The sequence below is a fragment of the Crotalus tigris genome, unplaced genomic scaffold (assembly GCF_016545835.1).
Source record: "Crotalus tigris isolate CLP2741 ecotype Arizona unplaced genomic scaffold, ASM1654583v1 scf7180000024480.717441, whole genome shotgun sequence".
NCBI lineage: Eukaryota > Metazoa > Chordata > Lepidosauria > Squamata > Viperidae > Crotalus > Crotalus tigris.
This window is the reverse complement of record NW_024100650.1, coordinates 656,168-717,441: the sequence shown is the minus strand read 5'-3', so window position 1 is coordinate 717,441 and position 61,274 is coordinate 656,168. Positions and strand designations below refer to the sequence as shown.

Here is a 61,274-nt window from a genome sequence, read left to right as displayed (position 1 = left end):
AGATCGAACAATCATTTGTCTGAAATGGTATAGGGTCTCCTGCCTGAGCAGAGGGTTGGACTAGAAGACCTTCAAGGTCTTTTCCAATTCTGTTATTCTATTATTCATCTAATTCATGGATTGTGACTCCACAGTTTACATGTACGGTACAAATGTACAACATTTTGGACTGTACAGTCTTTGAATATTACATCAAAAGCGCTTCTATTCATTCCAGCTACACAACATAGCTCTGTAATATGGTAATATTTCTTTTTTGACTTGTGGAATAAAGAAGCCAGCAGTGCAGGAAGTTGCTTTGTAGTGAGCCAGCTTACTGAATGCTATAGCTTGGTATTCTAGCTGGCAATAGCTTTCCATCATTTCAGATGGGAGACCCAACTGGGAGAATACGAATCAAGCACTTTTTGCATACAAAACATGGGCTCTGTTGTTCTTCTGAAGCCTTAGCTCCCTGATTTGGGGAAAAGCTTTATATATTTAGTGTTTTAATAGGCTATATTTAATAACAAAAATGGTGTCATTCAGACATTGGACCAGGACTATGAAAGGCCCAGGTTCAAGTCAAATCTTGGCATAGAAACTCACCATATCACTGAAGTATGTATGTATGTACCGTATGTATGTATGTATGTATGTATGTATGTATGTATGTATATCCAGCCTTTGTTATTTTTACAAATAACTCAAGGTGGCAAACATACCCAACACACCTTCCTCCTATTTTTTTCACAACAACAACCCTGTGATGTGGGTTGGGCTGACAGAGAGTGAATGACTCAAGGTTACCCAACTGGCTTTCATGGCTAAAGTAGGACTAGAACTAGAACTCACAGTCTCCTGGTTTCTAACCTGCTGCCATAATCACTAGACTAATATAAGAAGGGACATTAAACTGTAGGAAATGAATGCATGAATGAATGAATGAATGATCCAATGATATGTCATACCTCAATTGCACATTTTCATAGAGAACGCCCCAGAAATAATTTCAAGAACAGTTTGAACATTTCTTGAACAATTAGTATTAATTTGTCTGCAACAAATGGTAAATATCTGATATACATATACAGTGCTTTTTTTCTAAAAAAAAAAAAAAAAAAGGTGCCGGAACTCCGTTGTCATACAACCCGCCTTGCCTACCCTACAAGGTTCCATCCAAAAAAGGTGCTGGAACTCCGTTCTGGGCGTTCTATGAGAAAAAAAGCCCTGTGCATATACATAAACACACACATATACACACGCAAGCAACTCTGTCTTTATACACAATAAAAGTGCTATATGTGACATTGATATAAGAAGTAACTGAAAACTCTCTAAGAATATACTGTGCAATACACGTTACAATGCTTAGATGTGATCTTACCAGACTCCTTTATTCATTTTGTTTATTAGGATTTCTCAAATAACTAATTTTTTTTCTATTATTTTTTGCTTAATAGTTATCTGTCATAATTAGAAACTGGAAGCAACATCTGCTAAGTGGGTAAGACATCTTTAGCTCAGTGTCTTAGTGTTAATGGGCTTAAACCAAAGCCATCATTTCAATATTTCTTCCATCTTTTGTATTTGCATTTGCTAACTTACAGATTAGTTTTTTTTTTCATTTTAAATTATGTTTAATTTATGATTGTACTCATTTGCCACAGAGGTTGTACATTTTCATTATCAAAGCAACTAAAAGAGTAATATATTAATGGCAATTCTATTTAAATGAGTGTGGCTTTTTAAAAAGCTTATGTAATATATAAAAGTCACCAATTAAATGGAACAGACTATTAAGCACTTGATAATTCTGTCTTGTCACAGATCACTGATCTCAAAATCAGTTACCATCATAATTAAATGTAAGAATTCTTGCAACATCACAAAAGCTCAAATGACTAACACCAAAATTATTGTGTACTACTTCTTACTTACTGATCTGTAAATATAACATTTTCTCAATTACGACAACAAGATGCTCTGATGCAGATTAATGAAAATTGTTTCACTTATTTAGCGATGCAAAGATATCCAATGTGATGTTGTCTCACTGTACTAAGTAACAAATGCATGCAATAAAATAAAGTTACATGCTGAAGTAAAATACATATTGAAATGTAATGAGGTACACTCTTATTTTGAGATTGATCTTACACAATTCCAGTCTGTTCTCAATATGAATTTGATGGCAGAGACATAATGTCAGAAAGTTTTCAAACAACTGTACTTGTCATAGGAGGAAGAATGAAATAAAAAAGATGGTCTGTAAAATATAGATGTAATAAATATTTAGGATATACTCTGATGACCATGGGTTGTAGAAGTATCTAACCATCTTTTTTTTTGGATGTTTGATAACCTAAGCCTAGAAAAGAAGGGAATACAAATTAACATTCTTGTCCTACATCCTTATCAGCCTCTGAGCTTGTTCACTCCACATAAGAAGGAAACCCCAAATTTTTCCCAAATGCTCTGGGACAGATTTAAATGGGATAAGATATTGATGATTGAAAATCTTCTGGATTTCCAGTTCCAGATCGCGGCGCTCGCAGCTGTGCGATGAGACTGCTCTCTTCGCCAGCTGATTCTCCGCTGCCGGTAGACTCTTAATCGGGTCGAAAAGCCACCTTGGAGGGGCGGCTACCAGTGAGGAGGTCCTTGTTGTCCTTAGGAGAGTGGTAGCTTCTTCCAAGGACCGAGATTGCTCCTTTGGGCCGACGATGGAAAGAACATCCAGTAAAATGGCTGCTGTAACCAGAAGTCAGAAGAACATCTAAGCACAGGAACCTCCATGGCTGAGCCGGGTGAGACTTTTTCCTTTCCTCTCTTGGTTCTCCTTTTTCTTTTTTGTGCCTGTAAAAAGCACTTTTGAAATCATTTCCCTGCTCTGAGAAGGCGGCATTGGGAAATGAGGAAGGAGTGTGGGAAAAAGAAGCTTATGGACTGAATTAATTTAAAGTGACCTTTTTTTCTCTATTTTTATTTTTTTTCTTCACTTTGGGGTCTTAGAAAATGTTTTAATATTGAATCTGCTATTGGACTTGAATTTTTCTTTTTTCTGTGTTTCCTGTTTATGAGATTTCTGGTCTATGGGAGAAGACTTTACATTGTACTGAGGACACCTTGTGGAAAAAGTTAAAATTGCAACTTTCTCTTTTTTCTGATGATCAGACTGACCTTGATTTTCAGACTACCATAAAAGGAAAAATACAAAGAAAATTAATAGCTGTACTGGTGGGGGTGGACATTGATATGTTTTTTGAACATAGCCTCTACTAAATGATACAGACTGTTTCTAATTATTTTTGAAATGGAGCAACCCTTGGTACAACTTGACTATAAACTTATACTGGAAAAACTTTACAAAGCTACTGATGAAATATGTTCGCAAATAAAAGAATTTACTGTGGAAATAAAAAAACAGAAATTCTGCTTTGAATCTACAAATTGACTCCCAGACCTTATCTGAGCACTCTATAGACCAAAAAACAATAGAAGCGGGAGTAACTAAAGTAAAGGTAAAGAAGATTCCATCCTATTTCATATGCATGCTGATGAGATCTCCGAGGAACTAAAAAGGATTGCAATTAAACCACTTACAACCTTAAAACCAACAGAAATGGACAGACAAACTCAATGAATGGAGAACTATGGTAGCTTGGATAAACAATTATCATCTACAAACTTGGACATCATTGGCCTGGCTATTCAACAGTTTCAAACTGTTTGATTTTTCAAAACAATAAGGAATTACTTACAAAGGAGCTAGGTCTCTAAAACAGAAAAGAGGACGTCTCTGTTTGATTCAAAGGATACTACAAGGCATAAAGAGTGACCTGTTCATTGATATAGAGGCCTTGTTATGGAAACTGATTTGGCATAAAAGGAAAGCTAGAATAAGATTTAAGAATGTGACTTAAGGTTTTATGTAATGGGTTTAAAAGGCTTAGATATGGATTGATTTATGGCTTAAGACAGTTAAATAAGAGGTTAGATTGAATAAAAACTAATTAAAGGTTTGAATTTAATAATAAGTTGTTTTGTCTATGTGTTAATATGTTTTGGATACAGTAACCTTAGGAGGACGTTAAAGAAATTTGATACAGATATTGAGGGACTGATTGTTAGGTTATAAAGAATAATAGAAATAGAAAGGTATTTTTTCTCTTTTCTTTTTTGTTATTGTTTTGTTTCTGTTTTTTCTTCTTTGTTTTTTTTCCCTTTCTGACTTGAACTAATATTTTCTTTTCTTATTAGAACTGATAGTCATTTTGTAATGGAAGAGGAATAAGAAAAAAGAAGAAATGATATTAATAAATGTTTATTGAATATGTTAAGGAAAAAGGTTATGGGGAGACTCCCAAAGTGTTAAATAGGTATTTAGAATAGAAGTATGGAACATAGTAAGTGAAATAGTTAAACTTAACACAGGATCTGGATTTGTGGCTTTATTTAGATGAAAGATTATTGAGGATTGTTATGATTAATTTAGTAATATTGAAATATTTCAATTTGAATATAATATGTCATTAGATGAAAAAGAGAGGAGGTTTTTAATGACTTAATCTGAACTTTATGAGTATGACTTTGTTTTGTGGACAATTGATTGCCCTGCCATCACGTTGTTTCTTAAGCACTTGTTTGTAAAATGAAAAAAACCAATAAAACTTGGTTTTTTTTTTTTAAAAAAAGATATTGATGACTGAAAATCTTCAAGGCCCTAAGTCTTCTCAAGCTTATATTATGTTGTGTTACAAATGGGAATTGTGCTATCATGACATTCTGAGGGAAGGAATAGTGGGAGGCAGGGAACAAGGAGGGAGAGAGGAAGGAAGGAAGGAAGGAAGGAAGGAAGGAAGGAAGGAAGGAAGGAAGGAAGGAAGGAAGGAAGGAAGGAAGGAAGGAAGGCTAATATGCACATCTGAAGGTCCACAGTATACCTCCACTCTCTGAAGAGTTTTTGAGAACGAATAGTTTTCAAATTCTAAAATAAATAATCCTCGATAGCGCATGCACTGTATATATGTGTATACAAATGTCTATGTATATTTACGAGCAGACTTCTTCAAAAGATACAAGCTATTTTTGTTATCTGTTTCAGTGTTGTTGATTTTTTTTTCTCAGAAGAGAGGTACTGAGGTAAGAGCCAGTATCCGTAAATTCTCTTTGTCTTCATCATGAATTTAATTTCATAAGGATTATGGATACTTAGTTTGCCTGAAATGTGAATCCTTGTTGATGTTTTCCTACAAAAGGTAGTCTGAGAAAGCTGCAATTTTCCCTTGGGGTTCACTTCTCTTATAGCTGTACTGAGAATGAGGCTTTACTGCAGTTTTCATAATCTACTGGTTCACATATGTTAGCTCATTTTATTAAATCTGTTTGGAAAACAAAAGAGTTGATCAATGTCTGAGGTTAGGATTCAGTTCTTCCATTCCTCATTCTTTCAGTCCAAGGAAAGATATCCTTTATTGTATTTACTCAGATGTAAACCATAAGGACTGAGGAACCAGTCTTTTCCTAAGCCACAATATCTTTATATATATTATTTCGTCCATCCCTTTTATTCCCATCCTTAGCTGAGAATGTTAAAAAAAGCAATCTAGAACAAAGGATAAAATTTCTGACAATTAGAACAATTAACCAGTGGAACAACCTGCCTCCAGAAGCGGTGAATGTTCCAACACTGGAAGTTTTTAAGAAGAAACTGGACAGCCATTTGTCCAAAATGGTATAGGGTTTCCTGCCTGAGCAGGGGGTTGGACTAGATGACCTCCAAAGTCCCTTCCAACTTTATCATCATCATCATCATCATCATCATTATTATTATTACTGTTGGAATTATTTAATATATTATTTAATGAATGACATTGTTAGCAGAAAGATACCTAAGAAAAATGCATCCAGTCAACATCTACCTGTGTCCTATTTCTGCAAGGTACAGGAGAAGGTAACAAAAAGCAAAAGGCAACTAACTCCACAAATATATTTATCTAATATATTGTACCTAATTAATCTAATTATTGTACCTCCATTAATTTTCCATTAGCACAGGTTTTTTTATCTGGCCATCTATATTATTCTGCACACTCTGTATATTCTTTTGAAATCTGTTGAAAAAAGATTTTTGGAATTAGTGTTTGGATTCTGTGTAGGTGTTTTAATTATTATAATTGTGCCATATAGAATCAACAGTGGCAAAGAGCTCTTTCTTCCTATCCATAACATATCATAGTGGGTATGGTGAGAAAAAAAAAATTAAAGAAAGACCAAAAATCTATGTGTGTGTGTGTGTGTGTGTGTGTGTATTGTGTATCCTCTAAGAGAGAGACCAAAAATGTATATGTGTGTGTATAATTTGTGTATCCTCTAATCAACTGCAGGAGAAACGGTGGGGAAATATATTATGATGTGGTTTATTTATTTATTCACTTACTTATTACAAATAGCTCAGCATATCTAACACCCCTTCCTCCTCTTATAACAACAATCCTATGAAGTGAATTGGGGTGACAGAAAGTGACTGTCCCAAAGCCACCCAGGCTGGCTTTCATGGGACTAGAACTCACAGTCTCCTGCTTTCTAACCTGGTTGCCTTAACCACTAGACCAGGGGTAGGCAACCCAAAACACTCGAAGAGCCACTTGGACCCATTTCCCACCGAAAACAAAACACTGGGAGCTGCAAAACCCTTTTGATATCTATCTATCTATCTATCTATCTATCTATCTATCTATCTATCTATCTATCTATCTATCTATCTATCTATCTATCTATCTATCTATCTTATCTGTTGGGTGAGGCACCCGGTCTACCAACTATAAATCAGTCTGTTCTGCATTTAGCTCCAATCTAGGAGCATGTTTTTTACTCATAAAGGTAAAAAAGGATATATGCAGTATTATCTTCATTTTAGATGTCAAAAGGGTCTCTCTCTCTCTCTCTCTCTCTCTCCCCCTCCCTCTCTCTCTATCTGCCCTTGATCTGCCAGTCCTCTTCCCCCACTCTCTTTCTTTCTCTCTCTCTCTTTCCTCTCTCTCTCTCTCTCTCTCTCTCTCCCTCCCTCTTTCTCTCTCTCTCTTTCTCTCCCCCCTCTCTCCTATCTGCTGCTCACCTGGCAAGCTGTTCTCCAACAAGCTCAGAAGTAGGCAACCTCGGCTCTTTTATGACTCATGGACTTCAACTCCCAGAATTCCTGAGTCAGCATAGCTGGGCTAGCTGGCTCTCTCCTGCCCTTCCTGCTTCCTACTTCCTGCAGAGACGCAGCAAAGGGAGGAGCCCCGCCCAAAAAGCTTTTCAGCTCCTCGGAGAACACTGTGAGTGCACTCTCTTTTACACAAACACACACACACACACATACACATACACACACACAGAGAGAGAGAGACAGAGAGAGAAGCAGGGAAGCGCAAGTGCCTCTCTCTGTCTCTCTTTGCAAACGGCAGAGGAGGCTGGGAGCCACAGGGGAAGGCTCAAAGAGCCACATGCGGCTCTGGAGCCGCAGGTTGCCGACCTGTGCACTAGACCAAACTAGGTACTAATACTGAGAATCCAAAAGGAGTATACAAAAGGGTAATTAAATGAAAAAGCATGGACTCATGAAGAGTATGAGGCAGAAAGCAGAAGTGTCTGCAGACTGAATCCTCTCCAAATTTCCTGCTAGAATTCCTAGACAAGGAAGATTCATGGAGCTGATGTTCCAACAGTGTCATGACACTTCCTGCTCCTACAAAGAAGACTCATCTATAGAAACTATTAGCATGTGCTTGTGTGTATGTATTCTCCCTGAATACCTTTCATGCTACACCTATTTTTACTGTGCTTCCAAGATTCATGGTCCCACCAAGATGGGAAGCTACCTTCAGCAGACATAAATCTGGATGCAGAGATCTAACCAAGAGCTGGTCCCAGTGAAACTGTGGGATGCATCTGTTGATAACAAAAAGGGCACTTACCTATGGAACAACATCTACTAGCCAAACGGGACTGGGTCTAATGTATGTAGTAATCATCATGACCCATCAAAGACAGTAAGACTCATTAAAAGCAGTTTGCAGGTGATGCCAAGGACTCCAGCAAACTGTCAGCAGTGTTCAGGATGAAACATGCAGCATAAAGTCTGTTGTCCAATACCCATTGATTTATTTGTCTGTGTCACTGAGGACTTCTTATCCTGCCTGTCAGTGAATAGTTATTATGCTGCAACCATTGGCAAAGGGAGATATGAGTTATAGTTAATCGGTACTTGTCTTTTTGTATCCTAAATGGAAAATAGATTTAAGGAGCCAGAAACAATCAACAGAATAAACTTGGGGGAAGAAAGTGAAATTGAGAAATCTGCTGGAGAGATTTGGAGGGCGGCATCTAAATCATAGTCATACAAAAACCTCAAACAACAAAATAATCTATGAACAGAAGACATTTTACTTTGTTATAACAGGAGAGTCATCATGAGGATGCAAATGAACAAACCACCCCAGACTGGGTATCAGTCCTATTCATTGTCAGACATGTGTATTAGATACATCTAACGAATTGCAAATAAAGCCACTCTCCCTTATTGCATTAGGAAAAATAAGACTAATCACTTCTTTTCATAGAGATGTTTTCCTGTTTTCCATTGATCTTCCCTAAAGTAGATGTGCACAGTGTCTTAACAGCACAATTTTTACAATTCCTGATTGAATTCCATGCATTGCTATGCCATCTTTTTTTTTCAGACATCACTTTAATTACACTTCATTCTTCTTTCAAAAGACATAGACGGGGCAGTATTGACTTTGGGCTTAAGTGAATTATGCTCATGCCCTCGGCAAAAAGTGTTGACCTAAGCAGTTGTAGATCTGAATCATTATGGTGTAATTGACTTGATTGCTCAAGAGCTATCTCATCAAGGTGCCTCTTGTGTCTCATTGGCATGTAGTTATGGATATTCACATGAGCCTGACAGAGAATAGAAGCTGAGAAGTCTTGACAAATATGAGCCACTGGTAGAGATATCGCTATATATTGATAACATATCATTGATCCACATTTAGTCTCTTAAAACTGTTGTCATATTTTCCCTAAAAGTTGACCAAGCCTTAACCATTTCAGACATACTTCCTTTATCTGTCTGTTCATTTTAATTATCTGTTGATACTTCCATTCAATTGAGGTCCAACTGAAAGTGAATGGAAACACACTTTGGAGCCAAGGAAAAGCACATAAAATATCCTTCTGCATGTTACTACAGTAATCATATTAGCATCTGCCTAACATAGTTAACATTTTAAAATATTTTAAATCCATGTCCTGAGCATTTGGGTATTTTCTCAACTTCTGCTATTTGTGTCACTTAAATACCTTCAGGTTCTTGCAGACAGCTTCATGCTTAGTCTAGTTGTCTCTAAGCAACAACTCCCCCCCAAAAACCCCTCTATTTGAACATCTAAAACAGATGGTCTGTGGACTATAGATAGCAGACTACACTCTACGATCTATGCTCCAGTTGTCCCTATTGTGACTGACTTATACCAGGTGCCACAGGATTGTGAGCTGTGAAACTCCCTCTCAGAAGCATTTGGTTGTCATCAACACTGATGTATTTTAAAAAACCATCTTATCTTCCAAAGCTTGTTGAGAACTTATCTATGTATCCTACTCTACTCCTTATTTCTTAAACTTACTGGATTATTATTTAGGAATAGAAGTCAAATTTGTTTATTTCTACTGTTAATGTTCTGCTCAATTTCTACTCATTGTACCATATTGCAGCATTTCAGAAACAAGGTAAAATATCAAAAACTGAAGTCAGAGAATACAGTTATAACCAATTATTTGCCGTGTCACTATTCAGGACACTGTCATTTCTTTAAACATTATTTTTGATGTTTAAAGTGTTGACTCTGATGGCTGCCTGGACAAATCCCTGCAATAACAAAGGCAAGTTTTTGAAGTTTTCCTGGCAATATTTTTGGAACTGGTTTGCCATAGCCTTCTTCTGAGGGCTGAGAGAAAGGGACAAGCCCAAGGTCCTCCAGTTGGCTTCATGCCTGAGGCTGGACTGGAACTCACAGTCTGATGCCTTAACCACCACAACAAACTGGCTGTCATAGCCTGATCTTACTTATTCCAAAATGCTTTTCAGAAGAATATGACTTTTTAATAATGTAGTAAGGACTAGTTTTTAGGATGTTCCAAAGGAGAGAATATGAAGAAAGGGGAAACTTATTCTTAGCTCTCAGTTCACTATAGTCTTGCTTGCAATGATATAGTGCAATTAAAAAAGATATCATTTGGAGGATGGAAGAGGAGGAGGAGGAGGAGGAGAAATTAATTCTTTGTGGGACCAAAGCTGGTTTTTCAAAACTCTGGATGTCCACCAGATAATAACAAACAATAATAAATACAGAAAGTTAGCAGAAAGCTTTTCTTAGAGAAAAACTATCTATATGCTCACTAAGGGTTTATACTGACCTGATGGCACATAATCAATCAATCAACTCTAGCTATGGAAACTCTGTATATTAGGTGTAGGCATAAATGTCTGCAGGGATGAAAAAGCTGATTCAGGGTATGCATTGGTGTCAGGAATTGGAATACTAGTAGATAATGCTAGAATCTGTCAACATGTCACTGCCTGTGTCATTTTGATGAAATCTAGGTTTGCTGGGTATTTACAATAAAACTGGGGAGGATATCTTTATTCACATGGATCTCATAGTTCCAGAAACTTGGGGAGTTAATGGTCAAATTCAAAATGTTTAAGGAAGGTTACATTCAAATGAATAGTCATTTCAAGTTACCCTCTAATCCTTTCAGGTATGTTTGTCTTTTTGACAACTGGGCATCCTTCCAAAAAAACACTAAGCTGGAATCATCTGCATTGTTCATGTGCATTGAGGTTAACAGACATATCTAAACTGGAGAAACAATGCTACAGATGGGTGATTTGCAGCTTTCTAGTTTCCTATTTGTTACTGTTTTTTAATACCAGACGTGTCAATGGAAGACTAAATCACAAAGCTGCATCTCACTTATTTTGGTCATGTCATTCATTCCCTGAAGAAAGCAATTGTGCTTGGAAAAGATTAGTGGTAAAAGGAAACTAGGCTACCAAACAACACAGTGGCCGGATACCATCAAAGCTGACACCATCCTGTGCATAGAACACTAAGAGAAGTAGTACAAGATCAGAAGATGCAGAAGATGTGGAGAAACCTAGCCCATAGAATCATCAAGAATTGGACAATACTGAATAGATAACATCATCATCATTGTATTCCAGTATTTGAGAAGTTGCCACAAAGAGGAGGGAGTCAACTTATTCTCCAAAGCACCAGAGGACAGGAGAAGAAAAATGGATGGAAACTAATCAAGGAGAGAAGCAACCTGGAATTAAATGAAACTTCCTAACAGTGAGGACAATTAACCAGTGGAACAGCTTGCCATCAAAGGTTCTGGGTGCTTCATCACTGGAGGTTTTTAAGAAAAGACTGGACAATCACTTGTCTGAAATGGTATAGGGTCTCCCAAATGTGCTTTTTCACAAGGCAACTGGACTTTCTTTATTCTCTTTGAAGATGTATCGCTTCTTATCCAAGAAGCTTCTTCAGCTCTGACAGTCAGAGCTGAAGAAACTTCTTGGATGAGAAGCAAAATGTTTTCAAAGAGAAAAAAGAAAGTCCAGTTATCTTGTGAAAAAGCACATTTGGGACAACCCTGGCCTGGATGACTGAGAATCTCCACAGACAGGTATAAGGTCCCCTGCTTAAGCAGGGGGTTGGACTAGAAGACCTCAAAGGTCCCTTCCAGTTCTATTCTGATTGATTGATTTTTAAAAAGAGGACCTTATAAAAAAGTAGTAAGGCAAATACTTGGCCTATTCCCTCCCTCCCATTTGAAGGGATTGGGATGAGGATGTAGAACCATTCAAAGCCTCTATCCTTCCAGCAGAGTTGTTGCCCAATTCCTCCATGCATTTTCCACTTTTGAAAACTAGCCTTTGTTGATGAGGAGGAAGGCTTTTCTAATATCTAATATGAATTCTTGCTGCTGACATCCTGGGTCCTATGGATTCCTCCATCTCAGAAAAAATATGTATTTTAGATTACTATCCGAATCATCCAAATCCACTAGAAAGCATCACACTGTGTATTTAAATGTACCCTATCAATTTCATTGTGTGGCAATATTGAGATAAAGCTGAGAACAGCATGGGATTCTTGCTCTAAATTCATTTTGTGTCTGACACAAATTTGCAAGAATTAAACTTTTGATCAATGGCTTGCAGTTTCCAGGTTCTACACTCAGCGGGCTGTGAGGGAAATCAGAGATGTCACATTATCAATTTAAATGCCTTGTCAGCAAGGCAATAAACTCAAATCTTGAGAGGGTATTTCTTATTTGGGGGAACTTTAGAGATGTGATGAAGTTGTTCTACATGTCTTCTGGTTCAAGAGAAGAAAGGCAAATAAATAAAATGTATATTTGCTGCTCTAGAGAAGGCTTCAATTCTGGGAAAGGTGGAAGGAAAGAGAAAGGGACAACTAACAGCAAAGTGGATTGATTCGGTTTATTTTTTATTATAGCCAACTCTGGGTGGTATTGAATGCAACATTGAAAGACTGGGTTAGGGAAAGACCATCGTGGAGAAAATCTACTTATCTGTTACTAAGAATCAACAATGCCATTATGATGTATAATGAATCAATGAATGAATCAACATATTAACTAAGACAGAAAAATACAATGAAGCCCATTGTTTTATATATGTATTATTATAAAACAATGGGTTTGTTGTACTTTTCTGTCTTAGTTAATATGTTATTATGTTGATTCATTCGTTGATTTATTATGATACACACAATATTCCACTAGGATTGTTGATTTATCCAAATTAAAAAGGGATCAGTTATAATTGAACGTGCTTATTCAATTGTTAGCAAGAAAGTTCATTGTCTGCATCCTAGTGCCAAGGTCTTGATGCAAAAATCTATTTTCTCAGACTGGGTTATAAAAAAAAAATGTTCCTCATAAGGACAGGTAGGATCAAAAGGAATCTGGCTTCATCTTTTTGTTTAAGTTTTATTTAAAGCCACTAACAAATTTTATTAAAAGGCATAAGCTCACTTTGTCAGCTTCATGCAGTGCCTGAACTGATGTAAGATTTAAACTGGGATGAGATGGGTTTGGTAGGGAGAAAATATTATTATGCAAATGCAGATCACAAGTTAGGCAGATGGACTGAGGAGATATCTCATCAATTAACAATTCCAGTTGTGTTAAAAACCCATTGTGTTAGATAAGACCTGTTGAGGTAGCCTAAAACCTTTTGATTTTTGTCAGCTTGGTAATAGTCTCTTGCTCTATAATGCTGGTGTACAGTAATTTCTTTCTTCAAAATTGTCAACTTTGGGATTTGTAATCAAGGAAAGTAAAAATAACTTGGGGAACAATTTCTTTGTCCTTGTTTTCAGTCTTAATGTCAACTTTGTGTCATTAACTCTTTTGTGCAAAGTCTGGTTTGGTTCCCCACTATTGCTTGAACTCCTCACTTCAGCAGATCTGATGAACAGCTCAAAAAGTATTCTGTATTTCTGGTTTGCATTCCCTTGATGCAGTGGTTCTCAAATAGTGGGGCGGGCCCCCCAGGGGGGGCGCGAGGCTCTGTAAAGGGGGGCTCGTTTGACCTCGGCAAATACTGTCATATTGGACCACGTGACACACGCAAAGGACCCGATTGGATAGACAGTCACGCGGGGGCGCGAGAAATGTTTTCTTCTTCCTAGGGGGGCATGACAGAAAATAATTGAGAACCACTGCCTTGATGGAACATAATTTGTTTTTATTTTTCGCCCAAAAGGGCATTAAATTCTTGATCAATGAGTTTTGAATTTCATTAATTAGGGGGGAAGCTGAGGGATGTTTATGTTTGTCTTTCTTCATTTACAATCTGTTTATTGCCTCTCTAGCTTTTCACACTTTTCACAATTTAACTGAGTTCAGGGGAAAACATCAGGAGGTTATTTAAATCCTAGGAAAACATCATATACTTCTTGGGGCTTTTTCAGATCCAGACATTTGGGCAGACCAATGGAGAGATGCTTAATACAAAAAATAAACAGACAAAAGTATTCTGCATTGAAATAGTGAAATACAAGATAGTCCTTGATATACAACCACAATTGAGCCTAAATTTTCCATTGTTAAGTGACCTTTCTTGTCACAGCTGTTAAGTGAATCACTGCAGTAGTTAAGTTAGAAACATGATTAAGTCCCATTGACTTTGCTTGTCAGAAGATCACAAAAGCTGATCACGTGATCCCAGGACACTGCAACCGTCATAAATATGAGCCAGTTGCCAAGCATCTAAATTTTGATCATGTGATTACAGGGATGCTGCAACAGTCGTAAGTATGAAAAATGGTCATAAGTCACTTTTTTCAGTGTTGCAAGGTTGCTAAAGGAATGGTTGTAAGTCAAGGACCACCTGTATATAGCAAATTCCTATATTTATAGATATGAATATAATTGTCTGGTTCTTCATGATGCAATTAGACTTTTTCGCATTGTTTCAATATGACTTCATTAACTCTACCCAAGTGGTAATAAAGTGGGATAACAAAATTGTTACTTACATGCAAATTGAAGTGTGGCTTCCCTGCTCAAAATGCTACCATAGACATTGGTGGTAAAACACTGATATTGCCCAGCATCTTTTATTTCACTGGGATTGTTGATAATAAGGCTTCCTTCTATCATACTGTAACGGTAATCACTTTCTATGTCTAACTCGGTTCCATTCCGGAGCCACCTTGGAAGAAAAAACAAATAGTTTAATAAGCTTCAAGAAGACATAGACAGTGGAAAAGAAATTTTGGTGCCATTGATGAGATCACGTTTTTCTGGCCTTTAGCTTAGAAATTTTCATAACATTCATATGCAAAATATTGAGATGCCTAGGTATTTTCTAGAATGTATTTTTTTTAAAAGAAAATGTTTTGTAGCTTTACTTCTAATACACGATTTCCAGCACATTTTCTACCAGTGTACCCAACTGTCTCCTATATTTCTGAGATGCAAACTGTATGTAACATTGTGAAAAGAATGAAACTTTAGCATGATTATGCATTCAGCCATTCTCTTGTATGTTTGGTCAGCCTAAGTAGTTGGGCAGGTAGTCCTTGACTTATGACCACAGTTGAGCCCCAGATTTATGTTACTAAGTGAGACATTTCTTAATTTTGCCCCATTTTATGACCTTTTTCACCATAGTTGTTAAGTAAACCACTGCAGTTGTTGAGTTAGTAACACAGTTGTTAAGCGAATCTGGCTTCCCCAGTGACTTTGCTTATCAGAAGATTACAAAAGGGGATCACATGACACTGGGACACTACAACCATCATAAATATGAGTCAATTGACAAGCATCTGAACTTTGATTATGTAACCATGGGGGTGCTGCTATGATTATAAGTGTAAAAAATGGTCATGTCACTTTTTTCAGTGCTGTTGAATGATCACTAAATGAATTGTTGTAAGTCAAGGATTATCGCTCATGACTGTTAATGCAGATCTTGAAGCAGTGGTATCTGTTTTTCTATTTATTTATTACATTTATAGGCCCACTTGTACTTTTTGTGTACAATTCCCAAAAGGTGTCAGGCTACTTAAGTGAATAATAGGAAGGTGCTATGGTTGCAGTTATGTAAGGTCTGAAGGACATCTTCCAAATCATTTCTGAAATGTACTGTCAGGTGTGAAAGACCAGGTTTACAGGTGGTTTATTAAAAATGCTGATTTTTTGCTAATAAATATTGCTATTCAGTCTAGGCCCAGGAATCTTCTCAACTAATGGTTGGCACATGCTTGGAGTTAAATGAGGTTCAAGGGGGGGAGTTGGACTTACTTCTCTTGTGGTTACATAGGGATTCTAAGCTGATCCCCCTTTTCACACCATCCCCAGGTTCTTTCTTCTACATGTGCAAATTTCCAGAATTTGACTTCTTAAGTCTTCTATAAGTTTATAGCACTAATTTTATACCTTGGATCCTGGCATTGCCTGTTTTTGGAGGTCAGCTCTCACTATATCATGCCAAGCTTGGTATGGCTCTTGCAATTACAGAAATTGTGCCAAATGCAGAATGTTAATTGGTAAAATTATTGAGAATGCTCAAGGGATGATCAAGGGTTAATATAGGAATAAACTGGAAGGTAAATGACATATGCTGGATCTTTTTAAAACATCCACATATTGATCACACTTTGCATACAATGCTTCTAGCATAAGGTAGATGTTCAGTCATCTATAATGTAAATTATATACTGAAAAGTAATATTCATAAAGGTCTACACAGAAGACCAACTCAACATAAGCCAAGCCAGTGACCCAGTGGAAATCTTGACCAGATATCTGAAAGCTGCAGGAATTGATAGAAAAGAAAACAAGCTGAAATTGAATCCTAGCAAGCCTGCATTGTTGGAAAGTCCAGAAATGACTTGATTTTTCTGCTCCAGTGGTGATTCTGGATGGGATAGTAATCTCCTTAAAGGATCAGGTCTTGCAACCTAGTGATGCACTTTGTCTGATGCCTACTTTGAGTCTATGGGTAATGTCTTTGAGTAAAGTATAATGAGTCTATGGGTAATGTCTATTAGCCCCTTGTCTACTTTGAATCTATGGGTAATGGAGGTTTTGCTCATCTCTAGCTAGTACACGAGTCACAGCCTTACTCAGAGAAAGAGGTCCTGGCATCCATAACCTGCAACCCTATCAACTCTTGTACAAATGGTTGCAATGTTCTTTATACAGAACTGCTGTTGAAGATACAGTTAGCAAAAAATACAACAGCCCACTTACTGGTGCGTGAGAACTGCTTCTTGCACATAAAACCAATGTTGTAGCTTCTAACTATATGCTTGAAAATGGAAAATGTGATTTATTTTATTAGAAATCTCTATGTGGCTAGAGTTCCATCTATGTTAGGGAGAACTGCCAGTCCAGTATGTACATTATTTGATTGGATACTATACAGCAGGGGTTCCCAATCCCCGGTTCATGGGCTAGTACTGGGCTGCAGCATGCCAGCAACCGATCCACACAAACCAGCAAAGTCCCATCTATGGGATACAGGCAGTACACAAAACCACACCCCCTCCGGTCTGCGGAAAAACCTCTCTCCACGTAACCGTCCCTGGTGCCCAAAAGATTGGGGACCTCTGCTCTACAGAGTTGGCTGAAAGATGGGTGGCAACATAAATGTTTACATAAATAAATGAAAATAAATCACATGTACTGACAGTTCCTCTGCTATGTTAGCTTGAGGGAAAAATTAGAAATAAGTTCCTTTTTAGTTACAGGACTAGCCTCTGCAATAATTTTATGTAAGAGATTTGTATCACTTCTTCTCTCTTCATGAGATTTAAGAAGTTTTGAACATGGACTTGTGTGGAAGAATTTTTAAAGGTTAAAATAATAATTCAGGATTTTTTAATAATATAATTTAAATTTGCTATATTGTTTTATTGAATGCTTTTATTGCATTACTGTCTCTTGTAAATTGCCAGGAGTCCTAAAGGAGTAAGGCAATATAGAAACAAAACAAACTAACAAATAAAGGCCAAAACTTGAACAGCAAATCTATGAATTGATTGCCCTTCAAAATATTTCTCTGAGATATAATGCTCCAGATCAGGGGAAATTTTTTTTCCCACAACAAATAATGATGGTAAATTTCATATTATTAACCTGCAGTTAAGAAAATATAAAATGTACTTTATTTTACATAGATGATTCATAATTCAAGTCTTTCTATCAGACAAATAAATGAAATAAAAAAAAATTCTATAGAAGACTTGGAATCGTCATAATCAAACTGGACATAATAAATAGTGGAAGCAGGATGAATGGACCCATTAAGCATGTTTAGATTTGGCGAGAAAAAAATAGTTGATTTTGAATAAGAACTGATCCAATTCTCATAGTCTGAACCAATATTCAAACTGAAGTAAAAATGCAGACAAGAATGAACACCGTTGGTAAAAATTGGCTCAAAAGTGTACATTAAGGAAAGCAGTGCTTTGTGTAAGCATGCATATATTGGCAATTGCTTCAGTTTGCCAAATGTATATTTTTAGAAAAAAACAGGTACGTCAATGAATAGATTGAGATAATTTTATAATTGAATCTTTTAAAATAACACCTGGAATGGATTTTAGATAAAACAAACAGAATACAGGTAATTCTCGTCTTATGACCACATCTGAGCCCAAAATTTCCATTGCTAAGCCAGGCAGTTGAGTTTTGCCCCATTTTATGACCTTTCTTCTTGCCACAGCTGTTGAGTGAATCACGGCAGTTGTTAAGTTAGTAACATGGTTGTAAAGTGAATTTGGCTTCCCCATGAACTTTTCTTGTCAGAAAGTCATAAAAGGGGATCACATGACTCTGGGACACTGCAACATCATAAATACAAGACAGTTGCCATACGTCTGAATTTTGATCACATGGCCAATGGGGATTCAATGGACGTGTGAAAAATGGTTGTAAGTTATTTTTTTTCAGTGCCATAACTTTGAACGGTCACTAAATGAAAGGTTGTAAGTAAAAAACTACTTTACACTGACTTGGAATGAAAATAGACAGCTCAACTCCATTGCTAAAACATATTAGCTACCTGTAGGCTGGGGCAGGATTTCCTCTGGCTTGACAGCTGAGGGACACTTTCTTCTCCTCTGAATCCATGGGGAAGATCACATGATCAGGTTCTTGCATAAACGTTGGCCCATAATCAACACCTTCTATGAAGACAAAAAGGAACATTTCCTTCAGAGGTTACAAGTAAAAGCTCTTGCTCAGAGCTATGAGTTACAAGTCTTGTTCAGTATGAATTTTTGACATTTTTGTGATCTACTTCAGAATTATTATTATTCACTTCCCCAATCATCAAATGATACAAAGCATTATAACTAGAAAACATATATCTAGAATTGCCAAGTACTCAGAAGGTCCTTTAGATGAGGTTTTATCAGTACGCTAACCATATATGCCAAGATGTAGTATGGCTCTAGTAGAACCACACATATACCCACACATACATTTTGTAGCCTCATCCTTTGCTGTAATATGCTACCCAGAGTAATCTATGCATGAGTTGGGTAGCTTATATAAATTTGTTCAATAAATAAAATAAATAAATGGAAGCTTCTGGCAATCTAAATTCAAGATGGTGCCTCAAGTCAGAACACTGAGTCATTCAATCTTGATCTCTCAAACTGAAGTGGAACAACAGGCACTTCAACATGATTGAAAGGCACATGGACTGAAGTTATTTTTACCATCCAAACTGATCCTGAGTAGCCAATCCTATCCAAAATTTGAAACAAAAGTATCTCTTTGACAGTCTTCAAAAAGCTACTTCCAACAAAACATCACGGAACTGATTTTATTAATTTCAAAGGTCAGTGTGGGAAAATTTACAGGATCCATTTCAGAGGTTATCAATCCAGCCCCCCTGGACTTCAGATTTAATGTTCTACCAATGTTCTGTTTGCAAGGCCAATCATTAAGGAGACGTCGTCCTCTTCTGGATCAGCCATTTACTCAGGGTTTTCAAAATCAATCACAGCCAATATTCAAAGACAAAATAAGTAGTTGAATTACTTATTAAGCTAAACTGCCTGCTTAATCCAAATGTGTGCCTGGTCATGTTATTCATCATTTAACTCTTTAACTAAATCTACCGTCCATTCTAAGTGAAATTTGGCTTTCCCACAAACCAAGGAAAGATACACTGTATAAAATACAGGACTGAGGATGCTGAAGTGCCAAGAAATTGCTTAAATTACTTAAAAAGATAGAATTTATATGTATAAATGGGTGGGGGCAGTGGTGGGATTCAAATATGTGAACAAACGGTTCTCTGTGTGGATGCTGCTTCTGGAAGTCCATTCTGGGCCTGAGCAACAAAAAATTAGCTACCGGTTCTGCCAAAGTAGTGCGAACCGGCTGAATCCCACCACTGGGTGGGGGTCTATCATACATATAAAAGTACTATGTAGTTTAAATTAGCACTTTGCAGAAAAAAAGGAATGTCTTCTATTCCCCCCCCCCCTTTGGTTTGAAAGAGAATATGCATTCAAATATATTTCAAAGAAAACATGATTAGTGAATATCTTCTGCTTATTTACCTAAGAAAGGCTGAGCGCCAAAGAATTGAGGCCTTTGAACTATGGTGCTGGAGAAGACTCCTGCGAGTCCCTTGGACTGCAAGGTGTTGAAACCGGTCAGTCCTAGAAGAGATCAACCCCGACTGCTCTTTAGAAGGCCAGATCCTGAAGCTGAAACTCAAATACTTTGGCCACCTAATGAGAAGGAAGGACTCACTGGAGAAGGGCCTAATGCTGGGAAAGATTGAGGGCAATAGAAGAATGGGATGACAGAGAATGAGATGGCTGGATGGAGTCACTGAAGCAGTAGGTGTGAACTTAAATGGACTCCAGAAAATGGTAGAGGACAGGAAGACCTGGAGGAACGTTGTCCATGGGGTTGCGATGGATCGGACACGGCTTTGCAATTAACAACAACAACAACATGTCTTTTATCGTATATGCATCTCTATAGAGATTTGAGGAGCATTCATGTAAGGGGCTACAAAAAAGAAAGTTGGTGGTCCTGCCAGTTTTAAATTTGAGCTGTACATTTTGATTGCATGGGACTTTGATTATAAAAGAGGTATCTGTAGGAAGAATCAAGAAAGTCAACATGTCATCGAGAAACACACAATCAAAGACCTTTATCTTTTGTTACTTGTATTGAATGTGCAATAGCAACCATGTTGACTTTTGACACTCTTGTGGACACCTCTGTCCGTGAGGAAGTTTGAACTATAAGAATGACTAACTAACTCAAAGTAACCAGCGAGTTTCTAATCAACCGATATAAGCAATACAGAATAGCAGCTTTTTGTTTGCTGTGAAAATGTCTGCCATTGATTTTCTGCTTGTCATGATCCAGCCAGAAGAAAAAGAAATTGAAAATGTTAACTTCCTGGAAATTAGTTAAAGGACCTCTAGCACGTTGCATAAACACTACTCTACATAAATAAATGACAGAATAATTTGCTTTGTGTCTTTCTGTTCCTAATCCCCATGATTGAATGCTCTTAAACAAACCAATGGTTTTCATCTGCTAATTTGAAAGCTTTTTGCACACACAAAAACACTTGGGTGCCTAAGCATTTGCATGATTTGGTCCTTCTCAACAGACATAATGATTCAGATCAATCCTTGTCAATTTGGTTTCTCAGAGGAATGCAAAAGGGATTCCTAGCAAATTACATATATGAATATTGGCAACCTATCTCTGGAAGAATTATCTGAACACATCTGTAGATATTTATTTTTCATCACATTTCCACACCACCCAGCTTCAAAAGATCAGAGTGGTTTGCAGTAGATAAAGACAACACTAGCAGTAGAATACATAACTATGCCAAAGTAAAAAGAAAAAAAAAAACCTTAACAACAAAGAAGAAAGCAATACATCCCCCCATTTTTTTTAAAGGATGACATTTTAGTTGGTAAAGATTTTCAGGAAAAAAAATGCCACTGTGTTCACTGGGGCTCACTTCATGTAAATCGGTAGAGACTGTAGATCGGTAGAGACTAATGTCAATGTCAGAATCCAATTATATTTCATCTTTAATTATCAAACATAGAAACTCCCAATTCTGCCTTCTCTGGATTCTGCCATAAGAGGGAGAAAAGGGGGAGAGCAAAGGGGCTTTATGGCCCTCACTTCCTTCAGCACACTTCAAAGGACTGAATGTGTGTTTATTGTGGCCTCTAAGCTTTAACATATCAAAGAAGAGTAATTGCCTTTCATGTAGTTATCTGAAGTCTCCATCCAGACGGAAGAAGAAAGGGGATGGAATTGTGATACTTGAAACTATCACTGGAAGGGGGGTTGATTGGGTGGGACTACTGGGGAACCCCTTAAAACCTTGAATGGGAGAGCTTGAACCCCAAGTCCTGTCTAGCATGCCTGCAACCATTTTCTCTTAATAAAGGATTCCTGTTGGAAGAGCTATTCCAAGAGTTCTGTCTTCTTAAGATGCAAAGTGGGGTGGGTCCTTACATTAGACAGGACTTGCAAAATTAATCCACCTGGAAGGTAGACCCTTGCCGGGGGATTTTGCAAAAATTTACCATGTCAGACAACGAAGCAAGAGAGGGAGAAAACTCCCTGGAAAGAGAGCCGCTGACCCAGTTGGAACCTTGCCAGATGTTGGGATCCGAGAGGCCAGATTTCTCAGAAGAAGAAGTGGTGGAGACACAGGACCACAAGCCTCGCTGGTCGATGGGCGTTGGAAAGAAAAGCGAGTGGGGAAAGGAATCAAGAAAAGTGACCCTGAGACGGGGAACCAAGCAACCAGAATGGAAGCAGGAGATGGAGAAATCCCTGCACGCAAGTGAAGAGGGAGGAAGCTGTATGCCGTACTCAGACTGGATCCTAGAGAGAGCTATTGACCTGATGAAGAGAACTCTCAGCTCCCTAGGAGAGGAGATTCCTGAGCCCTACGCCCGCCCCAGTTCCTGGAGCCACAAAGGGAGAGACACCGAGGGGGACGTGGAACCTGCAACCCCAGGGACATTTACTGATCCAGGAGCTCCCACCCCCTACCGGACCACAGATGGAAATCTGGACGGAAGACACTACCACCCACAATGGAGGCACCGATCCATTCCAAGACGTCCACCGTTGGAGGTGAAATTCAAAGGGGAGCCAACACGCTTGGGGTTTTTCCTAACCCAAGTCCTCAGCTACATGGAGGAATATGGGCAGGACATCCCCAGCGACAAAGCCCGCATCCGGATCGTGCAATCTGCCCTGGATGGACCAGCTGCAGATTGGGTGGTGAACCTGCATGACTCCAATGCCCCAGAACTCAGTAACTTCAACCGTTTCATGTCCTCGTTGAGAAGACGGTTTGAAGACCCCCTGGCTGATCGCAAAGCCCGTGAAAGAATAACAACGATGAGGCAGGGCAAACGCCCAGTGGCTGAGTATACACAAGAATTCCGAGCCATTGCCAGCAAACTGAATTGGCCAGAAGACATCCTCCTTGGCCGTTTCAAAGACGGACTAAACTATGATCTATATGATGCTTGCCTGCCCCGAGGAGACCCACATCGACTTGAGGAATGGTACGTCTTGGCAGAGGAAGCAGAGATCGACATATTGAAGAGGCATCGCCGAGGAAAACAATGGAGCCGCCCCCCGCCTGAGCTGACACACCAACCGGTGAAATCATCGGATACAGCCAAGAAGCAGATGGGGTGTTTCAAGTGCGGAAGAGAAGGGCATCGAGCTGTAGAATGCCGCTCAAAGGCCCCCCAGCACAACCCAGACAGATCCCCAATCAACAAACCCAGAGGGTATTCAGCTAAGCCAAAAGAAACAGCCATGAAAATGATGGAAATTGCAGAAAACCCCACCTCTGCTCACCAAGGGGAAAGAACTCCAGCCTACACCACAGGGACGGTGGATGCCTCAGATGACAGCTCGGAAGGCGAACCCCTGGTAAGTGGACGCATCACACCCATCTTCAAAACAGTGACTATATTAATCCCCCCCATGCCCGAAGCTGTGAAGGTGAAAGCCTTAATAGACTCTGGCTGCACCCGCTGCCTCATTAGCCCAACACTAGTGGGGAATCTGGGCATCCCATCCAGGAGACTGGAACAACCAATCTCATTTGGCCAGCTAGATGGATCCATAGCAGGGGGGGTGCCAGCTACCCTAGCCACTCTGCCAATACACCTCTCCCTGGGCAACCATGAAGAGGACTTAACGTTTGTGGTGACCCCAGGTATGGAATGCCCAATGATTCTAGGGATGGAATGGTTGAAAAAATGGAACCCCTGGGTAAATTGGAGGACGAAATTCAGAAATCAAATTCCCGAAGGGGGACCCTATGGACTTAAAACCCCAAGAGAGGCTACCAGAATCAAGAATAGAAAAAGCATCCATAGGAGAGGAAAAAAGATTAACAGAAATACCAGAGGAATATAGGGACCTTGCTGAAGTCTTCAGTGAGGAGAGGGCGAATGAGCTTCCCCCCCACCGACCCACAGACTGTACCATTGAATTCAAGCCTGGGGCAAAACTCCCGAAGCCCAGATTATACTCCATGAGCCCAAAGGAGAAGGAGGAAATGGAAAGATTTATTAAAAAAAACCTAGAGAGAGGTTTCATTGAGCCAGCTAAGCCTAAAGTGGCTGCCCCGGTCCTTTTTAGAGAGAAGAAGGATGGCTCTTTACGTTTATGCGTGGATTATAGGGCCCTGAACACAATCAGTGAAAGCAACCTATACCCGCTGCCCCTCATGAAAGACATGCTGTCACACCTATCGAAAGGGAAAATTTTTTCTAAACTAGACTTAAGGGAAGCTTACTATCGAGTGAGAATCAAGGAAGGGGACGAATGGAAGACTGCATTTAACTGCCCCATGGGGTGCTATCAATTCAAAGTCTTGCCATTTGGATTACAAGGGGGCCCTGCAGTCTTTATGCAATTAATCAATGACGTTCTAAGGGAGCACCTGTTTAAGGGGGTCCTTGTTTACTTGGACGACATTCTTATCTTTACCGAAACAAAAGAAGAACACGTCAAACTTGTCAGAGCGGTTTTAAAGAAGCTGCGAGCCGCTCACCTATATGCCAAACTCTCAAAATGCGAATTCCACCAGGAAAGGATAGACTACCTAGGCTATCGCATATCCCCACAGGGCATTGAAATGGACCCAGAGAAGGTCAGAGCAGTATTAGAATGGGCACCACCCCGCACAAGAAAGCAACTACAAAGTTTCCTGGGCTTTGCAAATTTTTACCGCCAATTCATCCCCTCATTTGCAAGATAGCCTTGCCCCTCACCAACTTACTAAAAACGAAGGGAACATCCTCAGTAAAACCTAGCCAGCCACTAACATGGACAATGGAGTGCCAAGCAGCGTTTGAGAGACTAAAGAGACTTTTTTCTGCCGAACCAGTACTAAGGCACCCAGATATGGACAAGCCCTTCATAATACAGGCAGATGCAAGTGATGTGGCAGTGGGGGCTGTGCTATTACAAGAAAATGATGATGCAGTATTGCAACCCTGTGCATATACATCCAAGAAACTCACGGAAACAGAACAGCGCTGGCCCGTATGGGAGAAGGAGGCTTATGGGATACGTTGGGCATTACTCACGTGGCGACAGTTCCTGGAAGGCAACAAAATCCCCTTCCAGGTATGGACTGATCACAAAAATTTAGAAGCCCTGAAAACTTCCAGGAAACTCAATCCCAAACAAGCCCGCTGGTCCCAGCATTTTCACCAATTCCAATTTAAGCTCAAACATTTACCAGGAAGAAAGAACTTCCTGGCAGATGCACTATCTCGCATGCCCCAATATAACAGCGCACGAACCACAGACTCTAGACCAATAATGGCAGAATCACAACTGGCAGCGCCAGTAACCACAAGAACCCAAGCCAAAATAAAACCACAACTGGACAGCCAAACTGGGATTGAATTCAGAAAAAGTTTGGAAACAGATGATTGGTTCCAGAAAAACAAACATGTGTGCACAATGAGAGACGGATTGCCTTGGGTAGGGGAAAAGTTATATATACCAACAACTCAAAGACTAACTTTCATGCAACTTTGCCATGACACAAAATCAGCAGGGCATTTTGGATTTGTAAAAACTTTACACTTAATTAAACGGCAATTTTGGTGGCCATCAATAAAAAAGGACATAGAAAGTTATGTTGCCAGCTGCCCAACCTGTGCATCAGCAAAGAGGTTGCAAGGGAAATCGCCAGGGCTGTTACAACCAGTGGCAAGTCCCTCAGCCCCCTGGAGGGAAATAGCCATGGATTTTATAGTGGAATTGCCTGAAAGCAATGGGAATACTGTTATCTGGACAGTCACGGACCTATTTTCCAAACAGGTGCACTTTATCCCTTGCCAAAAAATTCCCACTGCAAAGGCCTTAGCAAAACTTTTTATCCAGCACATTTACAGATTGCACGGGGCACCCCAACGCATCATCTCTGATAGGGGAGTGCAATTTACGTCTACATTTTGGAAGGAATTTTTATCCCTCTTAGGGACCACTCAGGGACTGACATCTAGCCATCACCCTCAGACAGATGGACAAGCGGAACGCTGCCAGTCGGTACTTGAGCAATATTTGAGATGTTTTTTAAATTTCCAACAGAGTGATTGGACGGACTTACTTCCTTTTGCAGAAGTTGCCTACAATAATGCAGTCCACTCCAGCACAGGCTACACTCCTTTTCAAATAGCCAACGGTCAAAGTTTCAACCCTATGCCAGAGTTAACCCCAAAAGAACCAACGATCCCTTCACTGAAAGAATGGATGGAAAGCCTACAAAACACCTGGCCAATAGTCAGAAAATCACTAGATGAAGCTAGGCGGGCATACAAAGCACAAGCCGATAAAAAAAGGGTTGAGCCTACACCATTCATTATAGGAGAAATGGTGTACTTATCTACAAAATACCTAAAGTCCCTACAGCCCTGTAAAAAACTTGGACCAAAATATATAGGACCTTTTCCAATTAAAAGGATCATAAATCCAGTAACAGTAGAATTAGAATTACCCAAAAACCTCAGGCAAATACACCCAATTTTTCATTGCAGCTTGCTGAAAAGAGAGCATCAGTCACCTCTACGGCCAAAAATCCCCCCCCCACCACCTCCAATCATGGTGGAGGGGGAACAACACTTCGAAATAAAAGAGATCCTTGACTCTAGGAGATATCGTGGAACAACTCAGTACCTAGTTGCCTGGAAACACCTCCCTGCCTCACAAAATGAGTGGGTCCATAAACGTCACGTCAGAGCCCCGAAGCTATTGAAGAAGTTTCACACAGAGTATCCTAACAAGCCTAACTAAATTTTTTACTTGTGTTTTCTTTCAGGTGGATCTCTCTTATTGTTAAGAGGGGCCGGATGTCAGAATCCAATTATATTTCATCTTTAATTATCAAACATAGAAACTCCCAATTCTGCCTTCTCTGGATTCTGCCATAAGAGGGAGAAAAGGGGGAGAGCAAAGGGGCTTTATGGCCCTCACTTCCTTCAGCACACTTCAAAGGACTGAATGTGTGTTTATTGTGGCCTCTAAGCTTTAACATATCAAAGAAGAGTAATTGCCTTTCATGTAGTTATCTGAAGTCTCCATCCAGACGGAAGAAGAAAGGGGATGGAATTGTGATACTTGAAACTATCACTGGAAGGGGGGTTGATTGGGTGGGACTACTGGGGAACCCCTTAAAACCTTGAATGGGAGAGCTTGAACCCCAAGTCCTGTCTAGCATGCCTGCAACCATTTTCTCTTAATAAAGGATTCCTGTTGGAAGAGCTATTCCAAGAGTTCTGTCTTCTTAAGATGCAAAGTGGGGTGGGTCCTTACAGTCAACTTTCCTTTTCAGATCTGAAAAGGATCAAATGATCTGAAATATATCTAGAATCCTACAAGTATCACAACAGGACTTACACATTACACAAACTGTTTCTGACTCTTAAACGGATTTAGGATTACAGTCTATAAATTGTCTTCTGTTTATGTACTTTTGGAGAAAGTGGTAAGCTACATTAAGAGTTTACAAAAGTATATATCTCTTTCTTTTTTTAATCAGTTAATAAAAAGCCAAGAAATAGGGCCTTTGGCACATTCCAAGTCCCAAACCAGAGTACATAGCCAAGTTTCTAATGCCTTATGAAAGGTTAAAATGACTGGGTCCATTTTAATCTCTGAATGAATCCAAATAACAGGACCTATAGCAGAGAAGGTCTATCTTCTAGTTCCCGTCAGTTGGCTCTCTTTAGTTGATGGGATCTGCAACATTCCAAATTTGCTGGATTGAATTGGACCAGGTAGCCTGGTCCAAGCCACTTAGGGCTTCAAAAGGTGATGATCAGCACCTTAAATTGTACCTGGAAACACACCTGTACCAGTGCAACTCACACAGTAGTGGTGTTGCATATGCCATTTATACAGCACAATTTACTACCGTGCAGCTGCATCTGAAGTTTGAATATTATTCAAAGGCTCCACGTACAGTAGGGTTATCAAATTTGCAATGTCACATGATGTGTTGCGATATATCGTGACTTTTTTGCCATTGCCGGCAATGGGGTGGCCGAGGTTTCGCTATGATGCATCCGGCTCGAGGTCAACAGTTTGACACCCCTGATGGAGAGTGTGTTACAGTAATCTAAGCAAGAGGTTACAAGGGCCTGGATGGCAGTGAGCAGGTCCTCCTGGTCCAAGAATGGGTGCAACTGATGCATCACCTAAAGGAGCAGGAGCCATTAAACTAGAAGGATTTCCAGACTGCACACCAGGTCTGAGCACCAGAGTAGCAGATGGAAGAATTATACACAGCCACTCAGTCTTGCTTGAGTTGAGCTGGATCCATTTCATCCCATCCAGACCCCAACTGCTTCCAGTTATTGGGATAAAACATAAACAGCAACACTCAGAGGGCCTGGAATATGGATACAGTTTTGCGTTAGGAATGGGAAGACCCCAGATTCAAATCAACTCTTAGCCATAGGATGGCTCCAGCCAATAATTCTTTCTCAACCTGACTTGATGTGGTGGAAAAAAACTGAAGGAAGAAAGTATTATACAGTATGTCCTGCAATAAAAGATAGGATATACATAAAATGAAAATATAAACAATGATTGTCGGTATATTTTCAAACATTGTGAGCCTTAATGGTAACATTACTCTAAAACACATAATTGCAGAGGAAGTAATGCAATTAGAATTATTAATTAATAATTTTATTTATTAATAAAATAATTAATAACATATAATGCATAGTATACATTATCAATTAATTGATAATAAAAGTATAATTTTATTAATTAAATAATTATTATTAATTAAAATGGTTAATTATCATTAATTATCCAAATTTATTCCTAAAGAAAGAATTACAGTAAATTATTATTCACACTGATAGTAGCCATATTACTATTTTGTCTAATTGTTGATCTAGAGGTCCTTAAAGCTGTGTCTGGCATTTTAAAATATAAACAAAGAAAACAGGTAAAGTGGGATTGATAACCAATCAGGGAAAAAAAAGCTCAGCAAAAAAGACTAAAGCATGGTTGGATGGTTCCGTGCTGAGAGCTGCAGAATCCATAGTTCTAAATTCCCAAAGGTCAAAATTCTCTAAGCTGACTGCAGACCAAGTTGTGTTTTCTAACTTTAGCTATAATTTGTAAGCAAGAACATAAAATGGGAGGAGAAATTAATAGGTTATAACAAATCATGACAAGGATGTTGATACATAATAAATCAATGACTTTCCTTAACAAAGACAGATCTGTTGAGAAATAAATGCAGACAAACATATGTTATCACTTAATACCATTAATTTCCCCAGGGCAATATTACTTTTCTCCTGCTTTTCATCAAGATTTTAGTAACACCTGTCAATTGTCAGCCTCCTCCAGTTCTGAACTTCAGCAACTTCCTTACAAATTCTAAATTGCAATATATGTTATCAAGCTGTAGCAGTATTTCATCAACCTTGACAGCTTAAAGATATATGAGAATTTTGATTCCCAGAATTTCCTGGCAAACATACTCGTCAGGGAATTCTGGGAATTGAACTCCACACATTTTCAAGATGCCAAGGTTGACAGATGCTGAATTAAAATTATGCGAGTCTGCATAAATTTCGATTGATAACAATGTCCCCCTCCCCAAGTACGCATATAACATTTCAAGTATTCACATAGAATTTCAGCAAATTATTAAACCCTCCCATACAAAAAGTGGAGTTTGATACCTTTGAAGTGTATGTTTCCTTAAAATTCACAGCTTTGTGCCTATTTTGGTACACAACTGGTCTGTAATATCTACAACTTATTCTGTTCATATAAAAATTAAATATATCCATTTAAAATATGTGATTTCCACTAATGTTTCCAAATAGCCTTAAAAGCCTTAATAAACAGTATTTTGTATTAATTTGTTCACCCCCTCTTCTTTGTGGCAGCCCCTTAAGTATTGGAATACTGCTATCATGTCACCCCTAATCCTTCTTTTCACTAAACTAGACATATCCAGTTCTGGCAACCGTTTTTTGTATGTTTTAGCCTCCAGTCCCCTGATCATCTTTGTTGCTCTTCTGTGCAATCTTTCTAGAGCAGGGATGTCAAACTCGCCACGTTACGTGATGTGTCGTGATATATCGTGACTTTCCCCCCATTGCTGGAGCTGGGGTGGGTGCCATTTCGGCATGATGCATCCGGCCAGCGGGCCGGCAGTTTGACACCCTTGTTCTAGAGCAGTGGTTCTCAACCTGTGGGTCGGGACCCCATTTGGGGTCGAACAACCATTTAACGGGGGTCGCCAAACAACGCAGTCTGCCATTTTTTCCCCCTTTTCCTTAGCTGTGCTACTCCCTTTTATTCTATTGGCTTTTGAAAGCCAATAGAATAGACTCTCTTGAATAGAGTCTAATTCTATTGGCTTTCAAAAGCCAATAGGAATTGTCCAGGCTGTCTCTGCCCTGCTGAGCCCGCCAAAAGTCCCATTCTGCAAACGGTGCTGCACCAGTTGAGTAGTCCTCGACTTACGACTGGTTGAGTAGTCCTTGACTTACGACCGGTTGGGGGTCGCGGCATTAAAAAGGTTGAGAACCACTGTTCTAGAGTCTCAACATATTTTTTATATTGTGTTGACCAAAATGGATGCAATATTCCAAGTGTACCGAAGTCTTACCAAGGCTTTATAAAGTGGTACTAAAACTTTACGTGATCTTGATTCTATCCCTCTGTTAATGCAACCTAGGACTGCATTGGTTTCTTGGTTGCTGCCTCACACTTCTGACTCATATATAAGTGATTGTCCACTAAGACTCCAAGATCCCTCTTGCAGTTACTATTATTGAGCCAGGTATCACCTATGCTATACCTGTGCATCAGGATATTTCATATGAAAAAGAAATCTGTGGCAAATTATTCAGGCATCCAATACCAGATGCTTTGTGTTGTCTTGCTTATTATGATGATAATATGAATGAATGGCTGTAATTTGAGGATTATCTGTAATTTGCTCCTCCCTGGTTTTCTGGGAGGTAATGAAACAGGCCAGAAGACAAAGTTAGGACTCAGCATGGGCTCATCTGGACATATCCACTTGAAACCATGCAAAGGATTTCTTCCTATATGTCAGTGAATGCTGGAAGAAAGCTTTGTAACCTCTGTTACATTCTCAAATACTGAACCCATCCAGAATTGTAGTCAAGCTGCCATTTTGCCCTGAAAAACCGGACACTGGAACTCTAAAAGATCTATTGTGACATATATATGAGCCATTTATAACGCTTTTGTTATTGTAGACTTCGTTGCATCTCTAAGACCAGAAGAAGAGAACCTGCTACATATTTTAAGAACCAAGAGTATCATATTTTTGTAGTTACAGAAACTGCAAGTGGTGTGAATGGCATTGTGTGGATCTCTATTTTTTTTTGTACCTGTCCACTTTCATTAATTTTGCCATTGTTTACTCCTTTATTTTGATTATTATGATACTTATTTCATTGTCCTTAGCAATTTCTTACTGTAAACTGTCCAAGGCTATTAAGAGTTGAGTGGTATTTAAATAAATAAATATGTTGTGTGTATGCACACACACACATATACACACACACAAAGAGAGAGAGAGAAAGAGAAACTTTCTATAACAACTACAATCTAGAATGTTCTCTCTTCTGAAATTCATTAGGAACTTTCATCTACCACTGACAACCTTCAATGGATGAAATTTTGTTTTTCCTTTCTTTTCCCTTCATGCTTTTAAAAGTATATGTTTCTTTACTGTATGTATGTATTTATGTATTTAAGTGTGTGTGTGTATATATATGTATATGTCTATACTGTATATATGTATGTGTGTGTATCTATCTATCTATCTATCTATCTATCTATCTATCTATCTATCTATCTATCTATCTATCTATCTCTGTATCTGTATGTGTGTGTGTGTATGTTGCAATACAATTTTTTTTTTTTTTACTGGAAATCGGTTTTAATACAATTGATCAACTTATCACATTCTCTTGGCCTTGGAGAGAATATACAGGGGCTGTTTTTCAAAGGGAAGCAATTCTACTATCTACTGAAAGGGCCTTGTTGATGTTAACAGACAATTGGATTGACAGCTCAGTGCCATTGATTTAAATGGTCTATTCTAAGTATGCTGAAGCCTGAACTAAACGTAATTCAGTTTCAGAGCCTGCTGGGAGAAAATCGAGGTAATCAGTTCTGCTACCTCTCTTGGTTGTTCAAACTGCTTTTACTGTTAGGAGATTTTTCTTGAAACTCAGATGAATTTTTTTTCTTCCTGTAACTTAAAACTATTGTTCTGTGTTCTGCATTCTGGAATAGGAGAATGTGGACATTTTGTTCTAGGTGACATCTTTCAGGTAATTATAAGAGTGTGCTACCTCATCCCTCTCAATCTCCTTTGCTCATATATCCAATTCCCTTCATTTCTGTTCATAGGACTTGTTTCTGGTCTCTGAATCATTCTTGTTGCCATTCTCTGAATCTCCACCAACGTATTTGCTTCTGGCCCTGTTAAAGCATAATTCCCACAACTGAACACAGTCCTTGAGATTGGCTGATTTAATAGAAAGTCAAGTGTTATGATAGTTCCCCAAAGCAGCTATTATTCATTAGTTCAGACATCACTTTTCACTTTTGTATTCATTCTTTGACTATTTGCTTTCAATTTACAATTGCTATGTGCCAGCTTCAGATTGTGAGTGTTCATGGTCTTTCAATTAACCTTCATTATTGTGGAAACAGCCATTCTGAATTCATTTCTGAATCTATTTTTGCAAATTTCAGGCTAGTGTACATAGACAGCAAATCCAATTAAATTAACAATCTTCTTCTTCTTCTTCTTCTTCTTCTTCTTCTTCTTCTTCTTCTTCTTCTTCTTCTTCTTCTTCTTCTTCTTCTTCTTCTTCTTCTTCTTCTTCTTCTTCTTCTTCTTCTTCTTCTTCCTCTTCTTCTTCTTTTTCTTCTTCTTCTTCTTCTTCTTCTCCTTCTCCTTCTCCCCCTTCTTCTTTCTTCTTTCTTTCTAGGATTTTAGCTAAGACACATTTTTCCCCATTAGCATTGGATGAGAACAATAGTGCCTTTTGATTTAAGACTGGAGAACAGTAAGCTTGCATCAATTTTGCAAAAGCTCACTAAAGGGGACAAAATATTTCACCAAATGTTGTATTGCAGTTGCAAATGCTGGCGCACTGTGTGAAATTAAGCCAGTTTTCAGACTTCTATCATTCTTGTGGGTGCAAATAGGTGCAACTGAAAGCTGAAACATACTCTAGTTGCTTGAGTCTGGGGAAATCTGTTTTTATATTTCATAGAAAAAGATAACAAAATGTTTGATTGCACATAGTAGAACAGACAATAAAACACTCTTTTGATGTAGTGTTATGGGCTTTTCTGACACCAGTGGTTTTTACTTGATGAAAAGAACTTAAACAATAGTCAAGGTCATGTACTCCAAGCCCAACAAGGGAGAAAAAGATACATGAGGAGATGTTGCTCTCTAAACTACAAGACTGGAACTGATAGTTTTTAAACCTGATAGTTTTAAGCTTGATAGAAACCTTGGAGCTAATCCCCTTAAAACTCTTATACTCATGAGGGGTTAGGCTTCCTAGATCAATCTCCCTTCGCTTGTCACAGAACTCAGCACTGAGAACTGCCAGATCTGGGATGCAAAAATCAGGCAACCACAACTCAGCAGTGAAGAGATGTAACAATATTTACTTTTTTTAAAAAAGGAAAACCATAAACGGAGGGTGGGGTTTAAGAGTCTTGCTATAAAATAATACTAAACATGAGTAAAGCTCATCAGGAAAAGGAAAAGCCATCTGAATAATTTATTCTACTGTAGAGGTTACACACACACACACACACACACACACACAAATACTGTACTTACATACATACATACACATACACACACATATATGCATACAGAAACAACTTCCTCCTGAGAAAACATTTACAAAATATAATTGTTGATAAAATTTATTTTGGTAAGTAGAACCTCACAGCTATAAGTTTCAATACGTAACAAATATTATGGAGTCATCTGTGAAAAATATTGGGACAATCGGGGGAGAATTAGTTTAGTTTTCTAGCCCCCCCCATATATTGATTTTTAAAGGTAGAGACATCACCACCTTTTACGACTGTAGTATTATTGTTATCCTTCTCATCTTCTCGACTAATCCCTATTATTATATTTTATATATCATATATGAAAATAATAATACATACACTATATAAATATAATCTAAATATAAATAAATAATCACACACACTCATATAATTTTTGTATTATTATTACTCTATTGCTTTGCACGTATATTGTAAGCTTCTGCACCAAAGACAAATTCCTTTTGTGTCTAATCACACTTGGCCAATAAAGAATTCTATTCTATTCTATTCTATTCTGTTCTGTTCTGTTCTGTTCTGTTCTGCTCTGCTCTGCTCTGCTCTGCTCTGTAGTAGTAATGCAGTTTTACTTCAAGTCTAGCTTACCTGGGTTACCTTAATATGGTTTCAATAAAAGGATTGTAGGAAACACATTGCAAGGGCTTATTTTAAGATTTATGAAAACATGGGAGACGGTGGAAGTTGTTTGCTGAAGTTGGGTGGGAAGGTGCAAAAACAATTGAAATAACATAAATCATTTCTGAACATGTCACAGTCTCAGATCTCTTCACTGTGATGGATAGAGGAAAGGGGGTGAGGTGGGGAATCAAACGTACCCTCTTGTTTGAAGGCATCTGAGAATGGCTCGGGGTTTGTTGGTGGGTGATAGGGCTGCGATGACCCTTGCCAATCCAGAGAGGAGATGCTTCCCATGGCAGGGTAACTTGATTTTATGACCTATTTCACAACAATTGTTAAGTGATTGCTGAGATCATTACACAAACTAATGGTTCACTATGAAAACCAGAAGTTAGAAGGAAGTGAACTACCAATAATCTTTTCTGCCATCCTCACCACTCTTTGCACCTCCTTCCTGTCTGAAGCAATAATGCTTCCAAATCAGACAGTAATGCCATATGACAGGATACTCTGGAGTGTCCCTCTATAGAAAGTGGTAAGGATAGGAGAAGGAAGATGTACTTTTCTTATGTGACGCAGAAAATGCAGGTGCTGCTGCGCCCGTTACACCAGTGTGTCACTGTTGAGTGACCAATATCTGCAGACCCCTCAAATCTTGGATATAATCTATTTCAACTTCTCCCCTCAGGATACTGCTATAGGGCATTGCATGCCAAAACTACTAAATACAAAGACATCCCCCCCCCCCGGCCATAACTCTGCTGAACACTTAATTCCCACAGCGTTGTCTCACTTCTCATCTTTCTCATCCTCTCATCTTTCTTACTATCTTCTCCTATTGGTTTCTTTTGATTTATTAATTGTTTATTGTGATTTATGACTTATTACTTGCTGTCATAGAGACAAATTCCTTGTGTGTCCAGTCACACTTGGCCAATAAAGAATTTTATGATTCTATATTTACAAAACATATGCAAAATATTTTTCCCTCAGATTATTGCATCTTCAGATTATTTATTTTGATAGTCTGACTATAAATACTGTTTAGAAACTTTTGTTTCATGGATGGAACAAAACAGGACCTGGTTATTTTTGAGCTGTGTTTTCAGAGATTTAACTGTTCCAACTCAGTGACTGGGCTGTTTTATGCCAAGCTCTCTCCAACCAAACCATTTCAGACTGGATAAAGGTATATGAAATGCAGTTTTAAGAGAGATGTAAGAAATATTTAAACATATTGCTTAACATATAGATAAGGTGAGTATAGACTGCTCTATGTCTGCCACATTGATCTGTAAGCCACTGCCTTAAAAAAAAAAAAGATGGGGAACTTACACATGAAAGGATGGACGGGTTATTCCTACAGTAAGCTAATCAAGCTGCACTTGATTATGCAACTGTATAATACAAAAGTATCTGTGTTGATGCATGAAAGTATTTTGCAGTTGTAGCTAACATGTCTAAAATTGTCTAAAACCAAACACTAACTGTTATGTTAACCTTTAGCATGCATGGTTTGTGTTGAGCTTCAGATGCCTTTAAAACTGCAAAGATACTTCCTTAGTTTGAGTTGATTTATTGAGCATTTTGTGTGCACTATGGGAATGTTCTTGTCTAGTGTTAACATTATGAATACAGTTAAGAAGCATCAGTCATTCTTGTTTGCTTGTTAATTTATTTTGATTTTGCAGCTGGCAGTTACTACTATGTGGAAGTAACAAAAAGGAAGGCTAAAATGATTAGTTACTACCTTTATCCTTGGCTGAACCAGGAAACTATAAAGAGTTCTATTGATTCTTTCAACTGGGAAATGGGAAGCTTTTTTGATAATAGGTTTTGATTTAAAGAAATTTTGTAGTGGATAACTGCAGGACTGGGATTCCAATGTTTTCTGCAGGCATTTATTTTAATGTTTTAAAATTATTTTACAACCCACCCACTAAACCAAACTATCCACTTTTTTTACGTTAAAATAAATCAATATTTTTATTTTTCTGTTATTATCATCATCATCTAAGCAATCCCCTTAACTGCCAATTTCTAGACTCTTATCCTTTTCTCACATCTTTGAAAACTGTTTTTGTTGGATAAACAGGAGACACGTTAACAGCAGATGAGGCTGCTTAAAGCCAAAGTTTTTTTCTTAGGAATGGGCATTCACAGAACTTCCATCACAAACAAAACGTTTCACATATTAACTGGAAAAATCAACAGTTACTGCTCCTAGAGTTCATCTTCAGGTTTAAGGTATGCTAAAAATTTCAGGAATATATCATCAGCAAAAAAAAATTATTTTCATTATGATTAACTACAGCCCCAAAATTAACAAATAAAGCAATTAAAGAGAAAATTAATACAATATAGTAATGTATAAAACTTACAACATATAAGGAAAAATTATATGTTGGAAAAATTGCACTGCAATTTGATGTTTTTTTTTCTAAAAGCAGAGCAACTGACAATCAACTACACTTCCATACCTTAGAGACATCATCATCATCATCATCATCATCATCATCATCATCATCACCACCATATTAATAATAGAGTTGGAAGGGACCTTGGAGGACGTCTAGTCCAACCCCCTGTACAATTTCAGACAAATGCTTGTCCAGTCTCTTCCTAAAAACTTCCAGTGTTGGAGCATTCACAAATTCTGGAGGTAAGTTTTTCCACTGATTAATTGTTCTGTCAGGAAATTTCTCTTTAGTTCTAGGTTGCTTCTCTCTTTGGTTAGTTTCCATCCATTGCTTTGTCCTGCCTTCAGATGCTTTGGAGAATAGCTTGATTCCCTCTTCTTTGTGGCAGCCCCTGAGATATTGGAACACTGCTAGCATATCACCCCTAGTCCTTCTCTTCATGAACTGGACATACCCAATTCCAGCAACTGTTTTTTATATGTTTTAGCCTCCAATGCTCTAATCATCTTTGTTGCTCTTCTCTATACTCTTTCTAGAGTCTCAACATCTTTTTACATTGTGGTGACCAAAACTGGATGCAGTATTCCAAGTGTGGCCTTACCAAGGCCTTATAAAGTGGTATTAACACTTCACGTGATCTTGATTCTATCCCTCTGTTAATGCAGCCTAGCACTGTGTTGGCTTTTTTGGCAGCTGCAGCACATTGCTGGCTCATATTTAAGTGATTGTCCACTAGGACTCCAAGATCCCTCTCACAGTTGCTACTATTGAGCAAGGTACCACCTATACTGTACCTGTGCATTTGGCTTTTTTTGCCTAAATGGAGAACTTTATATTTTCACCATTGAATTTAATTTTGTTAGATAGCGCCCCATGTTCAAATGGACAATGGACTTGACAAATGGATTTCTATTAGTTGGGTTTCTGAAATTTATAGCACCTAGCAGATCAATTGATCCTCAAATAGCATTTTACAGCTTCCATATTTAAAACTAACATCTTAAATTGACCAATGTTGTGGGCAACAAGGGCAAATATTTAAGGATAGCTACATATGTTATCACATAGCCACCTTATTACTGTGTATCCATCATCTGAAGTTTCTGAATCCTCTTCAGAGGCAGTTTTCATATACAGAGCACTGCAAAAGTCTCAGGTTACTACTAATATATTTGAAGTATATATATATCTGTGCATTTCTCATATTGATAAACTAGTCTGTAGTTGCATTTGATTAGTTCAATAATTGTCCTATAACATTAAGCATAATTAACTAAACTTGCTCCTTACTAATGTGACCATCATTTTTATTTTGCCTGTCCTTGTACAAAAAACCTATTTTCTGGCTGGAAAGAGGCAAAGCATAACAGAACCCTATACAGGATCGTGTGTCTCATTGAGTTCACTACTTTCTTAGATACAAGAAATCAGAGGTAGAATGTTCCAATTTCTCAAGGCTGATCAATTATTCTGCAGTTTTTCCTACCAGCTCCCACTGAATTTGATGAAAGACAAATTTGCTTTAGGATTGTCTCAAAAGAAAAAAAAATCTACTTAGGTGAAGTGTGGTTATCTTGCATTTGTTTAATCTACAAAGTGATATAACAAGAATTATTGTCATGTCCTATCATCCATTATAGAAACCTTTTCTAGATGTTCCATGGCTTCCCAAGGACCAACAATAGTTAGAGAGAAGTCATTCACATATAGTTCTTCTTGGAGAGGAATAATTCAAATTAAAGGATAGACAAACTTTGCTGTCTAACTAGACAACCTGTGCTGCTTTATAACATCGTTTCAATGATATTTCCTCACCTAAACAGAGATGAGTGGGGAAAAAAGCAGTGGAAACAGGATCAGCTTTCAGCTTCCTGTCGGCTTTCTTATTGAGTTTCCTTGTGGGAAGCTGGCAAGGAGCATCAAAAACCTTCCTTCCTTCCTTCCTTCCTTCCTTCCTTCCTTCCTTCCTTCCTTCCTTCCTTCCTTCCTTCCTTCCTCCCTCCCTCCCTCCCTCCCTCCCTCCCTCCCTTCCACCCTCCTTCTGAAGCAGCCATGCCTTTCCTAAATTTCAGTCACTTCGGAGTTATGGGTTCTCGATACTGAACACATTCTTTAAATTTAGTCCATTTTTGGTACCTTGGTTCCAAAAATGTTGCCCTTTGTTGCACCATTTCACTCAGCAAAAAGAGAAAGAGAGTTTAGTATATAAATGGATGGCCATATTTAACATTCTGAAGGAGCAAAAATTTATTTTGATTTTGCAGCTGGCAGTTACTACTATGTGGAAGTAACAAAAAGGAAGGCTAAAATGATTAGTTACTACCTTTATCCTTGGCTGAACCAGGAAACTATAAAGAGTTCTATTGATTCTTTCAACTGGGAAATGGGAATGATTTACCGGTGAGAAGAAGAATCTAGGAATCTCAGGGTTTGTTCCCCTCCTTTTCAATGTGATGAGTAGTGGAGAGGGGGAATACAGTCTGGAGACCTCTTGAGGCCCACCCATGCATTAGAACTAGTTCTGCAATACTGGGACAATCAGGGACTCCTTCACACCCCCAAGATAACATAAAAGGAGCTCTGATTGCCTATCTCTATGAATTTACCATTAAAAACAGAAATGCAGTCTGTTCTGCAGATCAAAAATAGTTTCTCCCTTAGCATTGGACTATATGGGAATATCAAAATGAATCAAGAGCTAACTACTTTTTCAAAACCCAAATTTGGAATCTTATCCTTTTTACAAGCTCCTATGTGATGACCATTCAGCCTTGAAATTACATCCTATTTTTCTATATAGCTTTTATTTGCAGCTTTGTTTGCTTCCCAGCAAAATGAATTATTTAGTTTTGTAATGTAATACTGTTGGACCAAGAAAAAAAAGAACAAAGAAAGAAAGAAAGAAAGAAAATAACAGTAGTCCACTGTGTTAAGCTAAAAATTAAAATGAAGCACGCAACATCTTGTAGACCTAATGGAATTTTCTATCCAGCAATATAATGTGGTTTTCTTTATAATATTATCTTCCATTTTCCCTTGATAGCTTTCTTATCATATTTTGACAAGATTTACGCCATTCTAGAATGTAGTGACAGTAGATTAGTAATAATGTTGACAAGATATATATACTATTCTAGAATGTAGTGACAGTAGATTTATAGTAATTTCTATTTGGAATTGGAAACTAAGCAAACATTTTCTCCCAAATGACCCTGTTTCATTTTCTTTTTGCTCATAAAAACAGCTCATTCCCTGATTGTGTCACAAAGACTATATTGTGACTTTTATACTGAGTTCAAAGAAGTTTATATTATTCCAGTTCCGTTCTTCCAGAAAGTTAGAACAAGAATAAGAAGAGAAAAAACAACAACATCTGGATAGCAGGGAAACTATCTAGGTTTGGACTGCAAAGCAATTTATTTATTACATTTATTTATATCTCATATTTCTAGACTCCCTTTCTTGCTCAAGGAATGGCATTGGGCGGTGTTATTTACGCAAATTAATATTGTTAAAATAGAAGTCTTTTATCTTGCTTAACTTTCCTTAGACTTATTTTTTTATTGTTAAAAAGTGGGCTTACCCTAACTGCAAATATTTAATTTTATTTGTTTATTACTTGTATTTACTATGTCTTTTCTCATCATGCCTGTAAAAAGGAATAGAAAAATCCTTAAAAATCCACTTATAGAATACAGAATAACTTGACTGCTCACTTTGGAAGAGATTCTTAAATTCTTCCCATTCCAGATTTTTATATTAAATCTCTTGTAAACAAGCTCTCATTTGGCTGTGGTCAAGGATGCTGAACAACAAGGCCCTCCCTATTCACCAGGACAATGCAGAGCCCATCACAACATTGAAATCCCATAGGCCAGCTTGGAAATCTGCTATTCACTTAACATCTACCCAGTTTAACCCCAAGAATGTCTGGAGAGAAGAATAGTCCAAGGTACTATTCTTGTAGCCTGACCATTAGTGACCCCTCTGTCAAACCACCTGGTTTTGACCGGCCTCGCTTTGTCTGGTTGAAATTGAACAGAATTAGGTGTGATATACTCTTTTATTGACTATGAAGGCTATGGAAGCTGGACCATAAGAAAGGCTGAGTGCAAAATAATTGAGGCCTGGAGAAGTGCTGGAGAAGACTCCTGTGAGTCCCCTGGACTGCAAGGCGATCAAACCGGTTAGTCCTAGAGGAGATCAACCCTGACTGCTCTTTAGAAGGCCAGATCTTGAAGTTGAAACTCAAGTACTTTGACCATCTAATGAGAAGGAAGGACTCACTGGAGAAGGGCCCAATGCTGGAAAAGATTGAGGGCAATAGAAAAAGGGGACGACAGAGAATGAGGTGGCTGGATGGAGTCACTGAAGCAGTAGGCAGGAGCTTAAATGGACTCCAGAAGATGGTAGAGGACAGGAAGACCTGGAGGAACATTGTCCATGGGGTCACGATGGGTCGGACATGACTTCACATCTAACAACAACAACAACAACAACAAGGTGTGATACTGTAAGAAGTGCCTCTGCCCTGTATCAGTGGGGATGGAAAGATTCCCCTTGTTGCAAATTTGATCCTAATATGCAAACTGTTACATATATTGTGCCCAAGATGTGCATTCTATAGGACCCTAGAAGTTTTGCATGAAGCACCCAAGGCAATCACCTGGATAGCTGAACTGGACATCCAGTTATGAGGCTACTAACATTCTCCCATAGAGGTTTTACTCATAATTATGGGGACTGTGTATATATGTTTACTTCTCTTCTGTCATGTTCTCATCATACACTGAATATTTATTTATTTATTTATGAGACTTATATACTGCTTTAAGTGCAAGCACTCTCTAAGCGGTGTACACCAGTAAGCAATGTATATATATATATATATATATTTACATTGCCCCCAACAATCTGGGTCCTCATTTTACCTACCTCAGAAGGATGGAAGGCTGAGTCAACCTTGAGCCGGTGAGATTTGAACCGCTGACCTGCTGAATACAGTCAGCTAAAGTGGCCTGCAGTACTGCACTCTAACTGCTGCACCACCTCGGCTCTTGTATAATAATAATCTTGTAAAGAATAAGGGAGGTGATCTTGTTAGAAATACGCAGGAACCATAATTTAAGTAAGGGGACCTTAAACATTATTAGACTCCTGGAAAAGAAGATAATATTCAGAAGCAACTCAGTCAAATATCTCCCTGATTTACTGGGTTATAAGAGGAGTACTTGCAGAATCAAACTTGCAAAATACTGTTATTGTAGCCCACCTCAATAAAGTGTAGTTCTAATGTCTGTCAAATTGGTTTGGTCTGATCTGCCTAATGGAACTGACATATCTCTACCTTCTTCATGAATTTGACCTGGTTTTGTTCTTTGTTTTTTTTTTAAGCAAAGAAGAATGAAAATAAATCTATACAGTTCAAAAACAAGAAGTCTGTAACAAGAGGATATTCACTTATTAGTCAGTTTGCACAGCTGCTCATTTCAACTAAGCAACCCTTAGTGACATATAACAGGTGAAGACAATCCAATAAAAACAAGTTCAAAACCACATAAAACCATCTGCAATCAATTTAAAACAGAAAATCATGATTGGCAGCAGAACTGATCTTACTTCAGCTCAATGCAGCCATTGTAAGAGCTGCCTAATTTTAATCTTCATTTAAAGTCTTGGTAATAATATTTTCCACCATGCTGACTATTCCAATTGCTATTTGAAATGAATTAATGTTAAAAATGCCATTTCATTCAGGGCCTGTTTTATTTATTTATTTTAATTTATTTATTAAATTTGTTTGCCACCCATTCCTGGGCAGCTTACAACATTAAAGTAATAATAGTAATAAAGTTGGAAGGGACCTTGGAGACCATCTAGTCCCACCCCTTGCTCAGGCAGAAAACCCTATACCATCTCAGATAAATTGCTGTCCAGTCTCTTCTTAAAAACTTCCAGTATTGGAGCATTCACAGTCTCGGGAGGCAGGTTGTTCCGCTGATTAATTGTTCTAATTGTCAGGAAATTTCTCCTTATTTCTAGGTTGCTTCTCTCCTTGATTAGTTTCCATCTGTTGCTTCTTGTCCTGCCTTCAGGTACTTTGGAGAATAGCTTGACTCCCTCTTCTTTGTGGCAGCCCCTGAGATATTGGAACACTGCTATCATGTCACCCCTAGTCCTTCTCTTCATTAAACTAGACATATCCAATTCCAGCAACCATTCCTTATATGTTAGGAATGTACTTTCTTATAAATAAAACCATATATACACAAATGGATAAAATTGCAATAAAATAATAATCTTAATGGTAATTGATTTGTGCTACTCATGAGGATTCTGTATTCCTAATGATACTGATTCTCTTCAAAAATGACTTTAGAAATGCTCAGTAAATGAGGTAGAAGAAATGTTTAGGTTTTAATAGTTTAGAGTCTGCAGTGAACATCAAAAAAAAAGCAGAATCTGGATTTTCCTATATAACCCTAAATAAACAAATTTCCTCTTTCCCTAAACCATTCTAGAGTTCATAACTTGATTTTCTTTCCCTAAAAACCAATACCATATTTATAAAATACTTCTTAGTGGTCTAGTTTCCTTTAATTATGGAATTTCTTTAAATCTGCATGTGAGGGGTCCCACTCAGGGCTAATAACCAAGTTCTTTTTGAGTTCCGAAAGACATGATTTAATTTTGCTTTTAAAAGTCATCTAAGTAATATTAGATCAGGTCTTTTGGAAGAAGCAAGCTTATCATTTATTCCTTCCTTCCTAGAATTTGATAGCTTTTTTTTCCCCTGAGCATTTGTGTGTTTGTGAATAGGCCATATTAAGAGATCTAGAGCAGGGGTGTCAAACTCAATTTCATTGAGGGACGCATCAGCATTGCGGTTGCTCTTGGGGGGCCAAGTGGGTGTAGTCAGGATGGGTGCAGCCTACTGGGTGGGCATGGCCAGCTCTACATCGTTTGTGTCAATGGTGCCTGTTGGGGCCTGGCCAGGAGTGGGACAGATCTGAGGGTCTCTGGCAGAAGGGGGTGGGACCGGGGCAAGTGCCAAGGCATGGTCCATTTCTTCATTCCTCACAAAGGGTGACGCTTCTCCAGCATGCACCCAGGGGGCGGGATTGATGCGACAGGGGCTGGTCCATTGCTGTTTCCAGATGGCCTTGTGGAGCTGAATGCGTTTCAGCACAGATGGCCACCACAAAATTGTACATTGGCTCCCGGCCGGCCTGGGGCAGGGCTAAGGCAGCAGGGGCCGTTCCCTCATTGTTTCCAGGATGGCTTTGCGGGCCACATGAAACTACTTCATAGGCTGCATCCAGCCCCCAGGCCTTGTGTTTGACATGTCTGATCTAGAGGATTCCTTACCACAAACCCTGCATTGTACAGGAGAGTGACTTCCATCACAGAGATACAAATCATAAGGTCTCTGTCCCAAAGCCCAGGCAGACACCAACTCCTCCTCCCAATTCTTCCAGGGTGATTCTTTCTCACAGCTGAGTTAAAATCCTTGAGCATGCAGAAAACTATGCAAGCATGATGATCCCTATCCTACTACAGGCGTATTGTTGGCAAATAGAGCTGCCTGATAATTTATTTAAGGCTGTATCAAATATCTTTAAGAACAGGAATTAGTGAATTCCCCTGGCCTTTTCCTCCCTGCTCCAATGAATGTCACCAGGCAATGGAAAATATTCAGCAATAATGCTAGGGTTGGGGAAAAAGTGAAATTTTGACAACTGGCAGATTTAGATTTCTGCCAAAACGTGGTCTGGTTTTGCTTAGAGGTGTTCAAAGGGGTTGTTATTACTGTATTGGTTAACATATCTTTTTGGACAAAGATTTAGTAATATCCCAGAACAGTGAGATATTCAAAAGCAACTCAGGTAATGCAGAAGCATTGTGCCTTACCAAATTTGGCAATACTGTACACTTGAGTAAAGAATTTCTGATTTTCTAACTGCAAGATAGGATTTTTAAGGAATAGTTGGTCAGTGGCTAGGATTCTGTGACATTTATTAATTAGAACGGACATTTGCTTATAATACTTGCAGATGTGACCTTCACTTGATAGGGACATTTCCTCCATCTCTCTCTCCTCCCTTGCCCACACTTTTACTACTAGCATGTTGAGCTAAATGTCACTGAAAGTTTCTCTCCATGTTGCAACTTTTAATTATGTTGTTTTCCAAGGAAGTGTCTATAGTGTCCTTGCTGGTTCAAAACAATCAACTTGACATGATAAAGCATAGAGCTGAATACTGCAAATCCTTACCAGTTGCTAAAATAGATATTATAGGGCAATGCAAAGGTTCAACAGGGTACGTCACTTGGACCATGACTAATGCAAAGCCTTTCTTCAAATCTCATTGGTAAAGCAGAAGGTGCTCCCCACCCCAGTTTCTAAAAGCACAGTTGTCACATTGGTTTGAGAAGAACTAGGGGTGACATGAGTGAAGCCTTCTTCCAATGTTTGAGAGGACATGTCACAGTGAAGAGAGGGTTGACCTATTTTGCAAAGCACCTGAGGGCAAGGCAAGAAATAACAAATGGAAGCTTATCAAGGAGAGATCCAATCTAGTATTAAGGAAAATTTCCTGATAGTGAGAACAATTAATCAATGGAATGGCTTGCCTTCAGAAGCTGTGGGTGCTCCATTACTGGAGGTTTTTAAAAAGAGATAGGACAGCCATTTGTCTGGAATGGTATAGGGCATGGTGGCGAACCTAGGGCACACATAGGTGGCACTTGGAGCCCTCTCTGTGGGCACACATCCCATTGCCCCAGCCTTGCCTCCCCCGCAACCCCCTCCTCACCAGCAGCCCCCCTGGAGGAGAGTTGCCCACGCGAAGCAGTGCAGCCAAGGACATGGCAGCTGGGCATCATAGACAAGACTCTACTCTCATGCCCCATCGCACACAGTTGATGCTGTGGGGGGCAGGCAGAGGCGTGGCCGCCATGGCACTGCTGGGCTATCTGGGCGATCTGCAGTGGGCCCTGGAGGCGGTGAGTAGCCCTGCGGGCAGGCGGGGGGGGGATGGGGCAGGGCGGGGCAGGGGCAGGGCAGGGGATAGAATAAGGATGGGTCCAGTTTATGGGCACTCGGTTTCTAAAAGGTTAGCCATCACTTTGAGCAGAGGTTTGAATTAGAATACCTCCAAGGCCACTTAAAATTCTGTTCTTCTGTTACTGTGCTTTGCTAGGTGCTAATCTTAGGGCTTGCCAGGTGTTTCTGTAGCAGTGAGCAGTTTCTGGACATGACTTTTCCGCTCCACTAGTGGAAATGAAAGATGACTCTGTGGAGTGATGCAAAATACCTCACTGTGCTTTATATGGCTTCTGTGATGTAAAACACCTTAAAGATTAAGAGGGGAATAACACTGCACCATCTGAGCCCTTTTAAAAAAGCAATTAAAAGAAGTGTACTTAATTCTTATATATTAATAAGTTTGTTACATAGAAATAAAAGCTAGCATACACTAACAATCAAAAAGAAAGAGAAAGAAGAGAGAAAGAAAGAGAGAAAGAGAGAGATGCAGAAAGGCAAGAATTATACCTAAGTCTTAAATAAGAAGCAAGCCTGGCAGATGACCATGACAGTGTCTTTGAGTGAGCTGGTGCTATGATCTAATACAGCGGTTCTCAACCTATGGGTCACGACCCCATTTGGGGTCGAACGACCATTTTATGGGGGTCACCAAACAACGCGATCTGCCATTTCCCCCCCTCAGGGGGCGGCGCCGCGCATGCGCGCCATGCATGGGGGGCGCCGTGCATGGGGACACGCATGGAGGTGCCGCGCATGGGGATGTGCATGGGGGCGGCGCACGCATGGGGGTGGCGCCGTGCATGCGCGGCGCATCCGTATGGCGGGGGTTGCCGTCACACAAACGTTGAGAAACGCTGATCTAATGTATTACCTAGCTTAGCAATTTTTGAAGACAATGCCCATATTTAGAAAGAATGAGACAGTGGTTTCTTATTGGATACATCATTCTCATCCTTTTCAGTACAGAATAAAGAAGGAACCCACTAATGTCTTACTTCACATTGCCATTCTGCTGAATTATGAATCTAAAAGGTTTCAAGCTGGAACTGTCAGAGACCCCTTATTTGAGATCGCACGTGCTATTTCCACAGTATTTTTTCCATTGGACCTGGAGACAAATTCTTGTCTCTTGTTCATGACTCTCATTCTATTTGTTTTTGCCTGCTCTTTCTCCCAGCTGGGTAATTATCTCTGATATTTGTTGCAAGCTGAACAGAGTGGTATGGATTTTGTCCAGACCTATATATTATCTTGATTAGGAGCATCCTGGTTGCAAAAACTTGACTGGATATCCCTGACCACAGTTTTGAAATATTTCTAGCATCCAATACTGCACTTTAAGAAAATATTTTAGATTACTCAAATAACAATTTGTCATTGTATTTTTGCTTCTAAATAGATGTGTTTTTCCCTCAGTTCTAGAAGGATTTTGAGTAGCTTGGGTGTTCTTTCAGCAACTTGTACAGAGAGTACAGGTACAACCACAGCATATTATATAAATAAGCAACAACTATTACCATATTATGCAAAGTCATCTCATTTAATTTTAAAAATGAAAAAGCAATAAATGCACTTTATGAACCAGTTAGGTAATTGGCTAGTGACACAGCAAAAAATAAAATGGAAGAGATGATTTCATATAAATTTAGCTACAAATTTTCCTATGCTTATGTCAGATATGTATCTTCTTTTATGTCAGATATGTGTCTTTATTTTATATGTATCTTCTTTTATGCTTATGCCAGATATGTATCTTCTTTTATTTATCAGGAGATTTGGATCATTTGAGGCTCGTATTTGATAAGGAATGAGAGACCCAAACAATTCAACAACCATTTGGACATAGCAGAGGCAACACCAGAGATGTTAAATTGGTTGTTGGAATTAATTATGAAAGTAATAACTCCAGTTCACAAGGAATTAATCACTGGGCATGTCCTGAGTTAATGAAAGAGAAAAGAATGGTTAGACTACCATGCTATGACTGAGGAAATTGAGGTTTAAATCTTTCCCCAACTATGAAGCTTTGATGACCTTGGACCTATGGGAAGGCTATTTATCCACTAATGACTTATAGCATATTTTAATGTCACTAGGCCATCCTTGAAGTGATATAACACTTATTGTTATTTTGGCATAACAATAGTTGGATGACTGCAGCAGACACCATGAGTCACTGGTGGGAATCCCGCCTTAGTGTATTGTACCTTATAGGTTGATGGAAAAGTAAATTGTAGATTGTTCTGATTTAAAGGCCCACGTCTGAAGATGCTTCTCATGAAGAAATTCCTGGATATAGACTGCCTAGTCACTGACTCGACAAGAACATATAACATAGAATAATATGGCTGGAAGGGACCTCAGAGATCTTCTAGTCCAACCCCCTGCTTAAGGCAAGAGAACTTATACCATTCCAGTCAAATGGTTGTCCAGTCTTTTCTTGAGAACCTCCAGAGATGGAGAAACCACAACTCGGGGAAGGCAGGATGTTCCACTTCCATTAATCGTTCTCACTGTCAGAATATTTCTCCTTGCTTCTAGGCCGATCTCTCTTTTACAAGCTTCCATCCAGTACTTCTTATCCTTCCCTCTAGTGCTTTGTAGTATAAATCAATACTTTCTTCTCTATGATAGCTCCTCAAATACTGGAAGACAGTTATAATATTCCTCCTAATCCTTCTGTTCAATAGGCTAGACATACCTACTCCCTCAACCATTCATCATACGATTTAGCCTCCAGACCCTTTATCATCTTTGTTGCTCTTCTCTGCACACTTTCTAGGGTTTCAGCATATTTCTTTTTTCTTGTATCATGGTGATCAGAACTGCATTCATTATTCCAAGTGCAGCCTCACTGGTGCTGTATAAAGTGACATGATCACTTCCTGTGATCTTGATGTTATCCCTCTGTTGATGTAGTCCAGGGCTACATTGGCTTTTTTTGGCAGCTGCAGCACATGGGCACAAGTGACCTTGGGCTAGTCACTTTCTTGCCGTCCCTAAGAAAGAGGTGATAGCAAACCACTTTTGAAAACCATTGTCAAGAGAAATGCACAGACTAATCCAGACAATTGCCAGGTCAAAAACTGACTTGAAAACACAAACACCCCCCCCCCAAAAAAGTTGATTCCTTAATATCAAAGGCAATAGATCAAGCGCATGCAATTATTGGTGACTGAGATAATGCAAGCATTTAAAAGCCTGGAATGAAATATCCAGATGGGATGAAACAACTCACCTTTTCTGATCTAGTCTCTTTCTCTCCCTTTAAGACTGTCTTCTTTTACTCTAAACAAATTCCCTTGTATAGCCTGGACTTTAAGTAACTTTCCATGCTGTGGTTTGGTGTGTGCTAAATATTTCACTATGTTCCATTCACCTTGGTGTGTATTGTTAAGACCTTTCTGTGGCTTAGTCTTTCCCCCAGGAATTCTATAAATTAATCATTGGATGTGTTGTCAGCACTGTGGGAGATGCTTGTAAACAGCTTTTGCTAACACTTAATTAAACTAACCTTTTACTTGTGAAGGTTGAAATCCATTCCAGTCCATGGGACCAACATTACATAGCAACCCAGTCTGTTTATTTCAGGTATTTATATAGATCTTATTTCTTTAGGGCCTGGACAACCTCCAAATCATGCAGCTTCATGGCTTTAAGAACATTGTCTGAATGCTTACTAAAATTATAGCAAAGGTGATATGATTGTTTTTTTGTGTTAGGGCTGCATGAGGAATTTAATATATAAGAATCAAAGTGACACCAAATGGATAGAAGACAGAAAATGATTGCGAGAGTCACGTATAGGCACAAGAGCCAAGAAGCTGATATCGGCTGAAGCCAGACAAGGCCAAATGACAGTTGATAAAGAATGAAAGGATGACCATGGAGCAAGTTTTACTTAACTCAGTCATGGCGACAGCCAGTGAATGTATAGGATATGATAACTGAAGTGTTGGATGATTGAGGGCTTCTGGCACAAGTTAAATGCAGGTCTGTAGAAAAACCAGTCAGAAGGCATCATCTATGCACACAACCATTTAAACAAGTATTCTGTCTTCTCCAACATTCCTTGCGTTACATGGTATACCCTGCATAACATATACCCTGCATAATTTGGTGACTATGACTACATGAGTATGTTTAGTAATTTCTATCAATAAAGATAGGAACTTAAAGATTTTCTCTGTGCTTTCTTTTTGAGTTCTTCCTTATTGCATAAGATCCCAAAGCTCAAATCTGTAACAAGAACAAAGTTGGAACTTTCATTGTAGTTGAAAGACACTTTTGGACAGTTTGTGTCTTAACTGATGGATACTCTCACCTGTACTTCTGTCTGCTGTCTCATTGTTCTATTTTTGCATCTCCTATTCTCTGTCCAGCTACAAAATTGCTGACCTATCATTTTATCTCCACAGGCTTTTCAGAACTGCTTTAAGAAACCTTCCTTTCATTTAAACACTGATTCGGAGCCCTCCATGGCAGGTCCGATAGGCAGAAGTCGATTCTGTTCACACATTGTGCATCATGTGCAAATTCTCTTCCAAATCTTCTGATTGAACCTGCTGGTCAGGCTAGGAAGGAGCCTACCAGGCTGAATTCAGTCCATCTAACCTGGCTATTCATATCATAGGAATCTGGTACAGAGTCATCCTTTTACAGAAAAAAATAGTCTTTTAGCTGAGGATGCTGATTAAAACTAAAACTGTAAAAGAGATACTGATTTTCATTTCTTTATTGATTGTAATTGATAAAATATGAGGTGTGCTCCTAGAGTTCTGCTGACTTAAAAAACAAAAGAAAATCTAAATGATTCTCCAGAACAGATTCCATTTAGAAGTGAGAATTCAGTGAAGAATGATTTAAGGCTGCGGAGCAAAGCAGAATTCTAACATTTAATCCAGGGGTAGTCAACCTTGGCTCTTTTATGACTCGTGGACTTCAACTCCCAGAATTCTCAGGAATTCTGGAAATTGAAGTCCACGAGTCATAAAAGAGCCAAGGTTGACTACCCCTGATTTAATCATTCTGTTCTCAGAGTTGGATTTAGGTGGTGGTGGCGAAGTGGATTTTTGTTGTTGTTGTCTCTTGGTTCATCCATCCTAGTGTCAATCCCCAAATTGTATGGTGTTTAAAATAGGAGAGCCTCTGAATGAAAGGATTCTTTAGCAAAAGGCAGATTCTCTGCCCAAATAATAGATAATTTGTGTAAGATCTTATGCCTTCATACTAAGCCCTCGAGTGCTTTGAAGAATTTTGGCTTTGAACATTATGCAACCATAGTCATTATGGCTATACAGCCACCAAAGGGTAATTAATCTTAATGCAAGATTTTTTGTTTGTTTTGCTATGAATTTTCTGCTGTCTTTAAAACTTTGTTCAACTTATGATGTATTAATTTTATTACTCTGAAAAAGAGGGCATGACAAGATTGTGCTTATTTCTTTTAAATGATTCAAGTGCCCTTTTGTTTAATTATGATGTCCAAAATGTTTTGTTAACAACATAATTTAAAAGCACAGTATATAATACAAAATGGGATAAACGCCATGAGTAAAAACATGAAATGTCACTTGTTATGGATATGTAACTGATAGTCCAGAAATATCCCAACTTACTCTTTTATCCTCTACAATCTCTCTCTCTCTGTGTTATTTTTGTTGAACCCAGCAGTATAGAAAATAAATAAATACATAAATGTCAAAGATATTTCTACTAATGACAGTCAATCTAATATCAATGGAGTTCTGAGTGCTCTTCAAGGGCAACTCCATGCAGAATATAGTGCATTAACTCAGATAAGGAGTCATCAAAGCATGAATGACCATGTGCAGGTCTTCTCAGTCCAGGAATAGGTGCAACTGACTCACAAAATAAGATTGTGCAAATACCTTCCTAGCCATAGTTCATAGTAGGAACCATGAACCATGCCAGATTGCTGTTAAATTTTGACTGGGCAGTACATTCCCATTGAGAAGTAAGATGGAACATCTCTGGGATATGGTGACCCTTAAATTTACAACCACTTGATCTTGTGAGGATATAGTGGCAAACAGCCAAATCTTATGACCTTTCATCTTAATTCGAGAATGCTTAACTCACAAAAATACAGATCTATGCTAATACTGGCTAAAGAGCCTAGTCCAGACTCTCTCAGCAAGAAATCATGCTTTAACTCCATGATATCTCTTAACATGACTTTATTTCATAAGAACACCTGACCATCCCTGTAAGGTGGAAACAGGTACTCTTTGAAGCAATTTAAAAGTAGCTTTAGAGGGCTGGTTTGGAGTAGCAGTTAAAGCCCCAGCCCTGAAAGCAGGAGACTAGGAGTTCTTGTCTTGCCTTAGGCATGAAGCCAGCTGGGTGACTTTGGACCATCCCTATCCCTCAGCCCTAGGAAAAAGGCAATGGCAAACCATATTCACAAATATTGCCAAGAAAATTTTAAGAATTTGTCTTTGCTGTAGCTAGGAGTCATGACTGACTTGATTAAACTCTAAATCTCTATTTTGACATGGTGACATATCTGCTGGTTCCTATTTTTTTAAAAAAAAACAACTCAATATTCCCATATTCATAAATCTTTTCTTTCTTAATATAGCAATAGTATTTAGACATATACTACTCCAAAGTGCTTTACAGCACTCTCTGAGCAGTTCACAATGTCAGCATATTACCCCCCAAAATCTGGATCCTCATTTGTATCGACCTCAGAAGGATAGAAGCCTGAGTCAATCTTGAGATGGTCAGGATCAAACTCCTGGCAGTGGGCTGAGTTAGCCTTCAATACTGCATTCTAACCACTGCGCCACCAGGGCTCTATAAAATTACATGGTCCTGTTGTGAAAGTTAATATGCCAGTTCCCTTCAATGAGATTTTTTAAAGATAGAAAAGGGACAGAAAAAATGTGAAGTTATTGGTGAAAAACTGAAACTTTACTTACGCTGCCAGGTAAATGTTCAAGAAGTCTTGCAACAGAAAAGGCATTGAACAAATAGCTTTTTCTCTGTTTGTTTAAGGAGACAACTCAAGTTCCACAAACAATCTCAAGAGGTAAGAAAAAAGGCTTATGAAATACTTATTTTTGTTGTAGCATGAGCTTTTTTCTTTAAAAAAAAAAGAAATCAGTGAAAATATCTGAATATAGGGAGGAGGCTGAGTTCACACTTAAAACCAAGATATGATTTGTTAAATCAATAAATTATGACTGCCAGAACCAGATACAAGCTTCAAGCAATCAATAGTCCCATTTTAAAATGGCTACCATAGGGAAGGTGGTCTGTTCAAAATGGTTGCCTTGGAGGGTGCAGGCAGTCACACAAGGAAAATCAATGGGGTTGCTCGCTGTAATATACATTTTTCTCCCAGGGTATTGTTAACCATCCCAGTTTAACTCCCCCCCCTTAAAATTGGAATAATTCCAAGCAAAACACTGGGCTATATCCAACTACTATTTAAACATTCCTGCATTTTCCTTTTTTATCTACATTATATACTACTGAAATTCTTGTGTATGTTCAATGCTTTGTAACATTCAATTAGATGAAACAATGCATCTTAGAGCAACCACTTCTGAATCAATGCACCCCAAATGAGCTAACTTAAGGATGCTTCCAAAATCTGAGATTCATGATTCCCATAGGACTGGAATTTGGCAAACTTCGGTGCCACCAGAAATCCATAGGTTGCATAATGCAAGAGAAGATGGGAGGGGCATACCTCCATTCTCTTTCCCACCTCCTTCTGGCTCCTGCACCGAATCAGCTGGCAGCAAGGCCCAAGGGGCAAGCATCATTGGCTGCTTTGGAACCAAGGCCAAAATCTGAAGTCTCTTAAGGAGATTTGGTGCTGGCCAGTGAGGGAAGAAGGCAGGAACAACTTGAATGGCTGATGTCAAAGTAGAGTGATGGTGGTCAAAGGATGGGCCATCTCCCTCCCTGGAGTGGGGGTGAAGTTTTCCTTGGGGTTCAGGTCTCCCTCTGTTCCGCCTCCCATTCCACAGGTCAGCCAAGGAGAAGGAAGAGGAGTGGTGGAGGCTTCATCAAGTCTCTCCTTAGGGTTGGGAGGCAAAGGGGAAACAATGCAAGAAAAATGCTGAATGGGCCCAGAGTTCTCCAGTTTATTTTCTGAACAATTTTAACTTGAAAGCAAGATGGTGGCATATACATTTAATTAATTAATTAAATAAATTCTAAGAGTGAAAATCTGGTGATCCACCAAGGCAAAACAGCCATCCAAGGGCTTCTCTTTTCACTCATCATCCATTGATTCATTCCCCAGAAGAATGGAAGAGAAAGGGATACTTAGGGAGACCCCATACAAGCTGTATTCATTTTGCTAGCCCTTGACTCATATAAGCTTCTCTTATCAGTTAATCTGCTGGCAACGAAAGAATCAGAATGTCAAGAACAATTCTCAATGACTTAATGAGCCAACTGGGACGACTCTGCATGTGACCAACCGATTTGGTAAATTTGTTTGGAAGGCTGGATTAGTAGAATAATGTTTCCAGAGAAAGGGGCTACATCAGGCAGCAATGTTTCTCTTGTGACAGTGTGCCTTTTAACCATCTTTCAGCTGAATTTCAACGTGACTTTCAGAGGTTTTGAAGACCACACAATGGATGCTTGGAGAAACATGCAAGCTTCAGGTTGCCCACCCAAAAGGCCAAACCAGCAATCAAAATTTAAATATCCAGGTGTCTTGTTTGGTTGGCATGAATATTCTGACTTTCTCTCAGTTTCCCAGATGAGGATGAAATAAAGGAAGATAGAGAAAGAAAAATGGGCTGGGAAATGAAAAGACCAAGCAAGAAAGAGAGAAAATAAGAATACAACTTACAACCAGAACTGAGCCCAAAATTTATGTTGCTAAGTGAAAAATTTGTTAAGTGAGTTTTGTCCCATCTTACAACTTTTCTTCCCACATTTGTTAAGTGAATCAAGGCAGTTGCTAAATTAGTAACACCGTTGTTAAGTGAAACTGGCTTCCCCATTGACTTTGCTTGTCAGAAGGTTGCAAAAGATGATCATGTGACCAGAGGACACTGCAACTGTCATAAATGTGAGTCAGTTGTCAAGTATCTGAATGTAAATCACGTGACCACTGGGGATGCTACAACAGTCATAAGAGTGAAAAATCATCATAAGTCACTTTTTTCAGTGCTGTTGTAGCTTTGAACAGTCGCTAAATGAACTGTTACAAGTCAAGGACTACCTGTAATCTATTTAATAGGATTATGAGAAGAGGGAAATCAGTTATATGATAGGAAGGGAGAAAGAGAAGAATAGAAAGAAATAATGGTTAACAAAATAGCAGACAATTTACCAGTTTAATCCAAACTATTCTTCATGGGATAAAGGATGTATACGTTATGCATTCTCGTGAGAAAGAAAAGTTCCAGAGAAAGGACTTTAAAGATTACAAAAGTTCAACATAATATTACTGAAGAAGTTTCTGTTCAAACTATCTCTTAAAGAAGCTGAACAGCACAACTGGATTGAAGACGCTACATGGATGTAAAATATTAAAAGCTCATTAATCTCATCCAAGCAACTGGTGGTGATTATTCATAATTCCACTGTCTTAACTTTCATTAGGTATATATTTGTGGAATAATGCCAGTCAGAAAAATGTGCAATAGCTAGGATAAGTGCATCAAATTGTTTCATTGCTGCCCATTGTTTTTAGCTCTGCAGGAAATAAATTCTCCAATTACAGTATGGCTTTCCACACTCTTTCTTGTTCTTCCTAACAAAACAGAAGGACTCTGTGAATGATGCTATATCCACCAGGCCTCTTCCTTTTAAAAAGAAATGATTATTATAGGGGCTATGGATTATTTCTCACATTAAAGCAGGGGTGTCAAATTGCCAGCCTTCGGGCCGGATGTGTCATGCTGAAACCGTGCCCACCCCAGCTCCTGCAATGGGGAAAAAATCACGATATGTTACAACATGTCATGTGATGTTGCGAGTTTGACATCTCTGCATTAAAACATCTAACAGCCTTTTGGCCAACTTGTATGTTGAACTAATACTCATGCTTTATGTGCAATTTTAAAATTTTCATGGACAAATTTGGAAAGATATGAAGAAGGAAAATAATATTTAAGGTTGTAGAATCAGAATAAAGCATACATAACCTTAGTTTGGGCTGTTGTGTTTAAAATTGATCTGTAAAATCACTAATGCCATTTCTATGCAGTTTTGGAGAAGAAGGCCAAGTTGCTTTTTGGAGGACAGACAGAAAGGTTAACATATTATAGTTAAAAGTATGTGAAATGACACACATCTGAAGAAATGTCATGGTGAACACGTGTTCAATAAAGCTAGAATCTAAAATTAGCTGACTGCAACATATTTAGAAAAGCTCAGCTTTTTAGCTGTTTTCTCTCAATTCTTGGATTTCCCTTCCAATTCAAAACAGAACTAGCAAAACAACCCGTATTAAGCTTGCTTTCTCACCCTTTCTAAATGATCAAATACCTAATTTTATCCTGGTTCTTCATCCATGGATTATGTATCTGCTGCAATCAAAACTCGCCCCCTTTTTTGTAGGGTTGATACACATAAAAAGGGATGAGACTTCAATTATATGGTCATGATTATTCCAAAGGTGCTTTTTCACAAGGCAACTGGACCAGCTCTGGATGGTCAGAGCTGAAGAAGCTTCTTGGATGAGAAGTGAAATCTCTTCAAAGAAAAACAAGAAAGTCCAGTTGCCTCCTGAAAAAACACCTTTGGAACAACCATGACCTGGATGACTGAGAACCTCCATAGGCATATGGTCATGACCATTATCTTCATTTCAGAGCTATATTTTCATAGTCATGGAAAAACTGACTTGGCAGTCCACTTATTTGAGGGCAAGCCATTTCAAAGAAGGAGGGCCACAACTGAGAAGGTCTCATTACGTGGTTCTTGCAGGTAGAATTCTTTTGGGGAAGGTTACCTTCAGCAGGTCTTCTCTCTATTGTCTCAACAGATGAAAAGATTCGAGTTTATTTATTGATTTATTTATCCTATTTAGGGACCACCCATCTCTCTCATAGAGTAACTCTGGGCAGTGTACAACTAGCCAGAAAAATATAAAAGTTCTATATAAATATTATAATAAAAGCAGTTAAAAATCAGAATTAAAATGTGCTCTCCATCCTCATAAAGTGAAAACCAACACTTGAATTTGGTGTGAGTTGGTGATTCCATCCATCATATTCTGGACATTTTGAGACATTTCTGGATATACTTGAGTGACTTAATGTTAGGGGCAGCCAATATATCTACCACCTCACTCCAGTATTTTGACCATGTATTTTTCTTGGCATATGTAAAAGTTTATCCTGAACAAATGTGGCACAATCTGACACTTCTTTATGCTAAAAGGAAGAATTTCAATTTGGGTATTTTGGAGTGATATTAAAGCAAAACTCCCATTGTTTTTTTTTAAAGCCAGAAAATAAACCTTAGCTCAGAATGAGAGATTTTTAGAAATGTAGGCCTATATGAAAAGTTCACATTTTTATTTTTTTCTTATTCATTTTCCCCTTCTTTTGTCCTCCAGGAGCTTTTTGATAAAAAATATGATTGGGCTCATAGTAAATATATTGGATGCAGAACTTTGTCAGAAATAGTAAAAGTTGTGTTAAAAGAATTCTTCTTTTTAAAACTATCTTCTTTTTCTTTCTATCATTGCGGGAGTCTAACTTATTATGCTGAAAAGCATGAAAAATTCAGTGATCAAAGCAGCACCCCAGAGACGTTTGCACTTGGGGCCTTTTCTCCTTTACCTATTCTGCAGAGACACATTTTGTTCTCTGTGTGTCCTGAGGAGACACCTTCTTTTGAAAAGCTACACTTGAGAGATCAGGGGAAAAAACCCCTTAAAACCTAGCTGTTTGATGTCTTGGATGCAGGTTATGATTCTGACAGTCTTTGCAGCCCTCATACCGAGTATGTTAAAATCAAACAAGCCATTATACTGATTGGACTTATAAGCCACCTTAAAAAATTAATAAAAATAATAGAGTGGCAATTTTGAAAGGAGTCAGATAATCCAATGGACTTCTGGAATAGAGATGTAAAGGAGGATAAAAACTTAAAAGGACACATTATTAGGCAAAGTATGAAAAAAGTATGGAATTCTACAAAGGGAATAATAAGCCCAACAATTTCACCTGTAGCTTTTTCCTCAGAGGCCTTTCATGTTGGAAATAATTACTACAAGAAAAATGAAATTACACATGCAGATATGATTCATTCAGATTCTATGAAGAGATTGAAAACAGAGCAAAAACCATTCAGTGAAGGCTGGAACATAACATGGTTAATGTATTTACAAATAGCCAGAAAGGAAAAACAAATACAAGTAGTCCTCAACTTACGACCACAATTGAGCCTGGAATTTAGATTGCTAAGTGAGAAATTTGTTAAGGCTGTTTTGTCCCATTTACGACTTTTCTTGCCACATTGGTTAAGTGAATCACTGCAGTTGTTCAACTAGTAACATGGTTGTTAAGTGAAACTGGCTTCTCTATTGACTTTTCTTGTCAGAAGGTCACAAAAGGGGATCACATGGCCTTGGGACACTGCAACCGTCATAAATATGAACTAGTTGTCAAGCAGCCGAATGTAAATCACGTAACTGTGGGGATGCTGCAATGGTCATATAAGTGTGAAAAATGGTCATAAGTCACTTTTTTCAGTGCTGTTGTAACTTTGAACGGTCACTAAATGAACTGTTGCAAGTCAAGAACTACCTGTAGAAGGAAGGAGGGACATTTTGAAATGCTCATACAAAACCAACACCATCTATAATGCTGCACATATAGTATGAACTTTACTCACATAGGATATAGGGGCAAAACAAATAAAAAAAACTCTGATAAAATGGATGCAAAACTTTAAGGATAAGTTGCAACACACAGTGAGAAGAGTTATGGGCTAAATCTATAAAATTTACCCCAATTAATAATATAAAAGAAAATGTTTTACAAAATGTTTTACAGATGGTATACCACTCCATCAATAATATCTAAGAAAGACAAATTATACAGTAATAAATCTTGGAAGTGTCATGAAACAGAAGAAATATTTTATCACATGCGGTGAACATCTAGCAAAAGAAAACCCTTAGAAGTATCGGAAGGACATTCATATATAGTATAATGCAGGAAATCTTGGGATTTAAATTTGAAATGGATATACAACTTTTCCTACCAGGTGTAATCTCAGAAAAAAAAATCATAAGATATATGCTTATGGCAAGAGAATAATATTTGCTCAACACTGGAAGAAAGACACAATTCCAGCAATGTGATTGGGAACTTAAACTTGAAGAATATGCAATGATGGCAGAACTAATAGAGTATATACATTATTGAAGTATAACTACATTTAAGCAGGAATACAGTATATCCCAGCCACACAAAACATCACACAGAATGGCAAATTATGACCACTTACAGTCTGGATTCTAAGGGGACCTAAATGGGTAGAAATATTGCGAATCAGCAGATGTATAAAAAAAGAGAAGTCAAAAACTCAGTAGTCCTTTTTTATTTTCCTTCTCCTTTTTCCTTTCTTCTCTTTTTTGGGTATTTTAATTCTTGTCAAATTTGCTCCATTTATCTATATTTTTCTTTCAGTGAAATATTATATAGCTTAAAATCAAAACTCACTATGATATGAAGGAACTGCAACTTTGGGGCTTCTAGTAGTCAAATAAATGTCCAATTGCAAGAAGCTCAGTACCTTGATATCTGCAGGATATTCCCCCCTGTATCTCCAAAGCTTTTATTCTAATATTATTTGTAAGGAAAGCATCAATTTATCAAATAGGTTTATATATGAATTTATACACCACATGTCCTATGCAGAGAGCAGGGATCTACAGGGTAGATATTCTCCCTGAAAAATTTATGTCTAGAGTTTTAATAAATTATCTTGACATATATTTGCTGAAATGCACAGATCAGGGATTTTACTTAGAGTTGAAAATGTGTAAGTTAGTCGGGGCTGTTGATTTTGATTTTCACAGCAAAAAGACCCCACATGTTCATAGCATTTTGGAATTCTCCTTTGTAGCCCTTTCTGGAATTATCATGCCAAAATGCAATGTTGTATAACAATACAGTTGTCTCAAGAAATTCTGCAAAGATTCATTAGACTCTAAGAAGCATCCTTAACAAAACTTAGCATGGGGAAGCATGTTTGCTACAAAAGGATTATTAATAATAACAAAAAGCCCACGGCACCAGTTATCTTACACATTTTGAAAAGCGAAACTGTTGTTTTTTCCAGGAAAAGGTTGAATACTCATCAAATTCCATACCGATTAGCATTTATACCACCATGGATCTTCTGGGACTGAAAACTATAAAATATTCCCAGGAGAATATTTTACAGAACAGAACAGAGAAGGAACAGGCACTCATAACAAGAATGAAGAGCGTCAGCAGTTTCATAATTGTATGTTTAAGTCTGTGAAGGTGTGGGTTTTCTCCTTAAGTAATATAATTCACAGTCATCATTCAGTGGAATTGGTCTTCCCAACTGATTGCACTGTATACTTTTATTGTATATCTGTAAAATACAGCTGGGGAAAAAGGTGACTGCATTCCATAAATTTGAAGATCATTCTGAAACTTGTAAAGCAATCCGTACAATGTCCTCTATTCTTTATAAAAAAAAAAAACCTTTGAATGTAGCAGAGCTATTATGAGTAAGGAAAGAAACAAAATGCAAGAAACATTTCAGAGTAGTCATTGACCATGAATAAAAGAAATAGCTTCATTACATATTATTCCTGTGCTCATACTGACTGCAGTTTGGTGCCATTTAAAGCATTACCTTAACTACCAATAACTGAACAACAAAAACTTGACATTAAAAACTACAACTATAATACACCCCATAGCTAATGTTTATATTTCCCAACTGAAATTCAATTGTTGTGAGTAACAATATATATATATATAAAAAAAACTTGCTTTACATAGTCCTCCAAAATTATATGGTTCTCAGCTCTGTGCCTGCATTTCACAGTCCTACTATCAGATGTTCAAAGATAGAGAAACTATAATCAATCCAGATATTGAGATTATATATATACTTCTCATCTGAATTCTTTG

General features: G+C 38.4%; 1 protein-coding gene across 1 annotated transcript; it reads right to left on the bottom strand.

Annotated features, from left to right (window-relative positions):
- Positions 1-6,057: 6,057 nt before the first annotated feature.
- Positions 6,058-35,176, bottom strand: LOC120303719 (contactin-5-like). The gene is made up of 4 exons (XM_039333424.1): positions 34,869-35,176; positions 18,644-18,767; positions 14,607-14,782; positions 6,058-6,095 (listed from the first exon to the last, which is right to left on the bottom strand). Exons 1-4 carry the CDS (start codon positions 34,963-34,965, stop codon positions 6,058-6,060), a joined length of 435 nt encoding a protein of 144 aa, XP_039189358.1. The 5' UTR covers positions 34,966-35,176.
- Positions 35,177-61,274: the final 26,098 nt, after the last annotated feature.

Coding starts and splice junctions, on each gene's coding strand:
- LOC120303719 (XM_039333424.1), bottom strand. CDS start 34,965: ATGGGAAGCATCTCCTCTCTGGATTGGCAAGGGTCATCGCAGCCCTAT. Junction 14,783..18,643: donor AATCCTGCCCCAGCCTACAG/GTAGCTAATATG, acceptor TTTTCTTCCAAG/GTGGCTCCGGAATGGAACCG. Junction 6,096..14,606: donor AGCCACACTTCAATTTGCAT/GTAAGTAACAAT, acceptor TTTTTTCAACAG/ATTTCAAAAGAATATACAGA.